The following is a 56,553-nucleotide window of genomic DNA, read 5'->3' as shown; positions in this document are numbered from 1 at the left end:
GCGTCACGGAACCAGGAAAGATGGAAATTAAGAAGGCAGAGGTTGGTAATAGTTTCAGACTGAGACTCTTCCCTAGAGATTCCCTGGAGGTTCCTGGGGTCCCATGGAAAGCTCTTACCCTACCTGGTGCTGAGCTCATGTCTGCAGGTGGTTAGCCTTGAGTTCTCAGAGGAAGCCTGGTTGCTACACTGTAGCCCTTCACCTCCCCTGCCCTCTACCAGCAGCCCTGGGGTCCTGTCTATCTTCATTTCCATCTCCATCCCGAGGGCTGGTTGCCACCCCTTCCCGGACAAGCAAGGCTCCTTAGCAGAACTGCTGTCTAAAACCAGGATTACTTTGTCAGGCAAAGAGACACAGCTTGGAGCCCTGCCTTCACCAAGGCGGGATATTTTCTCAAAACAGTTGCCTCATTTCCTGGGGTTGGGAAATCAGGCTTGTTGACCCTCTTAGATTCCACACTACTTGAAAACAGAGGGATCTGCCTGCACAGAATTGTTCACAGAGAGAAGCAGGTTAACCCTACCGTGCTTGCAACCCTCCCTTCTGAGCTGCTCCAGTCTGCAGTCAGCTCAGGGCTCTGGCTGGCTCTTTTCTGTTGGCTTGCCACACTTTCCCTGTCATCTCCTGCCTATGTTTTAGCCCTCCAATTGGAGCACACACCCCGGGGGTCCTGACTCAGACCTGAGGCCTGAGGCCTTGGTTATTGACTGAAACTTCTGTGAGCTGACCCTCATTTAGGGCTCTCTAGCTCAACACCAGATCTCTATGTGAAAGCCCCAGGGATTGCCCAGCCAGCCAGCCAGCCTCTCTCCTTCCTTTCAATATATTTGGTTTGTTCATTTCTTATTGTTTATGGCTCATTTAGTCAGAAACTACAATCCTTTGTGGGTGCGTGTTCTAGAAACTCCAGGATCAAGCCTTGAGCCTGGGTCACATCTCATTAACCTCCATCTATAGCCTCAGCCGAGGTCTTTTCTATGCAAGGGATGAGTTCTGACTAAAGCTTACATGGGAAATGCAGCACACATACGTATGGCCTGATGATCGCTTCTCTGTGAAAATGCCTTTTGATAGCTAAGAGCAGGGGCCATCCATACCAGGCTACAGAGAAAGCCATTCATTCAACAAGTTTTATTTTATTTTATTTTTTTAAGACAGAGTCTCACTATATAGCACAGGCTGGCTTGGAACTTTCGGTCCACCAGCCTCTGCCTACCAAAGTGCTTTCATCCCAACAAACACACTTTGAGCATCCACCATGTGCCAGAAGTGAAGTGAGACACTGGGATCAATAATTAACAAGGCTGATGGAGTTCTGCGTATGTGGAAACCTTCTTCCAGCCAATGGGGAGTCATCCACAGGGGGGAATTGCTGCAGAGCACAGAGTCCCAGGCGGAAAATAAACCGAAGTGGGGCGTCAGCGCTGGGATGCCTGTTTAGTGAATGACCCAGGATGAACTGCTGGACCAAAGGTCTGTGGAGGAATATTCCAGAAGGGAAAGATCAGGCAAACCTTTGAGGTTGGGAAAGGTGGGGAAAAGAGATGGACGACTGAATGAGTTCCAGAAGAGAGAAGGGAAGAACGGCTGTATTATGGTTTACTGTATGTGTATGTGAGTGTGTGTGTGTGTGTGTGTGTGTGTGTGTGTGTGTGAGAGAGAGAATATGTGTGTATGTGTAAGAGTGTGTGTGTGTGTGAGAGAGAGTGTGAGAGTGTTTGTGTGTGTGTTTAAGAGTATGTGTGAGCATGTGTGAGAGTGTGTGTGTGTGAATGTGAGAGTGTGTGTAAGTGTGTGAGAGTGTTTGTAAGTGTGTGTGTATGTGTGAGAGAGTATATGAGTGTGTGTGAGTATGTGAGTGTGTGTGGGTATGTGAGTGTATGTGAGTGTGTATGAGTTTGTGAGTGTGTGTGTGTGAATGGCTCATGGGAAAGTGGGTCAACAGGAGGTGGTTCAGAGAAGAGCAGAAAGTCTGCCTTAGGTCAGGACTTGTTTTTTTTTTTTTTTTTTTTTTTTTTAGCATTTCTGTGTGTGTGCACGTGTAAGTGTGGGTCCCTGAAGAGGCCAGAAGAGGGCATCAAAGCTCACAGGAGCTGGACTTGCAAGCATCTATAAGCCACTTGATGCAAGTCCTGGGAAATGAACTCTGACCCTCTGGAAGAGCAGCTGATTCATCTCTTTAACACCCGCCCCGTGGTTAATTATGTGTGAATTGTGTGAGCAAATTTTCTGGGTCTTACTTTATTCATTTGTATACTTAATCTCGGAGGTGTGGTGGCCCAGGTCTAGCATTCCAGTATTTAGCAGGAAGAGGCTACCTAGGGAAACTCCCTGTTTCAAAAACCTAAAACCACAAACCAAACCAAACCCAAACCAAACAAACCCCTTATCCTTTAGAGCTCTTGTGAGGACTAAGTGGTTTACCAGTGAACACTTAGTCATAATGGCTTCTGTTTGGTTCCTGGTGACAGTCTGAAAGTCAGACACTGTGGAAGAAGCTGGGGTGCGAGGATCCTCTAGAGCAGCGGTTCTCAGCCTTCCTACTGCTGTGACCTTTAACACAGTCCCTCATGTTGGAGTGACCCCCCTAACCATAAAATTATTTTTATCGCTACTTCATTACTGTAATTTTTGCCACTGTTAGGAATCAGAATGTAAATATCTATGATTTGTAATGGTCTTAGGTGACCTCTGTGATCCCCCCTCCAAAGGTCTCGACCCACAGGCTGAGACCCACTGCCCTAGGGCACAGAGCCCTGAGCATCTGTTCTCCCTTGCTCTCACATAGTCCCCTCTGTGCCCCCTGCCCTTTTCCCCTCACCGCCTCTCTCTCTTTTTTTTCTCTCTCTCTCCCCTCTCTCTTTTTCTGCCACAATCTCACTTTCCCCTTCACATTCTTCCAAGCGGTGTCATTTCAACTGCCCCAAATCTGGAAGATAATTTATACACAGCATTACTCCTGTTTATTTCATACTTTTTTTTTGGTCTTGCTTTAAAAATCAAAAATTTCCATGTTTTACATAACTCTCTTAATTAAAAGACCAGCATCGGAACAACAAAAAAAAAAGTGATTATATACAATGGTATCGCCTGGGATGGTTATCTTTTTCCACTGAAGTCACAGTCCCTTAATAGAAAATGGCTCCCACCACTGGATTAAAGGATTAGGAAGATTTTGTCTCCAGGCATCGGGGCCCTCTGTGTGCTGTGTCAGACATCTCTATCAGCAGGCTGAGGGGAGCACTCAGGATGTTCTCTTAAGTCAGTAACTTCTGACTCATCCCAGAGGTGTTCTGGATACAGCCTGGACGTCATATTCCACTGCTGGCTACCTTTGGCTGAAGTGGCTCAGGGTGGACAGGCAAGATGGCCCAGCTGAGGTCACCGGTGGAAACAGAGGCCCTGAGTAATTGGTAAAGCAGGCCCCAAGGCAAAGGGTGGCATTAGACACCTGTCCGCCCATTGTTGTGAGCCCTGTGCTTGCCCAAGACAGACAAATGTTCCTCTGTGTAATGTGCGGGATGCCAGGGGAGGAGCTGTGGGCCCAGCTTCCCACATCTAACTCAGCTCCTAGCTAAAGGGAACGTCTGCCTGGGAGAGCAGGGCGCAGAGTCTGTGTTTGGCATCAAGTGGAGTATGGAGATTTCCCTGTATTCTTTTTAGAGAGTGGACATCCAGTGATGGCAGTGGCTGGCTGTGGTAACCAGCCCACTGTTTAGTAGGACTCTAATGAGAAAAGGTCTTGCTCTAGGTCACAGAAGAACAGAGCAAGAAAAGGCAACGTGCCCTTCCCTCTACTCCAGGGGTGACATGCGAGGACTGCAGAAGGGTGATATTCTCTTTATGCTGACTTTAAGGGTCCCTGTTCCAAGTCCTTTCTTTTTCGAGATCTTCAGTATGGCAGGTTGGGAGAATGAATTCTGGGCTGTGCACAGAGGGCAGCCCAGGACTTAACGCATAGGTGTAGATAAGTCGGATGTGATATACTGACAGTCAATTCCTAACATGAGCAGGGTGGAGATCCCGCCTCTACGAATACCAAGGTGAGGGCACCTACAAAACTGTTGCCAGGGTGAGGGTCTGATGCTGGACCTCACCTCGGATTGTGAGGATTAAGTGATAAGCTATCAAAGAGGAGGTTCAGGAAAGGCAAGATTACTAACTAACTAGTCTGCACTTGATAGGATGAGCTAGCTCACCCTTCCCCTGGATGCTTTGATTGGGAGGACAGTGAGGACCAAGTGATGGGGGGGGGGGTGCAAGAGTGATGGACAATGGGTCCTTGAGTTCTTTGTCTTTAGATGTCTCTCCTTCCCAGGCAGCCCCCCCCCCAGTGCCCCACAATGGAGTTTGGTTGCCAAGGAATGAAGGGGAGGATAGGGTGTGAGACCCAGGAGGATGCCTCTGGTTAAGCCTGGGCTTTGATTGCCTGACCTCCTCAGGTTATTATTGGTCTGGAAGACAGCTGGGAATGGCAAGAACATGCAGGAGGAGGGTGTGGAGTGGATTTGGGGCTACTCTAAGCTCCCAAGATCCCCCATGCCATCTGGCGGGGGCCAAGAAGGGCGATCATGCCAGGAATGTCTGTCCGTGCCCCTCCCCATACACACCCTGGGCAAGATGAGGAGTGGCTGAGAAGAAATGTGGGAGCAGGTCTTTGGAGTGGGGTCTCTCTCTTTCCGGTATGTCAGGAAAATATGTGTTGCCCAAATAGCTGAACAAATTAAGAGAAGTCTTTTTTTTTTTTTTTTTTTTTTTTTTTTTGTCTGAGGCAGGCTCTGGACGCAGAGTGGGCTTTCCTCCCAGCCAGAAGGTGTAGAAGCAGAAAGAGTGCCTCTCAGTGGTAAACCACAACATGGGAAAAGACTCAGAAAAGGCACAGTGTCAGAGGATGGGGAATCAAGGGGCTCCTCCTATACCTGAGACGCCTAGCTACCAAGTCTTTTAGAGACTGTGCTTCCGTTCTGCCTCTCCGTTGGTGCAGCTCTTCCCCCAGAGTCCTCTCTGGGTCCCCAAACTCAGTGACAACAAGCCATATAGAGTCCAAGGATATTCAGGTTGCTCCCACACCAGAGTCTTACAGTATAGGAAAATGATGTGACATCATGAGGTGGGATTGGAGATCCCAGCAAGGGATGAAGGAGAGAGGAACAGAGATGGTCCACTGCACCTGGTCCTCAATAGATCCCTGGAAGACTCTGCATCCCTTCAGTCTGGGGGTGAGGACAGTGCATCCGAGGAGGAGCTGCCCTAGAAGGGCTCTTCGCTGGTCTATGGATATTGAATGGTCTAGGGCTACTCCAGTGACCTCTGGGAAAACAGCAGATTTACAGAACCTGACAATACTCCTGGGGAGACCCTTGGGAGGGACATATGGATGGAAGAAAGAGATAGTCAGTGCCCTTCCTGACTATATCTTATTTAGGGACACAGAGACCCTGAGTTCTCAGTACAACTAGAGCTCTGGTGCTGCCTTTTGTCACTCCCAGGTCCCTTGGGGCTAGAAAGGGATGATCGTCAGACTGAGTCCTCAGCCTACAAGGGACAAATGCAAAGGCTTTGGAGCCATCAAAAGCAATTCATTAAAAATAAAATTAAAATAAAGCATTGCTCCAAGATGGCCATACTAGTGGCTGCTACCAGTCCTTTTCACACAATCTTCAGAAGGGAAAGAGGCAGCTTCCTAGCTGAAAGAAGCAATGACAGCCTTGAAACTCACATTAGTTCATTATTGTCAGAGACAATGGCTGGGGCAGCAGGGGTATCCCAGAACATGAGATGTGTACAGTTCCACTTCTTATCAGAAGAAGGCATCAGAACTCATTGTAGATGGTTGTGAGCCACCATGTGGTCGCTGGGAATTGAACTCAGGACCTCTGGCAGAAGAGCCAGTGCTCTTAACCTTTTAACCACTGAGCCATCTCTCAAGCCCCTTGCAGTTCTACTTTATGTAGTAATTTACATGTGCAAAAATGGAAAAGAAAATACTCATAATCTTGCAGTGTACCTAAATGCCTGGAATAGATCATGACCAAGTTAGGATAATCCTAGGACTATCAGAAGAATTTAACAGGGAAAATAGTTGATAACAATTTATCTTACTACTAGAGTAAAATAAAACAAAAAAATCTTTAAATAAATATTTGACCAAAATTTTTGTTCAGGCATATGAAAACCCTTAGCAATGTAGGGACAGAAAGAGACTTCCTTGCTCTGATAAACTCCATATTAATCTAAGCACAGTGGTACACAATTATGATCTTAGCCCTGGGGACATGAGGAAACTCACCCGTTCAAGAGCATCCTCAGCTGTACAGTACGTTTGAGGTTAGCCTGGGCTACTTGAGGCTCCATCTCAAAAGTAAAAATAGACTCAGCGAGTCCCACAAGTCACGTGTTTAATGCAGAGACGATGAAAACGTCCTCGTCTAGACCAAGAACGAGACAGCAGGGCCTACTTTGCTGCTAATATTCAGCTCCTCCTGGAGAGCTGGCTATGATCAGAGGGCAAGAAAATGGACAAAAGGCTTTGGAACGCACCAAAGAAAAGTCACTTGTGAAGAGCATGTGGTTGACTACATAGAGCACTCGGCAGGATCTGCTGCGTAATTAGCAAAATTAATGAGAGCAAGCTGGCTGTGATGGTGATTGCTAGGAGGCTGAGGTGGGGAGGGGGCAGAGTTTAGGACCCAGGGCAGTCAGAGACCCTGCCTCAAAATGAAACAAAACAAAATAGGAAATTACTGCTCTTCCAGAGGTCCCGAGTTCAATTCCCAGCAACCACATGGTGGCTCACAACCATCTGTAATAGGGTCTGATGCCCTCTTCTGGTATGTCTGAAGACAGCCACAGTGTATTTATATACATATAAACAAACAAACAAACAAACAAACCAACAAACCTTTTTTTAAAACCCCAAAACAAAACAGGAAATTACTGAGAGAGTTGGAGAGGTTGCTGGACACAATGTTAGTACACAAAAGTCATTGGAAAGTTAGCTGCATGCTCCTGCAGTAGCTAAAGAGAAAGGTGAAACTTATAGTAATAATCAAAACTTAAACCTAGAAATGATGTGTGAGATACTTAAGACAGAAATTATAAAATGTCATTAAAATATGTTGTGAAAAGATAGCATGGCAAAGAAACATAAACAAACACATATAAAGAAAGAAACACATTGTTACTGTAGCCAAGGAGATACAATGTCCCAAAGATACTGATTTTTCCAAACAGGTCCATAGCTCATCACAGTTCTAATCAAAGCCTGACAAGACCTTTTTATGGAGTTTAACAAGATGACTCTAATATCTATGCAGAAAAACAAGGCTTAGGAGAGCTTAGGCATTCCTAAAACTAAGGCTTCATGGAAGAACTTCCTGTCTTCCGCATTAAAATCTACTGTCAAGTTTCACTGATAACTGAGTTCCTGGGGCAGAGAAAGATCTAGACTCAGAGAACAGAAAGATTTCTGTGCTAGGATGCACAGAAAGGGTACAGATTGGCCACTGGCTTGCGCTGGGGAAAAAAAAATACAACAAAAATACAATAAAATAAGTTCTACATCACAGCAAATGCAAATGTTAATTTTAGAAGGATTAAACTTTAAAAGAAAAACAACCAAATACACAAAACTGTTAGAATATAGAAACGTCTCCGACTTTAGAGAAAGTTTCTTTTCTTTTTCTTTTTTTCTGTTTTGGTCTTTTGATCCAGGGTCTTGCTATGTTGCTCTGGCTGATGTAAATTTCCATGTAGATCTGTGAGTCTCCCGTCTCTGCCTCCCAAATGCCAAGGTCATAGGCATGAGCCACCATATCTGGCTTAGAGAAAGAGTTTTTAAGACATGGAAAATCCAAACCGTAAAGAATACGACTGATGAACACAATTTCCTTTACAAAACAAACCCTGGAGAAGTGTGGTGCTCACCTCTAATCTAACATCGGAATCCTAAACGCTGCAAGTCAGCCTGGATCAGAAAGTGAGGAGAGAAGGAGGGAGGGAGGGAGGGGGAGAAAGAGAGAGAGAGAGAGAGAGAGAGAGAGAGAGAGAGAACAAACTATAACTTTTAAAGAGTTTAAGTTCCAAATATAAAGAGTTCCGATGCTTCAATAAGATGTGATAGGCCACCCAACAGAAAATGACAAGAGACCCTGTGGACAAGAGGACAAACCCATACATCTCTAAGCACAAGACACATATTGATGCAAGACACAATGTGGTACCAGCTGCCCCCTTAGTATGTTTTAGTGATGCTGGCTCTGAGGTGTGGGTAATGCTATGTGCTTACCTGAGTGATGGATTCATGACAGCTTATAAACACAAGCGTTTTGAACATTCTGTTTTTGCTTTGTTTGTTTGATTTATTTATTTCATGTATGTGAGTACACTGTCGCTGTCTTCAGACACACCAGAAGAGGGCATCAGATCCCATTACAGATGGTTGTGAGCCACCGTGTGGTTGCTGGGAGTCGAACTCTGGAAGAACAGTCAGTGCTCTTAACTGCTGAGCCATCTCTCCAGCCCAAATAGTCATATTTATGTGTGATATAGTTTACAATGGAAACAAACAAAATGAAAACAGTGAAGACTTTCAGTTCTGGGTAGGTTATGATCCATTTTAGAAGGCGGGGCCTTCTGGAAGTTTCCTCAGCCAGGAGAGTTGGGTTTTTCTTTTGCCTGGAGTCCTAGTGAATCTGTCAGATGGAGCTACAGGGACGTCTTTAGGTCATGAGAGGGCTTCACTGTCAGAAAAATGCTAGATGTTCACGGGTAAGCTACAAAAGTGAAAAAAATCATATTCTTCTCTTTCTTAAAAAAAAAATTTACTTTTATTTTGTGTGTATGGGTGTTCTGCCTTGCATGTATGTCTGTGCACCGCTTGCGTGCACTGCCCATGGAGGAGCAGAAGAGGGCGTCAGACCCTCTGGAACTGAAGTTACAGGCTGTTGTGAGCCACCACGTAGGTGCTTGGAATGGAACCCAGGCCCTGTCATCTGGAAGGGCAGCCAGTGCTCTCTAACCTCTGAGCATCTCTCAGGGCCTTAGCCACGCATTGTCTTCAAACTCTGCACTCCAAGTCCAGCACTAATGATTCAAGCCTGGGCACAGAGGTCACACTGGGCTTGATTATCTACTATATATGTTAAATGCTTGCTGAGTCGACAACAGACTGGTGGGTACCAAGAAGAAGGCTGGCTTAAGGGTGATGCCTGAAAAACTTCAGAAAGAGAGGAGGGCTGAGCAGGAAGTCACCCAGGGCACCTTGTTTGTAGAGAACTAAATAATAGTTACAATAAGACCAGACTTGGCCTGCCCCTTATTACCCCCATGGGCCTGCACTCAACACAGTGCCCTACATTCCCCCTCCCTCTGGGACTGACCTATCTCACTCTTTGACCTTGCTGGCCCTCCCACCAACTGCAAATGTTGTTAGACAGGCCCCATTCCTGCAACCCCACCCCCACCTCACAAGCCCCAGCCATCTGCTGGCACATGATAAATGCTCAAGAGATGCTTATAGCTTTTGGCTTTATAAATCTAATATACCCAGGCAAACTGTATAACCAGATGTTATAGAGAAAAGAGCTGTAGTTTAAAGGCAGAAGAGGGATAGGGGGCAACAGGTAGGCCTGGGACAGGCCCTGACTCCCTCACTGTCTTGTCTTGGATATGGCCCTAGAACCTGTGCCAGCATTGGAGGTCCTATAGGAGTGACAGTGAGACACTAAGGCACGCAGTGATGTATGGATAACCCAGCACAGATGCCTGAATAGATAGATGCCCAGCACACAAAGCCTCAGGTCTACCCAGGACAGAAGATAAAGGAGACAATCACATTGTGCAGGCTTTAACCCAGGAAGGCAATGTCCACTGTGGGTGAGCACAAACCTAGGCTGTGGGTCTTACCTAGAGCAGCATCTAAATCACAGCGTCGCCACACGTTGACCTGGCAACCAGAGGATGATGGGATGATACGTTAGAGGGACATGGTGAGTATTAGAGGACTTCGGTTCACTCTGTAAATATTTGTCATGTGACTAATTCATGCTTTGTGTGGTCCTCAGTCAGTCTGGTAAGAAGTGTTATTAAAAGGACAAAGGATGGGGGCTGGAGGTGGCTCAGCTGTTAAGAGCACTGGCTGCTCTTCCAGAGGACTGGAGTTCAATTCCCAGCAACCACATGATCTCTCATAAGCATCAATAATGAGATCTGGTGCCCTCTTCTGGTCTGCAGATGTAAATGCAGCTAGAGCACTAATTACATTAAATAAATAAATCTTAGGGAAAAACGGACAAATGATGTTTAATAGATAAGCTTGGGAGGGCAGTGTCCTGTCATGCAAGGGTAATTCGGTATGGGGGGGGGTGTCTCTAGGTTGCAGAAGTGGTTTCTGTACCTGAAGATAACACACACACACACACACCCATGGTGTACAATCCCCAGCAATGCATAAAATGGGAGTGGCAGTTCCCACCTGCAATGCTAGCACTTGAGAGGTTGAGGTGGGATCAGAAGTTCAAGGTTATTTCCCATTATAAGTGATCTATTGAGCTTCAAACATGTGTAATGGAAGGAGAGGACCAGTGTCCGTGTTCTGGGAGCAGAGTCCACTGTCCACTGGGAACCCAGTGATTTGATTTGCCCAGGCCCAGGTGCCTTCAGGAGAAAAACCAAGGCTGACCTTGTGAGGGTGACTAGAACTATCAAAGACAGATGTTAAAGCACAGGGTGGAGGGAGGAGCCAGAGAAAGACACAGGCAAGCCAGTGCAGCAGGGAGTGGTGCAGAGCTGGTTCATCTCTGGAGTGTGCAGAGCCTGGGTAGTGACTGAGCTAGCCTGGGCTGAGGCCGGCAAACAAAACAGTGGCCCAGGATCCCTAACCATGGCTGTTCTTACCCACAACGCCACCACTCAGGTGAAAAATGGCCTGATCAGTCTCATCTATTGGACTAAGATTCAGGGACGTAGGTATGGTTCTTGGAGACCCGTGTATGAGGCCACAGTCACGGGCACTGAACTGGGTTCCTTCATGCTAGAGGAAGGACCACAGCCAGGGCAAATCAAATGAAGTGGCATTTTAGAAGAGCGGCCAAGGTTGGGGCTCTGACCTATGAGTTCAGTCAACAAAGCAACCAGGGAAGGGCTGGCCACCCACAATGACCCAAAATCTGAGGATGAGATGGGCAGGTCCTTCTGGATTTTAGGATGCCCCAATGTGACTCCCTCCCCCCAACTGAGGGATCTTTCAAACTGCTCCGCACAATGGTCACACCCACACTGGGTTTCAATATCGAGCCATGCAGGCTTCCTACTGTAGCCCTCACCATCACCTGAAAGGATCTCATTTGTTCCTTTCAGTTTATCTGCTGAATATTGAATACTGGCCCTTGGAAAGCCCAGCCCTGAACACTTCACACTACCCTCTCTGCACCCCCACCCAACACTGCACATTGCTCCACCCTGCTATGTCCACCCGGCATATGGATTGAAATATTACAGATGCCGAGAGACCCAACTGTAATGGAAGGACACAGAGCCAGAGGGGCCCAGGGCCCACGGTGGGGGTGGAAGGATCAGGGTAAGCACAGTTGGCTTTAGGTTTGCTAAGTGCTTCAGGCTCAGCAGAATCCTGAGTGGTGGCTGCCCGGAGGCTGCATGCTGGCATCTGGATGCCTAAGGTTAACTAACGCTGACAACTGGGTACCAGGGGACCGAAACAGTGTGCGTGATAGCAGGAGGCGGGGGCTGACAAGGGGTCTCGACACAGTCGACGAGACGATCCGGACTTTATTCTTCGGGTTGGGAAGGCTGTTTGGAGTTCTTAGCAAGGGAAGTGATTGGCTCAGATCCTTCATTTCTAAAGGCTGAGCTGATTAGGTGTGCAGGGGAGACTAGAGAAGGGAGGGTCAGGGAGCAGAGAGACCAGGGAAAAGCCTTATCTGAGTGAGAGGTGACATGTGGCCCTGGCTGAGGCAGGGACTGTGGGGAGGAACAGGGGCGTGAAGACCAGGGAGAAGCCACAGAGCCTACTCTCCTATCGATAAACCCAGCACAGACAAAAGGTTTGGTATCTGGGAGGACTTTGGCCATCTGCCCACTCAGGAGAACACTTTTACTGATAGTAGACCATTTGTTTCATGATTTAACCAGCAGACGCAAGATAAAGAAAGAGGGAAGAATACGGACTCCCAGGATGACAGTGGATAGCTGCTCAGTCACCCAGACAGCAGGAGTGGCCCCATCCATCCCACAGAGAGGGAACCTCAAGCTGAAGCCATTAGTGGGCCTACAGTTATCTCTGCTGTCACACGTGTGCCATAGGAAGCTGCCCCTGCCTGGATCCTTTTCTAAACAGAGAAGGCCAGAGGACAGGCAGCGGGCACGAGTGGGCAAGTGCTAGTTTTGTCCATAGGAGAGTAGGCTCCATGGCTTCTCCCTGGTCTTCACGCCCCTGTTCCTCCCCAGACTCACAGTCCCTGCCTCAGCCCAGGCCATGTGTCACCTCTCACTTAGACACTCTTGTGATTACAACTCACCTCTCTCCCACCTAACTCATTCCCAACCCCAAACCAAGGCTTCCAGCAAGTGTGTAACAAGATAAACTTTAGGGAATGAAGGTTTTCTTTAAACTCAACAATCAAGGTGCTTCAGGGATACATATTACTTGCTTGTTCTTTTTTTTTTTGTTTGTTTGTTTTTTGTTTGTTTGTTTTGTTTTGTTTTTTTTGTTTTTTTTGGTTTTTTTTTTTTTTTTTTTGGAAACAACGTCTCACTACATAGCCCAGGCTAGCCTAGTGCTCAAGTTCCTCCTGCCTCAGCCTCAGCACTGGGGTTGTAGGCACGTGACCCCACGGCCTGTTAGATCACTCTTTAATAGATGACCCTGGGGGCACACGCTTGTCTTGGCCCATTTTAAGCCTTTGTTCTGGACTCAGAACTGGCTAGAATCTGACTTCATCTGAGATGCCTGTAAAATGCAGATAATGATCGTTCCGTGTCATCTACCTACTGGGAGTGGTGATTGAGGTGAGGCACGTGAAAGGCCCCCAACAGGGTTCATTTCAAAGTGAGCGTTTAGTTCAGGGTCTTCTTTATGGAGCGCCCAAGCCCTGACAGGCTCACGAGTGACTCTGTGGACTAATGGCTTCACTGGTGGACACAGAGCAGTAAACTGGGAAAAGCTCATCTCTGCTGCCACCTTGTGTCCATTTGGGAAATAACAGTCTAGCAGTCTAGCAGAGGTTAAGCATCTCTTTCCCCAAAGGCTCCTACAAGTGGATCTGGCCGGGCCTTGTACGCTGCCACCTGTGTTCTGGAGGACTCAGTGAGGAGACTTTCATGGGGCCAGGCACATCGGAAATGCAACTCTGGCTCTGAACTTTCCTACTGTGTGCCATCCTTTCCTCTGACCTTTGCCTACTGTGTGCAGCCCTTTCCTCTTGGTCCTCCCCATACCTCCCCCCCCCCAACAAACACTGTCCTGAGAGAGCTTCTTTAAGTCACAATGTCAGGGGTGAAAAATATGTTTATTTTTCAGATAAAGAGGAAGCCTAAAAGAGACAAAAAGGAAACCAAGAAGCTGATCAGAGGTGGGGGCATGGAAGGAACAGAGAGGCCTGCAGGCCCCAGGGAAAGCAGAGGCAGGTGGTGGGGGACCCCAAGCCTGGCCTCAGACTGGAGTTGGATGGGGTTCCAGGAACTTAGCTCCAGGTACAACATTTGCAAGAGGCTCTAAACACCAGGCCTGGAGGACAGCTCTGCTGGAACAGCCGCCCTCCTCCACAGTTGTAGTAAGTGGACTCGTCTCCAGGGTTGGGGTAGACCCCATCAGCTTTGCCTTGGCAGAAGTTATCTAGCCCTGGGCTGGGTCCCTGCTCTGGCATAGAAGATGGGCGTGGCTCAGGTATTATCTGTTCTGGGCTCCTTGGAGTCTCGGATGGAAGATCTAGAAAGACAAGGACGATTCAAGCAATGTTGGCCAACAGATTCCAAACCACAGGCGGAGCACACAACAGCAACCACTGGAGGAGGCGGCCCAGCACCCCTGCTCCCACATCCAGACCGCAGCCACAACCTGCAGCCAGGCACTGTCTGGAAGACAACCTGTGCCACACAGTAGTAGGCAGCTGGTGACCACATACCAGCTGTGACACCCAGCCATATACCAAGGAGGGGCACCTAGGGGCTGCATATGATAGGGTGAGGCTTGGCTTTCTTCTTGATAAGAGCAGAGACCTTTGGAGGGAATCCATTACTACGCCCCCGTCAGGTATTGTCAGCAGGAAACTGGAAACGGCACGAAGCACGGGGTTTCAACAGTTTCCTTAGCTACTGGTGTACGTGAACTTTGAGGAATCACAATTTTGGGTGATGGTGTTTCCTCAGAAAGGCTTATGGGGTGGGGAGTGTGCACCCCACTCTCTGAATTCAACCCTTTACTCACTTAGTTCCTGCCGTAGTGTCCGGATGAGAGGGTACGGGCCCTGGTTGCAGAAGGAACCCTTGAAGTCATCCAAGTCCAGGACCCAGACCATGGCTCCTCCCAGCCCCTTCTGTTTCAGGTAGGCAGCCTGAGGGTGTGAGCAGATGTGGGTGATTAAAATCTTGTCTACTGGTTGCTACAGGCTCAGTTACCACAGGGGATCAGGTCTCAGCTTCCCCAAAGTTCTGAAGCAAGCTTGGCCTTCACGGCTTCAGGTCCTTGTTACCCTGAGGGCCCCTGAGGGAATGCGCTGAGCTGGGCGTTCCCTCAGAGAGCACCATGACGTTTGCAGAGAGGGCTGGGAGCTGACCCCCCTCTTCTTCACGGGTCACCTTGTTCTCATGGTCCACTCGTTCCTGCTCCCTCCCGACTGCCCACAGTCTCCTCCCTGGACACCTGCCTATCTTCTGACTTTTAGGGCTTGTACAATCCTTCCTCCCTAAACAGCTTCTACTCTTTTCTAGATTCCCACAGAGCGCTGTCTGCCCCAAGAGGTCTGTTCACAGACAAGTGTTGCTCTGTTCCTTCAGGAGCTAAGCATCAACTCAGGAAGAGAGGCCAGGAAACACATTAAGGAGGCCATATTAGACAAGATGAAAGGGTCCTATAAGTAAATCAATGACACACATATGTTCCAAATGTGGCCAACAGACTGGATAAAAGTCACAGGTTCCACTATGCACATTTCTCCTTTCCATGTGTCTGTAGAGTTAGTATTTTGGTAAAATACAAATCTTGCCAAGAGGACCACTCAGTGTAGATCTCTCTCTCTCTCCTCCCTCTCTCTCTCTCTCTCTCTCTCTCTCTCTCTCTCTCTCTCTCTCTCTCTCTCTCTCTGTGTGTATGTGTTTCTCTGTACTGGGGCTTAAACCATGGGCCTTGTACGTGCCAAGCAGATGCTTTAGCCCTGAGCTACATCCCCAGCCTTCACCGAGTCTTTATCAACAGATGATAAATGTTCAGGATGCTGTCACATGAAGAGGGTGAAATGTTGGGGCATTTACAAGAACACTCATCCTTGAAGACAGATTAAGTGCTGGCGTTATTGATGGGCCGCCTCCTCCCAGCCGGGCTGGGCCTCACCTTGGCTTTGAAGCTTTCCACGTCGTCAAAGCTCACCCACTGGTTGTCCTGGAAGGCGTAAGGCACCTTCTGGTCCTCGATTCTGTGTCTTTCCTTCCAGGAGCAGGCCTGCAGGAGCAGAGATGTGTTAGGAAAGAATAACACTAGTAGGTACTGACAAACAAGCCTGCCTCCATCTTAGGCTTAAAAACCACCTTCTAGTAAACACAAAGTAGGCTCATTCCTGTTTGTGATTACATCTCTGTTTCTATGTCCCACCTGTAACTTTAACTACAAATGGTTCTGGACTGCCTGTTCCAGAAAATGGCAACCATAACTTTGTTTCAAAAATGTTGTTATGACCACCCATTGTTGTGACCACCTTGGTATGACCACCTTGCAGTTACGCCTTTGTTTCAGGAGGTCATCATGACTGGCTTATAGCGCTTATGTTCTGCTTCTGGGACCCCACCTGTTTGCCTGCCAAATCTCCCACTTGGAAACTCCCTATGCCTAAACTATACAAACCCTTATCTTCCCCATGCCCACTTCTGACTTCCTGAACCCTTCCTTAGGAGGAAGCCGCCTGTGTATACAAATAAAACAACCCCCCCCAAAAAAACCTTGTTTTAATTAATTGTTTGCTTTAATTAATTTGGCTTGGATGGTTTGGGTCAGTGGTCTTTCTGGAATCTTTGGGATTAACAGTTCCTGTCCCCTCATGCCAAGAGGAGACTGGAGATTAGAAAATTCCTATCTGAGGAAGCCTAGAGAACATAGTAGATCTGTGGAGTCACCTAGGGCTGCAGATTTAAACTTTAGGCTTCCGAGCTTAAAGATATACACAAGGGGTCCAGGGCGGGATAGAGTTCCCTTGGCCGAAATTCTCCATGCAAGCCACCTTTCCTCAGAAACTACAGGAGAAGCCCTCTTACCGATCAGGAGTCCTCTAGCATATTCAGGGTAGCTAAAAGTCGTCTTACCTCATAGTAAGCCAGGACCCCTTTGTCCTTCGTATAGGGGCCTGGGGCACCAGGCCCTGTGGCTGGGGCCCCAACTCCATTGTCTGACGAGGAGGCCAAGGTGAAAGAGCGTCCATAGGTAGGCATGCCAAGGATCAGTTTGCTGGCTGGGGTCCCCTTCTGCAGCCAGAGCGTCACAGCAGCATCCTGGTAGAGAAGGGGGCCTGCTTATCTGTCTTTACCTTGGTTTTGGTTGCCTAAGAACGGGGTTCTAGAGGGATCAACGGGACCTGGATCTCCCCAAGGCTTTTCATAGGCATCCCGTTTATATCCATCTTCTTTCATTCCCACTTTAGACTCCTACATCCTATGAGGGAAGCTGCGAGGTTCAATAGCCAGATTTGGGGATTTGGAACCAGTCAACCATGTACCCAACAAGTAGTCACCGACAGTCCCCTGTGCACCAGGCTCTTTCCCAGAGGCCTGGAATACATCACTGTAGAAAGAAGACCGAGATCCCTGCCTCACTTGGCAATGTAAGGGCATACATGAGCCTAGCAGAAGTGATACAGCAAGCTGTGAGCATGTTCTCTGTTAACTAGTATGGTGAGAAGTTTCGCCAGGGAACAAGGTCAGGGGCTTGGGTTGGCATCCCTGGTGTCTACCCACAATCGTGTGATAACAGATGTGTAATTCTAGGCCTGTGGCTGGAAGAGACATTGGATCTAGTGATGCTGAGTAACTATTGAAAAATGAAAATTTGTCCTTCGGGCCTATACTGTGGCTCAGTGTCCTCATGGTGAGTCTGGGCCTCTTCGGTAAAGACAGTTTTCATTGCATTGATTTCTTTTTGTTAGTCTGAATAGATTACCCATGATCAAACCCCAAATTTCTGAGAGAAAAACTAGGGTCCCTGAATGACACATCTTATGTATGTTTAGATAGGGGAGACTGGCCAGAAGCAGTTCTCAGACACACAATTGGCAAGTAGAAGACATGTGGTCAAAGGCAAAACCCTTCCTTTTCCAGCCCAGAGAATACCCGGCTGATGGGCTCAGCCCCAAACAGCAATCAGCTTTGTGTCTTTGTGTCCTCCACTGAACTGAGCTGTTTAGCTTCCTTCAAAACCCATTCTGTTTTCCAGATGAGGTACACAGTCAGGCCTGATGTGGCCCTCTAACCCACAGTATTAACTTTGTGAAAGTGCCAGAGAGATAAAAATGTCCTATTCCTGCCCTCTCAGATACAGGACACCAAAAGCAAAAGGCATTCCAAATTTAGGGAGTGCCATGGTGGCTGTCTTAAGAAAGAGAAATGAATCGTTTCTTTCTTAAGAATGATTCTTTCTTAAGAAAGAATCGTTATTCTTGACCTGTGACTATAGTCTGGGCATATATAAGCTATCCAGACTTCTCAGAGAGAAAGAGTTGGGCAGGAAATCCCAGCTCCAGTTTAAGACCAGTCTGCCCTTCCAGGGCCTGGTTGTTCCTCCTCAAGTGATGTCCCTTGCAGTGTTATCAACCTTGGGCAAGGATGGATGTGAAACATGTGGGGGTCATACTGGCTGTAGAGTCAAGTTCCAAGGAAGCTTCCACATCAGTCCCTTGTGTGTCTGATGTCATTAAAGTGACTTGCTCTGTTGTCAGCTAAGATCCTGCAGAGAAGTGACACCTTCCCCTCAGAAATGGCATGGGACAGAATAAAGCCAGCAAACAAGACAACAGGAAAAGCCTGGTCCTTGGTGTCGTCCTTGGTTTTCCTGGTTTTGTTTTCCATTAGGGAACTGGGGTTCAAACGAGGCCACTACCCAGGTCCTGCTGGACAGAAGACCCCCGCCTCATCCCACCAACCACTCACCACGTTTTGCTCAGCGGCTGCCCCACTTTCTCCTTGCCTTTTGTAGAGGGGGCTGTTATGCCCTGTGGTCTTTTCCAAGGAGCTGTGGAAGTCGTAGGCCATAAGGTTGATGAAATCCAAGCTCCTGCAGGAGACATGGGAAGGGGTGGGAACAAGAAGGAGAGATAAGGACATTCTCTATCCCTCACCCTCAGACCATTCCCATTCCCACTGTGGTGTTGGACATTGTCTTCGATGTCCTGCCCCCCACCGCCCACGTCAGCACCCTCAGGTGTTTTCTGTTCTGTGCGAGAGAGCTGGTTCGATTTTGCCATTTTGGAAGCAATCTAGCTCAGTGCTTCCAAAGCGTTAACATTTCATAAGTCCCCTGAGAATCTCACTAAAATGTAGGCGTTCACTCAGCAGGCTGCATTTCTAACAAGCTTTCACACACACACACACACACACACACACACACACACACACACACACTCACTCACACTCACAGCATCTCTCTCTATGTAGCTGGCCTGGAAATCAGTGAAGAGCAGGCTGGTTTCAGACTCACAGGGACTTGCCTGCCCTCACCTCCTGAATGCTGGGAATAAATGCATGCACCGGTGTACCATCTCTCAAGTGTCATAGGGGCTGCAGCTCCACACACCCCACCGAGGAGCTAGCATGTGACCTCCCATATTCTTGGAGATGCTTAAGGGTTGTGATCTCCCTCCTCCTGCCCCAAGTGTGTTCTTTCTTGAACCTTGTGAGTACCAGAGGAAGGGAAGAACAAAGACCACCTAACCATCCCCACACACCCACAGAAAGGATCTGAAATAGTGCAGTGTAGCCAACACAGAAAGCAGTGACTTCTCAGTTGCGTGATAACAACTGGAAGTCATGCCTTGCAAGCAGAGATCTGCTTTGTTTCTGGAATGCTCAACCACCCTGGGCTGCTCCAGCCTTGGAGAACATAGGGATTCATGAGACTCACTGGGCAATCTTGTCCACCTCGTAGCCAGCATCCACCAGGCCTCGATCACTCGGTACAGCTGCAGTCAGAAGGAGGCGTTCCTTCCCTGAGGACTGGGCTTCCTCCTGGAAGGCTTTGGCCAAGTCCTGTGGGAAGAACAGCATGAAGGTAGAGGCAGGAGCTAGCAGGACCCTCTATGCTATTACCCACTCCCTGATAGGTGTTCACATTCTGCAGTCTGAAGCTGCTGGCACTGGGGTAGGACCACCACCCTGAGTCACTCGGCAGACTGAATGACCCTAGTCCCTCCCAGCCATACCTGTATCAGGGCTGTGAATCTCTCTTTGTCTACTGTGGGGCTCCCACGTCCACCTGGGAACTCCCAGTCAAGGTCAAGGCCATCAAAACCTTGAGTGCGCAGGAAACTTAGGGCTGACTTCACAAAGGTCTGCCGGTTGCTGGCGGTGGCCACCATGTCTGTGAACCTGTGGAATGATGGAAGGGGTGTGGCCTGACTGGGGCTAGACAGGTCACTGTCTTGCTCAAGGGTGAATAGGAGAGTTCTCGGGGTCCCAATCACATGTTTAGACAAGAAAGGGTTCTAGGGTTCCTGGGGGCTGCTGGGGTACTTGCTGACAGGTTAAGGGCCTGGTTAAGAAAAGGAACAACAGAAGTGCTTTCTAACCCTAATGTCACTGTCACTGGGGCTGCTCCAATCCCCCTGCAGTCCCTGACTGTCTCGTTGTCAAAATTATCCCCACCCTCTCCTCCTCCCTGCACAGATTGTTTCCCATGTAGTTAGGGGGACAAATAAGGAGACTAGCGGGGAGCTGGGAACCTGGGGACCCCCATTTGAGCTCCCTGGCAGGTTACCTTTGTACTCTACAGAGCTCTTCCCCAATCTCCACATTAGCCTGTGGACCCCTCTCCCCCATCTTCCTTCCCCAGTGGACCCCAAAGAATGCTTAGGCTTCTTAAGAATTGTAAGTTTTTACAGATTGGTTCTAATTTGATTTACTTTTATTAACTTCTAACTTAAATGAATGGTGTCAATTCTTAGGTCCATGTCTCATAATGCCAAGCTAAAAATCCTAGCAATGTTAATAAAAAAATATGTGTTATTTTGGGAAGTTGAGTCATGACATTAATCAGATTCTCAAAAGGTCTTACGGTCCAAAAATATTTTCTTAAGTGTTTAAAGCTTTGGGAACTAGATATTGTAGATTTTTTTTCTAGATTTCTAGTTTTATTATCACTGTAAATAAAAACAATTACAGAAATGGACAATAATTTAGCAGCCAAGCTCAATCTCACTGACAAGATATCCCACTCAGAACTCAGAAAGCACAGTGCAGGCTGTCTGGAATCCCTGGTCTCTCTCCCCCCACTTCCTGGAGGAGAAGACTGGGGCTGGAGAGGTCGGAACTCTGTGCTGTTTTAGATTCTAGGCTTCCGATGAGACTATCTCTATGGCAACCAGGAGTCATGCTTGCGCTGCTGCCATTGTACCCTGTTGAGGGTCTAGAACCAGAGGGAAAAGCCCCATGGTCTGGGACCCCACCCCTTGTCATGCTGTGGCCTGACCTATTTCCCTGAGGACCACTCTGTCTGCCCGTGTGCCACATTCCCATTCACGAGTTCTGCTGCCCACGTGTCTGTGTCTACTCACTTCTGGGTACCAAAGGTCCAGCCTCCAACGGCTAACAGGGTCTTGAGCTTGGGGTTCCTGAAAAGACAAGAGATGTGCAAGGCTGAGTCTCACCAGCTCTGAGGACTGACAAGAATAGATGGGAGGGGCAGTAGGAACCGGCCTGAGCCTGCACCGGCCTCTGGGTACCTAGCCTGCGCTAAGTGCGCAGACAGCTGCAGATCTGGAGAGGAAAGACTTTGTGGGTGACATCGGACCCTGTGTCTAACTGGGGCAGCCTCATACAGGTGCATGTACACAAGGGACTGAGGACTTAGTGACCAGAATCCTCAAAGGGGCTTTGTAAGATAGCTGAAGACAGGTAATGTTTAGCACATACCCAAGAGGAAGAAAATTCCAGAGTGGGAAAGAGTTTTGCAATCCCGATTTTCTTTGGATTTAAACTAGAAGGACCCTTTACAGTTCTCCCACAGAGCCCCATCTCTTCGAGAGAAGCATAGGTTACCAGAGAGGGATGAGGTGACCTGTCCAGTGCCACACAGCAGCTCAACGGCAGGACTGCCATGATGGAGAGCTTTCTGGACAGGGCTGGGGTGGGGAGTGGGGTAACCTGCCCACCCATCGCCTCTCTTCCCCCTCCGGCTCACTTAGTCTTTAGGCTGTTCAGCTCCTGGTAGAGAAGTTCGTCATTGTGCTCCACAGTGCTGAGCTGATGGTTGTCCATTCCAGCAAAAGCAAAGATGACGTGGGTACACAGGTTGGGATCCACATCCCTGGGAAAGAACCGAACTGCCTCCGTCCGGTACTGGGACCAGTTGGTGAGGTAGCAGACCAGTTTTGCAGCAGAGCCTGGCCAGTAAGGGAGGAGGGAAAAAATTTTTGTCAGAAAAGCCCCTGGGAATTGGTAGCCTCTGCCCCAGGCACATAGCATCCCTGAGTGTCTTAGGTACCGAGGCTAAGGGCTGACAGGTAGAAATAAACACAGCTTACTTTAGTTTAGGCAAACACCTCATGGTAAGGAAAGTATTTACATAGGTTAGTCACGGGGGCCACAGGCTGCCCGTCAGTGCTGGAACCCTCATTATCAAGTTCATTTCATTGTGGACAACCTGAGGTTCTTGATTTGGGGACCCTTCTCAGTCAGCATGACCCCTGAGAGAGCAGAGCAGGTGCTAGGATCTTGCTCTCCTGACCCCTTAACATCCTGAGCCCACAGTCCAGGTCTCTAGGGCCAGGGCCTACAGGCAGGCTTCTTATTTGCTTCAGACCCTGAAACCCACCCAGGCAGCCCTAGGCAGCCCCATCACAAGACAAGGTCCAAAGGGAGTTAACATGACATGTTCTTTTGCCAAAGGAAGAGAGGTGGAACACACACAACACAGCTGGGAATACTTCACAATGCCAATTAAAATGCAAATGCGTGCAGTAGCAGAGAGAGGCATTCCGGCAACAGGCCTGGGCTCATGTTTCTTTAATCTTCCATTAAAGTAGCTTGCATTTATTTGTTATTCCTTGTAGAGAGCCTACATTTATCAATGCCACAGCTAAGATTCTAGTGAAGAGCCTATATTATGCAGGGAAAGGTAGCTTGTGTCTAGTGTACTTGTAACTCATGAAAGGCTCTGAGGGACACCCCCTGCCCCGGGGTGGGGGGGCAGTGCTGATTGATGGTCCCTTGGAGGGCATCCCTGAGCCAGGATCAGGGTATCGGAGAGCAAGAATTATTGTCTTCATTCCTGCATCACTCAGAACAAACTCTGGGTGCATCTCTCGTTCAGTCCTTGTCCTGTATAACCGCAATGTACGAGGCAACATTTTATGACAGGGGCTTGATGAGTGGTGAGCATGGCGTCTAGGCTCTGGGACTTCCTTTTGTTCCAACAGGATCTCTTTACTACCTCCCAACTGTCCCTCTCTGTCCAGTGCCAATGAGAAGGTGGAGGAGGAGACGGGGTGTAAGTGGAGACTCTTCATGAAGCCCCAGTCCTGAGCACATAGTCAGCTCTGAGAGAGAAGAGCCTTCGGGTGGTCAGCGGCTCTGACAGAAGTAATCCAGGAACAGAGCTTGATAGAAGGGATGTGTGTACAAGGATCAGTGAACTCCTCGGAGCAAAAGAGAGAGGAGACCAGGCCAGAGGAGACATACCCAGGGCCACACAGAAGGGAATCAGGATGTTCATGTGGCTCTCTCTGTATCTCAGCCATCATTCATCAAATGCTACAAGTCCCTTTTACTCAGTAGAGGTGATCCAGTGGGCAGGTGAGAGCAGGTTCTACAGTATGTGAACCTACTGCTCAGGCAACCCAGCTTTCTCCTCTTGAATTGGGGGTATTTGCCCACACGATGTGTCCCAGAGGATAACTCTATGGCTGCTCTCCTGATGAGTGCTGACATAGGGTGAGCTCTGTTCCAGGTGCTTACAGACATTAAGCCCAGGTGCACACAAAGTCCTCTTATTATGCTACACTGATGGAGCCTGGAAGCAGCTGGGACTTTAGTCAGCATGTGGAGAAACTCCCAGCCTCGCTACCTCACTATCCATGTTACCCCACACTCCTGCCTGACTCCTCATCTGACACCAAGAGGGAAGACGGGTACCCAGTGCTAAGCCTAGCATGTCTAGCATCTTCAGAATAAGAGCCCGAGAAGCCAGCATCTCTGGACCACTGATGCCCAGCAAGCAGGTGGGATGGGAAAGGGACCTGGGAGTCTGAGTTGCCAATGCCTGGGAGATCTCTTAGATTTTTTTGTTTGCCATGCAAGCCCCCTTCTGACTTTCTCCAGCTCTGCACCCATGAGTAAATAGCAAGCACAAATATCTCTGCCGGGCTACAGGACTGGACCACAGGTCTGGTCTTGGATTCCCTTACCTCTGGGCTCAGAACCTGTGGGAGAAAAAGTTCAAGGGGAGAGCAATAGCAACTGCTAAACATACTAGCAAGTGTGCCAAGGCTGTGAGACACAGATGTGGGGACAAGGGACCTCAAGGAAGACTTGAGAGAAGAGGACACAGCTGGTGCTGTGGGCTGGAGGGAGCTGGGCTATTGGGGAAGAGGCAAAAACCTTCTAGAAAAAGGAACGGTGGTGTTTTAGGGAAACAAGGTCAGGGGGCTGAGCTTTGAAGTATAGTCCTTCTAGTTTGTCAAGAGTTCTTTGTGTGTGTGTAGTGGCTGGAATGGAGGGGTAAAACAAACAGTGTGTGTGTGTGTGTGCACATGTGTGCATGTGTATATGTGTAGTGGGTGAAATGGAGGAATATAAACCGTGTATGTGTGTATGTACATACATGTGTATGTGCACATGTATGTGTAGTGGTGGGAATGAAGGCATATAACAAACAGTGTGTATGTGTGTGCATGTGCACATGTGTGTGTAGTGGCTGGAATAGAGGAATATAACAGAAACTGAATGTGTGTGTGTGCATGTATGTGTGCACATGTATGTGTGTATATGCATGTGTATGTGCACATGTATGTGTGTGTATGCATGTGTCTGTGCACATGTGTGTATGTATAGTGGCTGGAATGGAGGAGTATAACAGAAACAGTGTGTGTGTGTGTGCATGTATGCATGTGTCTGTGCACATGTATGTGTCTGTATGTGCACATGTGTGTGTGTGTGTGTAGTGGTTGGAATGGAGGAGTAAAAAAGAAACTGTGTGTGTGTGTGTGTGCATGTATGTGCACATGTATGTGTGTATATGCACACAAGTATGTGTAGTGGCTGGAATGGAGGAGTATAAGAGAAACACGGATGGGCTGAGAGAGCAAGCACTGTCCTCCCACACATTCCACTTACCCCACTGGACCATCAGCAGAGTCATCACACCTGAAGTAATCCAAGAAAAGAAGACAGATGTCACGAGGTCATTCTCAGGGCCACCGGCCCAGGCCTCATGTGTTGGCAGAGGCAAGGCAGGCACAGGTAGCCAAGGAAAGATGATTTCACACAGGCCATGCTTTCTCCTTCCAGAGAAGACTCAGAGGAGACCATTCCTCTCTTCACCACTTGGCAGCCAGGGGCCCAGTTCTGTCCAGACTCTATCCTGGAAACTGGTGGGAGTTTTCATGGCTCTGGGGCTGAGCCTCAGTGGAGGGTGGTGTGGGTTTGAGGGAGATTATGGGAAACCAGCAGACATGGTATGCAGAGAAAAAGCATCTCTGTGGAAGAGGAGGAAAATCCACCCCAGGGCTACGAAGAGCCCACCTGGAAGGACTGGGCAGACACCAGAAATGGGAGACCCCATTTCTGATCCCCCTGGTCGCAAAGATTCACATTCCTACCACTTGCCACAAGAGGCTAAGACTGGTCCCAGCAGCCTTGGAGACCCAGGGCTGTCAGAGTCCTTCAAAGAATTTGTTTCCACCTTTCTGGTGACCTTGTTTGCTTCTCTCTCTCTCTCTCTCTCTCTCTCTCTCTCTCTCTCTCTGCTTCTTCCTTTCTTTTTTTAAAAAAGATTTATTTACTTATTTTATGTATATGAGTACACTGTAGCTGTCTTCAGACAAACCAGAAGAGGGCATCAGATCTCATTACTGATAGTTGTGAGCCACCATGTGGTTGCTGGGACTTGAACTCAGAACCTCTGGAAGAAGAGTAAGTGCTCTTAACCTCTGAGCCATCTCTCCAGCTCGGTTTTTCTTTATAATAATAATAATAATAATAATAATAATAATAATAATAATAATAAATCTGCATTAAGTTTTCAAGGACAGGTTGGGAGATGGCTTGGTGGTTAAGAGCACTTACTGCAGAGGACCTGGGTTCGACCCCAGCACCCACATCAGGTAGCTTCCAAACACCTATAACTCCATTCAAAGGGATCTGATGTCCTCTTCTGGCCACTGTGGGCACCGGGATGCACGTGGTATGCTTAAACTCACCCAGGCACACACATACATAATCAAGTAAATGATAAATATATGTATATATAATATAGATATAGAAAATAGTATTTTTGTAAGACCATCTAGAGTTCTTTGCCCCCAGGCTGCCTTCCTGGAGGACAAGCTATATAAAGTTAGGGAAGGTGACCCTTGTCTGGTGGTTCTTGAACTAAATACTCAGGAGGGAAACAGACAAATGAACAACAAAAAACCTCCCAGTGAAGAGGCTCACTGACTGTATTTTTCAGAACAGGGCCTATAGTTTCAGCCCTTGAGCTGAAAACAGCCAAGCCAGGAGTCAGGGCCAGGTGGGGTGAAGCAAAGATCTCCGGAGCACCTTTGCTTCCTTGCATAGCAGGAGGGAACCACAGGCTCGTGCACCAATGGCTCCTGAGGCCCAGCCCACTCTCCCTGTCCAAGCCTACGCACCTGCCCAGGCCAGGGACTGCACCATGATGAAGGCTCTGGGGATATCAGCTCTGTGAGTACCCGCTCCACAGGTCCTGCCGTGCTCTCCTGTGACTGGCTCCACAGGTCCTGATCTGCTCTCCTCTGACGGGCCTGCAGCAGTACAACCAGAAATGTTGAAATCGATGCCTGAGGGAGGAAGAGAGAGAGAGAGAGAGAGAGAGGAGGGCTGCAGGTAGTGATGCCCAGTGCTGTGGCTTGAGCAAACCCGACACAGTGGTCTTTGGCAACTCTTGCTTTTCTGGAACGATTTAAGGGTGAAACGTGGGCTTTTGCTATTACCAAACCAGGAGGCAGAGTGAAGAAAGCGGGAAGGGCCCAGTCGTCCTGCCACAGGCCAGCCCGATTCTGCTCTTTTGTGGGTTCACCGGACCATGTGCGGACCCCAAGCTGCATGGGGCCCACATGCACGGGGCCCACGAGAAGACAAGCAACTCCCGAGCCAGGGGCAGTTGTGGGCCAGATCAACTCTCCCGTTCTTTTACAGTCTTCTTTTGAACTTAGTTCCTCCCTCTTAAAGACAATCAGCTCACAAAGATAAGCTATTTTCACAGTGTTATTTTTTTACTCTCTTTGAGATACTGTTAAACCACGAGAAAGAAAAAAAAATCACAACGATTTTCCCATGTTCTATGACCCAGGTATGTGGTGGCTTCAACAACAGGGCCTTACCATCAACTTCTAGAGGGGAACCCAACATCTCTAAAAGAGGTAACCTGTTCCTGACACGGGCCTTTTTATTTGCTTGTTTGTGGTGTCTAGTAGGGGAATTGTTTCCCTCTTATAGGGTGACTCCATTTAAATCACACACACGCACACACACATGCGGCAGCTTCTACAGCAATATTTCCATATGACTTTTTAAGAAAATGTCTTTAGTGTTAGTGTTCTTTCCCTGTGTTCCCTACTTTACCATTTTCCCCTCCCCTCCCCCAGCTAACCCTTCCTGTTCTTCTCGCCCCTTCAGTGCTCTATGCCACCACATTTCATCTCTCCTTCCTTGAATACCCACAGCAGACTCTTGCTAATTCCCTGGCCTCTATGGGTGCTCCAAATGAAACACACACACAGCTCAAGATTTACCCACAAATGAGAGAAAACACGTTCTGTTTGCCTTTCTGGGTCTGGGTTACCTTCCCCAGAATGCCTGTTTTTAGCTTTGCCCATTTACCGGAGAATTTTATAATTCCATTTTTTTTTTAACATCTGAGTAATATCCCATTGTGTAAATGTACCACATTTTCGTGATCCATCCAGCAGTGATGGACAGCGAAGCCATTTCTGTTTCTTGGCTACTATGGATACAGCAGCAGTGAGCCTGGAGGAGCAGGTATGTCTGCCGGAGGATAGAGAGGCCTTTGGGGGTGTGCCCCACAGTGGTCTAGCTGGATCCTGTGGTAAACCTATTTCTAGCTTTCGGAGGAAGCTCACACTGCCTTCCAGAGTAGCTGCACCAGTGTTCACTCCCACCAGCAGTGAAATAAGTTCCCTTTTCTCCACAGCCATGCCAGCATTTGTCACTAGGTTTTCTTTTTGCTTTACAATCTCAGCCTTTTGACTGACGTAAAAAGAAATCTCAAATTAGTTTTAATATGCATATCCCCGATGGCTAAGGGGGTTGAGGATTTTAAAAAATATTTCGAGCCACGTGTGTTTCAGCTTCCGAGAACTCTTTATTTAGTTTTATGCCCCGTCTGAAATTGGGTTGTTTTCTTAATGCTTAACTTTTTGAGTTCTTTGCGTAGTCTAGACACTAATCCTCAGGTGTATAGTTGGTAAAGAGTTTCCCCACGTTTTGTAGACTGCCTTCACGCAAATGCTGGTGTCCTCTGCTGTGAAGAAGGTGTTTAGTCTTTTCGTGGAGGAGTTGAGACCATTATTAATATTCAGAATTATTGCTGAAAGATGTGTATCAGTCCCTGTCACTTTGATGTCTTTGTGTTTTCTCAGATCTATAGAGAGAACTATAAACACACTCAGGAGGTCATAGGGAACACACAAACAAGGCCAAAGACAGCCATCAAAAGACACCTTCCCTCTGCTCCCCATCTCTCTTCAGCCCTGGACAGGCTGAGGAGCTCCTGGGGAACTCTGGGTAGACAGCAGCAGACAGGAGGCAGGAGAGTGGTGCTCAGCTGACTTAGAGATTGTGACCAGGCTTTGACTTGGAGGCTCTAGAGTGATCTGCTGGCCAGGCCTGCTCAAAACGGACATCAGGGAATAACCAGTCCCTGGTGGAGGCTGGGTGCGGGGGTGGGGTGGGGGGTTGGGGGGTGGAGGCGGGACCACAGCCAGCAAAGCAGCAGAGGCAGAGTCCCCAGGGATAACCCAAAATTCTACCCAAGAAAAAGATCTCAGTCCCCAAACCAGGTCACCTTCTGGAGAAGACAGATCTCTGCACAGCTCCAATTTCCATGCCTTTGTTTCCTGGTTCCTTTCTAAGGAAGCCCTCCTTAGCCCTTAAATCTCACTGAGAACCCTCTGGGTCATCTCTTGTGACTCCCCAGTCAGTACCTCACACAGCCTTCCCCAACTTCTTAATAACTGTTTGTCTAGAACAGCAAAGAAAGCTCTACTGTTTAGACAGGCATCATGGGGTGTCCCAGAGGGATCCCCAAGAAATTACTTTGGGGGCTTTGAAATCCTCCCTTCCAATCTACTGGGTTTCCCATTACTCTCCTAAGCTTTCCCCAAACAAATGCAAACACATCTAATGTGGAATAAAAGGAAGATTCCAGACCAGTCCCCAGTCCTGACTGCAGAAGAGCCTCCTCTGTGGTTAGCATCCATCTTAGCTGGCAGAGCTGGCAGATCACAGTCTCCCCTGGCCTGTTTCCACCTCTGTAAAATGGAGGCAAGACTGTCTTTTTGCTTGTGCTGTAGACCAAATGGACGAGGTGTGAAAAGGCTTTGTTCCCGGCCAGGACCCAGTCAGGTCTCTTTCAGATGCTGCAGCTGTGATGTGATGCTCCCCAGCAACCCCCCCCCCCCAACGTGCTACGCTGAAGCTTCTCATCTCTGTAGTTGAGTTGGCCACCCCCATGGCTGGGCTTGTCCTTAGACTCTGTTTACTGTCCTCAGGGGTCAGGGTCAGCAGTGGGGTGAGCTCTCAGTGGGTGTCAACAGTGTCATCTCTTCCCTACACCAGAGAGAAGCACCACTGAACACCCAGTTCCCCAGTCACCTAGTGTCTTAGTTAGGGTTCTACTGCTGTGAACAGACACCATGACCAAGGCAACTCTTATAAGGACAGCATTTAATTGGGGCTGGCTTACATGTTCAGAGGTTCAGTCCATTATCATCAAGGTGGAACATGGCAGCATCCAGGCAGGTATGGTACAGAAGGAGCTGAGAGTTCTACATCCTTATCTGAAGGCTGCTAACAGAATATTCAATTCCTGGTAGCTAGGATGAGGGTCTTAAATAAAGCCCACACCCACAGTGACACACCTACTCCAAGGCCATGCCCACTCCAACAGGTCTGTACCTTCTAATAGTGCAGCTCCCTGGGCCAAATATATGCAAACCATCACACCTAGAAACACCCCCTTTTCTCCACCCTCAATGGCCACGTGTCACTGGCTGACCTTCCTCCTGTCTATCTCCCCCACCTCCACGGTGGTGTCAGCTGGTACCCTACACACCAACAGCCTCTTATCCGGTTCCCTCTTTCCTCTCTGCCCTCTGCCAGGCACGTTCCGAGCAGCCAGGGTGCCCTCTGAACACTTTAATCAAACCCTGCCTGATTTAGCTTCTTTCCATGACCCCCTTAATGGCGTCCATGGAATTTAGAATAACACTGGCTCTCTGACCTCATGTCTGGAAAGTTCCAAATACGTTTCTTGAGAAGGCCTTCCTACCTGCCCTTGCTATCGCCTGGAATATCCTTCCCTGCAATTGTCACACACTTCCCCCTATTTGAACTCTTCCCAATCAATCGTGCATCATCCATCCACCCATCCATCCACCCATCTATCTATCCATCCATCCATACATTTATCCATCCATCCACCCATCCATCCATTTATTCTTTCCTACCACCAGAATGTAAGCTTTCTCTTGTTTACACAGTCTCTAGTGCCTAGAGTATTTCCCAGTGTGTGTTTAACTCATATTTATAGAATAAATTAATGTGGCCCACTGTGATATAGTGATATAACAAGACGTTTACACAGAAAAGTCACAGAGAGCAGGATCGGGGATGCCAAGGCACCTGGAAAATACAGGAGTCAGCAGAGTTGGCTAAAGGTCATGAGAGTGAACTGTCAGATCCTGGGCTCTGCCCCCAGTTGCCAGCACAGAGCGCCTTAACCCTTTGATGTTGCCTAAGGAACACAGTCTGAGGTAGAGTCTTAATTCTGATATTTGTCTTTTGTCGTTGGATTCTGACACAGTCCCTAGTCACTTGGGATTTCCTGAGTGACAGGAATAGCATTTGCTTTAATGAAATGTCCCTTGGTAGCTTCTTGTATGGGGACTGGTCACGAGAAAAACCAATAGTAACAGGAAGCTTGCAATGTTCAAGCTTGTTTCTGTACAGGATATTCTAGTTTCCGTTAAGAAGAAGCAATGACAGATGGCAAGATGGCTCAGTGTGCAAGGTACTTGCCGCCAACCCTGATGATCTGAGTTCAGCCTCTAAAACTCACCCAGTGGAAGGAGAGGAGGAGTTGACAGCACGGCATGCATGTCCTCCCCCAGTAAATAAGCAGAGACGTTGTCTCAATATATTGATATGGGAGAACGACGTTTGCATTGTGCACGCAGGCTGAACAGATCCCCCTTATGTAACCCTAGTGCCTGGGGTATACAATGCTATACACATCTACAGGAAAGCGCAAATAAAAGATAGAACTGCGTGGGAAATGGGCTGGAGAGATGGCTCAGCGGTTAAGAGCACTGACTGCTCTTCCAGAGATCGGGAGTTCAGTTCCCACCAACCACATGGTGGCTCACAACCATCTGGGGTGGGATCCGATGCCATCTTCTGGTGTGTCTGAAGACAGCTACAGTGTACTCATAAATAACAAATAAATAAGTCTTTAAAGAAGAAAAAGAAAAAAAAAAAGAAATGCGTGGGAGATCTCAGCAGGTGTTTGGAAGATGGTCGGGGAATGAGCAGGTGCGTGTGGCTTAGCAGATCTAAAGAGCCTGAATCCTCGGGTTACACGGAGAGCTCACAGGCAGCAGGAACGGGATGCCAAGGAAAATACAGGAGTCAGCAGAGCTTAAAAGTCGGCTAAAGGTCATGAGAGTGAACTGTCAGATCCCCAGACCTTCTGTACCCACATTAAATACAGGCGTAGAGCAGTCTCTGAAGACTTGAATCCTAGCACGAGGTTGAGCGCTGTGGCAGATGCTAGAGAGTAGGAAAATTAAATGCGCACTAACACCCTACTCCACTGCAGCCCTAGAAACCCAGGAAGAAGGCTGAGAACACTTGAGTCCAACGGAAGACTTATCAAAGCTGCATGCTACTGAAATTGAAAGGGCATTGGCAAGACTCTAATAGAGTAGCTCTCTCCTGCCACCCCTGGCAGGGGGGTGGGGGTGGGCTCAAATAAGAAGTCTCTCAAGCCTCCAGACTCCACTGGCTTTGGATGACTCTGTTGCTTATGGAAGAAAAGCCAGATAACCAGATGTGTGATCGAAGAACCCAAGACAAAGCACAAACACACAGTAACTCCAGAGCTGCACCTGTGATTGCTTCTGACTTTCTAATGTCAAACAATTATGCTCTGCTCAGTCGGGGGCTCCTGCAAGCACCTGGGCCCAGCAGTGAACAATCCACAGAGAGGCAATAAGGAGAACTCAGTCCAGCCAGGCTGGATCAAACTGGAGTCTGATGCCAGGATGTTTATTGTAAGCATATTAAAACACAGTACAATCTGGAAAAGGTTTCCTGGTATAGTACAATCCCTGGTGCACAAGGAGGAATAACTACATCAAAACTCAACCCAGTGAACATGTCACTTCTTCCACGATGGCTTCCAGAGCTAGGCCACATGCATTATCTTAAGGCCTTGGGAAAGATCTGGTGTGGTCGCCGTCATAGAGTGTATAGAGGTCATTTGAGTTATTAGTCACCCCCAGTTCTTGTTGTGGGAGCTTGGGGGAGCCCCTGACTATACATATGATGTAAGGGTAATCTAGATTATTAAGAATATCCAGTCCTGGTTGTAGGAGCTTGATATGGCCTGTCCCTTCAGATAATGCAAAGGTCACCTAGACTATTAGGTCCTGGTTGCTGGAGCTTGCCATGGCTCTTCAGATAACAGAAATTACCAGGCTATTAAGCTCAATGTGACTGGCTTCTGCTTTTGTTCTTGTCCAAACCCCAGCCTTTGGGGTAGAAAAGCAGGTTATACATCCTTTCCTTTACAAAGACAACCGTGCCAGGTTTCCCTGGGGATCTGGGGGCACGAGGACCTTGTGCCCCCAACATTGCTCACTAACAATGAGCATATGTTCCTTAATTTTTAACAATCGCTTTATACTGTCAGGTACACACCCTCAATCCCTGCACTTAGGAGACAGAAACAGGCAGATCTCTGTGAGCCCAAAGCCCATCTGTCTGGTCTACATAGCAAGCTCTAGGCCAACCAGGCTACCTAGTAAGGGGCATGCCTTAACATAAAACACCTTTATACTAATCAGTGGGCTTAAAATCTGGGTCAAAAAGATAAACACGTTTTAGAAATCTGCTATATAACGATGCTCTAGTTAGCTATTGTATACTTTCTAAGAAGCTTGATTGCATATTAAGTGTTTTTATTGCAAAAAATAAAATAAAAAAACAGTGTTGTGCCTATTTGTTGAACATCTTCTAGTTAAGAGATTGTAGCAGTTTGAATTAGAATGGCCTCTATAGGCTTATATGTTTGAAGAGTTGATCCCTAGTTGGTGGCATTCTCTGTCTCCTGCTTGCTGTTTAAGATAGGAGTTCTCAGATGTCCCTGCAAACATATCTTTGTTCCACTGACAGGACTCTAATCCCTGGAATGATAGGACTTATTAAATGATTTATTTTATAAGTTGCCAGGTCATGGTGTCTTATCATAGCAATAGAGAAGTAGCTAAGAAAGAATTCGGTACCAGGGAGTGGAGTATTGCTATGGCAGACCTGACCATGCTTATTTTTGAGGTATGAGGAAGACTTTGAACTGGAAAGGTAGTTAAACACTGTAAGCATAGCTTAGTGGGCCGTCCTGGTAGGAGCTTAGAGGTCAGCAGTGCTGGGAGCAATGTGGACGGTGGGCCAGGTTCAAGAGGTTTCATAGGAGAACAATATTAGCAACTGGGCCAGAGAACATTTTTGTGATATTTTGGCCATGTGGCTACCTTCTGCCCTTATCCTAAGAATCTTCCTGAGGCTAAATTTAAAAATAATGGACTGATTCCTCTGGCAGAAGAGATTTCGAGACAGCCTGTTGACTCTGTTGCATGGTTTTTAGTAATCACTCTTAGGAATGTATGATGAAGGAAGTGTGGCCTTGTTGAAGAAGATATGTCACTAAGGGTGAGCTTTGAGGTTTCAAAAATCTCATGTTCTCTCTCTCTCTCTCTCTCACTTATAGATGAGGGTATAAGCTCTTAGATTCTGCATCAGCACCATACCTGCCTGATGCCGTCATGGTAGGCAAGCTCCCAACTAAATGCTTTCCTTTGTAAAGTTGCCTTGGCCATGGTGTCTTATCATAGCAATAGAGAGGTAGCCAGTGCACAAGTGCTTGCCAGGCCTTGGAGGCTGTGTTAGTCCCCCTTCTATTACTTCAATATAATATGTGGGATCAACCAACTTGAGAGCAAAGGATTCTTTTGGCTCCTGGTTTTTGAAGGTTTGGATCAGTTGGCCCTGCTGTTTCGGATCTGTGGTGAGGTCATGCATGGTGGTTAAAATGCACAGTAGGGTTACTTCATAACTAGGAAACAAAACAGAGATAGAAGAAGAGACCAGTGTTCTGCAATTCCCCCACCACACACACTCCCAGGGCATGCTGGGACCTTCAGGTAGAGTCTGCCTCACCTCTGCTGGAGGTGAAAACTGGGGAAAAGATTCATCTCACTAGCCAAGAGAGTGGAGATGGGTGGGGCTTCGGGGAGTGGTAATTGTTTTAAAATCTACTTAGAGTGTCTCCTGTGTAGGCTTAGATTTTTCAAAACCTACTTTAATAAGGGCTCTTAAACGCTCAACCTCTCTTCTAGCCCACCAGAGGTAGTAGAAAAGAAAGGGCAGTAGGAAACAGGGGCTGTGGACCTGTTTAGATATAGTTCTTTGGGTTGACTCCAATCTTTGTTGTCGGCAGTCCAGTCCACGCAGCAAACACCAAACACAAATCAGCAGTGGCAGTTCAATACAGAAGAAACTGAGAGCCTCTGCCAATTGGCAAGAGACCAAGGAAGCAGCAAGAAGTCACCAAAATATCAAGATAAGTTACTTGGTGAGTTCCTCTCTACAAAGTCATGGCAAGCGAAGATCAGTGATGCATTGCAAGGCGAACCAAAGCAAGAGCGTCTTCCCACCGTCTGTGGGGTCATATTTATATTCTTTCTAAACACCACGTCTCCTTTCGCATGCCAGCTTCAGCAAAAAATTGTCTTGCCTGTCATCTTACCTGTGTCTGCTTCAGCCAAACATCACATGATTTAACTGAGTCCCCAAAGAAACCAGACATTTCCACTTGACTTCTGTATAAAAGTTTGTTCTGACCAACTCTACCCCCACTCACACACCCATACCTTTTTGTCTCATGAAAGGAAACACAGAACCTAACAAATACTTTGGATAGTGTATTAGTCAGGGTTCTCTAGAGTCACAGAACTTATGGATAGTCTCTAAATAGTAAAGGAATTTATTGATGACTTACAGTCGGCAGCCGAATTCCCAACAATTGTTCAGTCGCAGCTGTGAATGGAAGTCCAAGGATCTAGCAGTTACTCAGTCTCACGCAGCAAGCAGGCAAAGGAGCAAGAGCAAGAGCTAGACTCCCTTCTTCCAATGTCCTTATATTGTCTCCAGCAAAAGGTGTAGCCCAGATTAAAGGTGTGTTCCACCACACCTTTAATCCCAGATGAAAGGCATAGCCCAGATTAAAGGTGTGTTCCTTAACTCGGAGATTCAATCTTCTGGAATCCATAGCCACTATGGCTCAAGATCTTCAAACCAAGATCCAGATAAGGATCTCCAAGCCTCCAGATAAGGGTCACTGGTGAGCCTTCCAATTCCGGATTGTAGTTCATTCCAAATATTGTCAAGTTGACAACCAGGAATAGCCACTACAATCCACCCCTTGTCAACTTGACACAAATAATATCTCATGTTCACATGAAACAATAACAAGGTTGTAAATACGCCTAACATGATATAACTATCCCTCGTACAATCGCAAACGCATTAGTAAATTTACAATGGGCATTCATATTACTTTATAATCCTCGTTTCTGCAACTGGTTACGTGGCCTTAATTGGTATTTATAACTACCTTCCTCTACTACCCATTCTGTATTTCCTTCACCTTCAGCCAGCACCTCAGCAGGTCTTGGCTCTTTTCCTGGAGGATTAACCCATACCTTCATTCCTGATGGGTCTGCGTCCTTTGTCATCCTGCTTGGATTAGGCTGTTGTAGTTTCCCATTGACTTTAATCACAGGACATGGTAGTACTAAGAGACGCCCTAAGGGATCTCCTGCACTCCAGACATAATCTTGCTTACCACCATTGTGAAGAGGTAATCCAATTTCCCCATGGTAATCTGGATCTATCACCCCTCCTAACACTGTTATTCCTTTTTTAGCCTGTTGGTTTAAGGGCATTAGAAGCCCAAAATGACCAGGGGGAAGTCTGAGCTTCCAGTTCAATGAAATGTTTGTTGTAGCTCCTGGTAGGAGCACTCCCCTCTCTGGAGCCAAAACTTCTAAGCCAGCAGAACCTAGAGTTATGGGGACAGGAAGCAAAAATTTTCCTAGAGGGTCACTAGGAGTGATAGTAAGTGGAACTATTCCGTTTTCCACCCCTTGATTCCTGGACCCATGAATCCTGGCTATGGGTGAAACTGTACCATATATCGAGCGCTGATTCAAAGCATATACTGCCTTCTGAAGAACTCTGCCCCAGCCTTCCAAGCTGTTACCACCTAATTGGCGCTGTAACTGCGTCTTCAAAAGGCCATTCCATCTTTCTATCAGCCCAGCTGCTTCAGGATGATGGGGAATGTGGTAAGACCAGTGAATTCCATGATCGTGAGCCCACTGTCGTACTTCTCTGGCTGTGAAATGAGTTCCTTGGTCAGAAGCAATACTGTGTGGAATACCATGACGATAGATGAGGCATTCTGTCAGTCCGTGAATGGTGGTTTTAGCAGAGGCATTACGTGCAGGAAAGGCAAATCCATAACCAGAATAAGTATCTACTCCAGTAAGAACAAAACGCTGTCCTTTCCACGAAGGAAGTGGTCCAATGTAGTCAACCTGCCACCAGGTTGCTGGCTGGTCACCTCGAGGAATGGTGCCATATCTGGGGCTCAGTGTTGGTTTCTGCTGTTGGCAGATCTGGCAATCAGCAGCAGCTGTAGCCAGGTCAGCTTTGGTGAGTGGAAGCCCGTGTTGCTGAGCCCAAGCATAACCTCCATCTCGACCACCATGGCCACTTTGTTCATGTGCCCATTGAGCAATGACAGGGATGGCTGGGGAGAGAGGCTGACTGTCCACAGAACGGGTCATCTTATCCACTTGATTATTGAACTCCTCCTCGGCTGAAGTCACCTTTTGGTGAGCATTTACATGGGACACAAATATCTTCACATCCTTTGCCCATTTGGAGAGATCTATCCACATACTTCTTCCCCAGATGTCTTTCTCACCAATTTTCCAATTGTGATCTTTCCAAGTGCCTGACCATCCAGCCAATCCATTGGCTACAGCCCATGAGTCAGTGAATAATCGTACATCTGGCCATTTCTTCTTGCAAACAAACTGTAATACCATGTGTACTGCCCTAAGTTCTGCCCACTGTGAAGATTTCCCTTCACCTGTGTCTTTCAAGGTTGTCCCAGAAAGGGGTTGTAATGCTGCAGCTGTCCACTTCTGGGTGGTGCCTGCATAACGTGCAGAGCCATCAGTAAACCAGGCTCTAGTCTTCTCCTCTTCGGTCAGTTGATCATAGGGAACACCCCATGAGGCTATAGGCGCATGCTTGGCAGCAGATGGCATTGTAACAGGAGTAGAAACCATAGGCATTTGAGCAACTTCTTCATGTAACTTGCTTGTGCCTTCAGGACCTGCTCTGGCCCGATCACGTATATACCACTTCCATTTGATAATAGACTGCTGCTGTGCGCGTCCCACTTTATGACTTGCAGGGTCTGATAGTACCCAGCTCATGATGGGTAGTTCAGGTCGCATAGTAACTTGGTGTCCTATTGTCAAACGTTCAGTTTCCACTAAGGCCCAATAGCAGGCCAAGAGCTGTTTTTCAAAGGGAGAATAGTTGTCTGCAGATGATGGTAGAGCTTTGCTCCAAAATCCCAAAGGCCTTTTCTGTGATTCACCTACAGGGGCCTGCCAGAGGCTCCAAACAGCATCTCTATCAGCCACAGACACCTCAAGTACCATCGGATCTGCTGGGTCATATGGTCCAAGTGGTAGAGCAGCCTGCACAGCAGCCTGGACCTGTTGAAGGGCCTTCTCCTGTTCCAGGCCCCACACAAAGCTAGCAGCTTTCCGAGTCACTTGGTAAATAGGCCTAAGTAACACACCCAAGTGAGGGATGTGTTGTCTCCAGAATCCAAATAGACCCACTAAACGTTGTGCTTCTTTCTTGGTTGTAGGAGGGGCCAGGTGCAATAACTTATCTTTCACCTTAGAAGGAATATCTCTGCATGCCCCACACCACTGGACTCCTAAGAATTTCACTGAGGTAGATGGTCCTTGAATTTTGGTTGGATTTATTTCCCATCCTCTGATACGCATATGTGTTACCAATGAGTCCAAAGTGGTTGCTACTTCCTGCTCACTTGGTCCAATCAGCATAATGTCATCAATATAGTGCACCAATGTGATATTTTGTGGAAGATCCAAACGATCAAGATCCCTTCTAACTAAATTATGACACAGGGCAGGAGAGTTAATATATCCTTGAGGCAAAACTGTGAAGGTATACTGTTGGCCTTGCCAACTGAAAGCAAATTGCTTCTGGTGGTCCTTATGGACAGGTACTGAGAAGAAGGCATTTGCCAGATCAATAGCCGCATACCAGGTGCCAGGAGATGTGTTAATTTGCTCAAGTAAGGAAACTACATCTGGTACAGCAGCTGCAATTGGAGTTACTACCTGATTTAGTTTTCGGTAATCAACTGTCATTCTCCATGATCCATCTGTTTTCTGCACTGGCCAGATAGGAGAGTTAAATGGAGATGTGGTGGGAACCACCACCCCTGCATCTTTCAAGTCCTTGATAGTGGCAGTAATTTCTGCAATTCCTCCAGGAATACGATACTGTTTTTGATTCACTATTTTCTTTGGCAGAGGCAACTCTAAAGGCTTCCATTTGGCCTTTCCAACCATAATAGCCCTCACTCTACAGTTCAGGGAACCAATATGAGAATTCTGCCAATTTCTGAGTATATCTATCCCAATTATACATTCTGGAACTGGGGAAATCACCACAGGATGTGTCCGGGGACCTACTGGACCTACTGTGAGTCGGACATCAGTCAAAACTCCATTAATCACCTGCCCTCCATAAGCCCCTACTTTAACTGGAGGGCCACAATGTTTCTTGGGATCCCCTGGGATCAGTGTCAACTCAGAACCAGTATCCAGCAGACCCCGAAAAGTCTGATTATTTCCTTTTCCCCAGTGTACAGTTACCCTTGTAAAAGGCCGTAGGTCCCTCTGGGGAAGAACTGGAGAAAGGGTAACAGCAAAACCTTTGGGTGTCTTATCAAGATCCTTCCTCAGCGGAACCTGGCCACCCCTTCATTCAAGGGGTTCTGGATCTGCAAACTGTCTCAAGTCTGGAAATTGATTCACTGGCCGAGATTGCTGTTTACCACGATCTAATGTAGCCTTTCTTTCATTTGGCTGTTTACCACGATCTAATGTAGCCTTTTTTTCATTTGTTTGAAAATTTTTCTGCTTATACAGATCAAACAAATATGCAGTAGGCTTCCTATGTATTTCATTCCTGGAAACACCATGATTGGTTAGCCAGTACCAAAGGTCCAACCGAGTCATGCCATTATAAATTTCACCTCTCCTGTGCTGACCATTACTGGGTACGTTATTATAAACATTCTTTTGTCTATGCTGTCCCAGGAGGGAGAGAATCTGGAGAGGTTTCAATAGTTGAAAGTGCTGGTGGATCAACAAGCCAATTCCAGTATTTTAAAAGATTCATCCTTGTACTTCTGTTACTCTAGAACCACTCCTGGTACCAACTTCTGTATTAGTCAGGGTTCTCTAGAGTCACAGAACTTATGGATAGTCTCTAAATAGTAAAGGAATTTATTGATGACTTACAGTCGGCAGCCGAATTCCCAACAATTGTTCAGTCGCAGCTGTGAATGGAAGTCCAAGGATCTAGCAGTTACTCAGTCTCACGCAGCAAGCAGGCAAAGGAGCAAGAGCAAGAGCTAGACTCCCTTCTTCCAATGTCCTTATATTGTCTCCAGCAAAAGGTGTAGCCCAGATTAAAGGTGTGTTCCACCACACCTTTAATCCCAGATGAAAGGCATAGCCCAGATTAAAGGTGTGTTCCTTAACTCGGAGATTCAATCTTCTGGAATCCATAGCCACTATGGCTCAAGATCTTCAAACCAAGATCCAGATAAGGATCTCCAAGCCTCCAGATAAGGGTCACTGGTGAGCCTTCCAATTCCGGATTGTAGTTCATTCCAAATATTGTCAAGTTGACAACCAGGAATAGCCACTACAGATAGTCATGGCTCAGAAATGCAGGTCCTTGTTTAAGACAGAGTTCCATGCTTGCTCGGTGCCTGTAATCCTAGCACATAGGAGGCAGAGGCAGAAAAATCAGGAGTTCAAGACCAGCCTTGGCTATTTAAAACCCTGTTTCAAAACAAAAACAAAACCTAAGAAGGGATTGTTAGAAAAACTCAGAGACAGTTATAAATATAGCAAGCAGTAAATGGTGCTTGGTTCCCTGTCAAGTTAATATAAAATATCACAGTAAATTTTTTTTCAGTTTCTTTTATTTGAAAACATGATGTCTGGCTTTCAGCAACAATGAATTACAAGGCATGCTAAAAAAAAAAAAAGAAAAGAAAAATACAGTTTAAAAAGGATCAGTCATGGATCATAGTTTAGAAGTTATATGCTCTTTCATATTTTTAGAAATTATAATATTAATAGTACAAATAATTGGTGCCTTATATTTTCCCTAGTAATCTCTAGGTAACAATTAACTCCATTTAGCCCTTCTCTAAGCCTATGAATTTACTTTTCTATGTTTTATGTCTTAAAATGGTTTTTGTAGCGTGTATAAAATATTTATTATTTTATGTACACAGGTGCTTGGCCTGCACATATGTGTGTGCACCACTTATGTGTATATATGTGTGCACCACTTATGTGTAGTGCCTTCAGAGGCAAGAAGAGGGCATGGGATCTCCTGGGACTGGAGCCACTGTGTGGATGCTGGGGCTTTAACCCAGATCCTCTGAAAGAGTAGTCAGTACTCTTAACTGCTGAGCCATCTCTCCAGACTCTGGCCTATGAGTTTTGATCTTTGTCACTTTAAAAATCTTTATCTCCAGCCTTTCCATCTAGAATTGTTTTCCTTCTGTCTGGAGAACACCCTTTAATACTTTTTTTAGTATAAGTATGCTGGTAAAATAATTCCATTTTCTCGTCCTATGAAATTGCCCTACTTCGTGTTCTTCCTAGAGCATGTTTCTTCTGAGAATAGAATTACTCTCTTGGAACACTAAATATATCATCTTACTGTTATAACAGCTGTGTTCCTGTGGAAACATTGGCTGTTAGTCTATCTCTCGCTCCTTTTAATAATTTCAAGATTTTATATTTCTTTGTTCTGATTTACTCTCCTATACAGTAACAGGGCATTTTGTTTGTTTTGTTTTATTGTTGAGGATTTACCCCAGCCTCACACAACTGCTAGGCAAGCGCTGTCACTTAGCGACACTCGAGGCTTCCTTTACCCCTTTAGCAATGCTTCAAGCCATGACTCTATGAATTCACATCTTTGACTTTTAGAGATTTCTCAATCATCCTTTCCTCAGATACTCTTTTTTTGAGACAGTATCTTACTCTGTATCCCATGATGAGTTTGAACTCCTAGCAATCTCTTTGCCTATGAGCCACCACACCTCGCTATTCCTACATTTTGGCCTTCATACTCCTTTTTCTCTTCCCTTAGTCTCTAATTAATTATATGTTAAAACGTCTCAATTCTCACGTATGCTTCTTGTTCCCTATTTATTCTTCTTCAGGTTTTTATTGTCTGTGATTAACTCTGAGCATTTTTTCTTGCTCTATCTTCCAACTGACTAATTTTCTCAGCGACCTCATCTAATCTGCTAAATTTTTTCTCTGAGTTCTTAAACTTGATTCTTCTCTCCCTTTTCAGTCTCACAATTCATTTGAGTCTTTTTCAAGTTGGCTTTTTTTTTTTCCTTACATAGTTTCCGGTTTTCTGGAAAATTTCTCCCCTGACTTCTGTTTTGAATACTGTAAGTGCAGATGTGTTTTCTATAATTCCTGTGTCTTAAGTCTGTTTGATTCTGTTTTTGTGGTCTCTGTTGATTTACATTCCTCTTGTGCTTCTGTTTATGTTGCCAAGTTCAACTTTGTATCATTTTTGTCTTTTTCTTTCTTTGCTGAAGTAAACTTACCTGTAGTAAAATGTAGCCATCTCTTCCCCCTCCACCTGCCTACTGGGAATGGAACCCAGAAGTCTTGTGCATTCCAGGCAAGCATTCTGTATCTAGTCACACCCCGGCTCTTAAAGTGCTCATCTCTCTGTTTTTGTTGGTGTTTGAGACAGGGTCTCACTATGTAGCTCTGCCTGTCCTGGAAGCCACAGTGTAGAGAAGGCTGGCCTGAAGCTCACAGAGATCCACCTGCTTGTGCCTTTCAAGTGCTGGGATTAAAGCTATGTTCCTAGCTTTGACGTGTTCATCTTAAGTGTACAATTAATTGAATTTAAATAAATGTATACTTTGAGATAGCCCACATTCCTAACAAATCATAGCACCCCCCCCCCCGCTTTTTTAAAGAAATGTATCGTATTTTTATGTTTTTGTGTCTGTCTGCATGCAAGCCTGAAGTACCCACAGAGGCCAGAAGAGGGCATCAGATCCTTAGAGCTGAACCCTGGAGCTTACCAACCGACCACGGCTGACCAACAAGCCCCAGAGGTCCTCCTGTCTCTGCCCCGCCATCACTGGGGTTCGAGATCGTGCTACTGTGCCCGGGGATTTGAACTCAGGTCCTCAGGCATGCACAACAGGCACTTTGTCAATGGAACTTCTCAGCCACTCCTGGCATCTTCCTAGGAAGTTAGCCTTTTAGCTCCTACAAGCAAGTGAGAACATATGCATTTGTCTTTATGTGTCTGGGTTATTTCCCGTAATGCAGTAACCTTCAGCTCTACCCATACAGCTGAAAATGATGTTTTAACTCTTTTCTGGCTGAGAAACATTTTGTTGTGTGGAACTCTCTCTTGAAACACCAGGACTCTATTCCCACCAAACACAATCCCCTGCCAGACTTCCCCCAGCTTTTTCATTGGATGCTTTTATGTGATTTATTTATTTATTTATTTATTTATTTTGGTTTTTCGAGACAGGGTTTCTCTGTGTAGTCCTGGCTGTCCTGGAACTCACTCTGTAGACCAGGCTGGCCTCGAACTTTATTTATTTATTATGTCTTTTATTTTTGAGGTTAAAATATAATTACATCATTTCCCCCCATTCCCTGTCCTCCTTCCAACTCCCACAATGTACCCAGCCCTTGTTCTTTCTCAAATCCATGGTCTCTCGCGACTAACTTAGATACTTAAGACAGTTAATATTGTCCAGGTACACCGGAGAGGGGTTATCTAGATCAGGTTAGTAAAGCAGGAAGAGCCTGGGTCCTGACTACATACAAAGGAGAGGGAGGGCCGGGGCCACACGTTCATTTCTCTGCGTTCCGACTACAGACAGGATGTGGTCATCTGCCTGAAACCCCCGCCACTATGATGTACAATGAGCTGCACCTCCAAACCTCAAGCCAGAATAAACCCTTTCTCCTGTAAGTTGCTGTTGTTGGGGTATTTTAACCTAGCAATGGGGAAAGCAGCTAAGACATAATTGGATTTTTTTTCCAAGACAGGGTTTCTCTGTGTAGCCTCGGCTGTCCTGGAATTCACTCTGTAGACCAGGCTGGCCTCTCGAATTCAGAAATCTGCCTGCCTCTGCCTCCTGAGTGCTGGGATTAAAGGCGTGCGCCACCATGCCCGGCTAAGACATAATTGGAATTGGAGTGTTTGTCACTGTCTGGTTGATGTCACAGTGTTCTCCAGATTCCTGTCGTAGCATGTGACAAGATTGCTTTCCTCTTTGAGGATCATAAAACCTCCCTTCCATGTAGATGTCACATCTTTCTTACTCATTTTCCTGCTGCTTCTCTGGCGTGGCCATCATGAAGGTGATGTGACAAGGTGAACGGGCGAGTGTCCTTTGACATCTGCCTTCAAGCCTTTGTGCTGTCACCAGAAGTGTGATCACCGGATCACAGGATGATCTTGTTGAGAAATTTCTGTATCTTTCGTGTAATTAAACTATTTTGCCTCTATATAGACACTGCGTAAGGTTTCGACTTTCCCATGTCCTCGTTATTTTCTGTTCTCTTAAAAATAATTTTCTGAGCACTTCACCACATCCAGCCACGTCTTTAACAGCAGCTGGCATTGCACGCGGCTTTGATTTGCATTTCTCTGTTAATCGGTGATAATGCTCATCTCTTTCACATCCACAAACAGCTACTCAGATCCTTTGGTGAAGGGACAGGGGGTGGGGGAGAGGACAGGGAAATCAATCAGAACGACAATTCGTGACCACCTCATTTGAGCAACAACAGTAGCTATTAACAAGAAGACATAAAATAGCACTTGGTGCAGGAAACCCTGCATCTTATTGGTGCAATGTAAGATGCTCCACCCAACCCATCTGCCAAAATGTTGAGATTTCTCAAGCCCTTTGCGGGAGTATGACCTCTTCAGGCTCGGGAGTCTAATTTAACTAAACATTGGCAGATTTCTGCTTAGGAATTACCTAGCTCAGTAATACTGCAGCAGCGCTGGTGCTGGAGTAAACTGATGCTGGAGCGCCACCTAGTGTGCGTCTCTGGTATTCCACACTGAGGCTTGGGGTCTCTCAGCCATCAGGTCCAGATGCTACTGAAGTCCTTTGGCAGTACTCCTCTGTTTCAGAATGTTGGTTATTTGTTCTCTCATCCCTCAGCCTGGAGGAAGTGGGAGTTTGGAATTTCCTCCCAACTGCTCTGCACATGGTGGAAGATGAGTATGATTCAAATGGAGAAAATTACAGAAATTTCTACCAGATTTCAATATGGCCGGCTTCACAATGACCCAGGGAACAAAAAGCTCCCAATTGATTTCTAGATTTTTCTAGGGCCAGTTGGTCTCTGAATTATTAAATTTATGTCTCCATAAGGGAGGGGGAAGATCCAAGACTTGCTCTCCCACTATTTATGGACACCATTTCCCACTCTCGGGTGAGTCTTCTGATAAGCAACAGCCTTTGCGATCAGTGAAGACGTGTTTAGTTTTAATAAACATTTATAGAAGAGCCTTTCACTAAGTTCCATTAGTTAATTAAAGGTAAACTTTATCCTTTATGGTTTGTGTAATGCTGAGAATTAAAATGGCCCCCACAGGCTCATATATCTGAATAATTGATCTTCAGTTGGTGGAACTGTTTGGGAAGGATTTGGGAGGTGTGTTTCTGGGGGACAGGCTTTGAAGTTTCAAAAGAGCCAATGTGTTTCTCTGCCTGGAGCTTATGTCTCAATATGTGAACACTTGGTCACTGGTCCAGCACCATGCCTGCCTGCCTGCTACCTGCTGCCTGCTGCCTGCTGCCTGCTGCCTGCTGCCTACCTGCTGCCTGCCTGCCTGCCTGCCTACTGTCTCCCTGCCTGCTGCCTACCTGCTGCCTGCCTGCCTACTGTCTCCCTGTCTGCTGCCTACCTGCTGCCTGCCTGCCTGCCTACTGTCTGCCTGCTGCCTACCTGCTGCCTGCCTGCCTGCCTGCCTGCCTGCCTGCCTGCTGCCTGCTGCCTGCTGCCTGCTGCCTACCTGCTGCCTGCCTGCCTGCCTACCTGCTGCCTGCCTGCCTGCCTACTGTCTCCCTGCCTGCTGCCTGCCTGCCTGCCTGCCTGCTTCCATGCTCCCCACCAGGATGGTAATGCAATCCAGCCCTCAAAAAATGGAAAGCCCTAAATAAACTCTTTCTTCTATAAGTTGTCTTAGTCATGGTGTCTTTTCACAGTGTTAGAACAGTAACTAAGACAGTTTGTGTTTCCTGTCCTGTCTAGAAAAATGCTTAATCACACGAACATGGATCTGTCTCAGAATTCTCTGATTGTCCTCTATCTATCTATCTGTCTGTCTGTCTATCTATCTATCTATCTATCTATCTATCTATCTATCTATCTATCTATCTATCTATTTATTTTTGGCAGAGTCTCACTAAGCTCTTCCCTGCCCCACCGCCCTTTGTTGGCAGAGTCTCACTAAGCTGCCCAGACAGGCCTTGGATTAGATCTTCCTTCTTCAGCTCCTGAGTACCTGGGTCACAGGCTCGCCCCCCCCCCCCAGGCTTGGCCACGTGCTGTCATGATTTATGTAAATTTACAGAGAAATTTGAAGCGAGGTCGTGTGAATCTTCTAACTCTGCTCTATTGCCTTCAACATTTCAAGGTATTTCTGGCTGTTCTGATACCCTTCGCATTTCCATACGAAGTTTTGAGGGTGGTCAGCTCTGTGAAGTACTGAGATTTTGTTTGGGCTTTGCAGTAATTATCCACATCATTCCGTGGAAAGTTGGTGTCTAGAGTTCTCCAGTCAATAGATACGGCATATAACCTCCATTTCCTTAAGTCCTTTCAAGAAAGGTTTATAATCTCTGAGAGTTAAGAGGTCACACACATTTTGTTTTCTTTACCACTAATCCATGGTTTTCTTTTATAAGTGGCAATTAAGGTTTCATTTTTCTGGTGTTTCTGTCAGCATAAAGAGTGACCACACAGCAGGAATTGGCAGGGCATGCTCATCTATCCTCTGCAAGGCCCTGAGCAAAGCATGGCTACGTGAATAAAACAGAAGTACCGCCATTTCTATGGGCTGTGCCTGCATCTTGAGACCTTTTTTAATTCACTTATTGACTGAAGCAGTTCTTCCAGAAGACTCTCGGATTTTCTACCTATGCAATCATGACATCTTCAGATAAATAGCTGACCTTTTATTTCTCAATCTAAATAACTTTCATTTCTTTTCCTTCCTATTATATCATCGACCACAAACTACATGCAATATTGAATGACGGTCATAGTGACCATTCTCACCCAAGTGGGGTGTATGTGTGTGTGTGCATACGTGTGTATCTATGTGTGTGTCTTTATATTAGCATGTCTGTGAGTATATATCTGTATGTGTGTGTATCTGAGTTTGTGTGTCTGTGTTAGTGTGTCTACATGTGTGTATCTGTGTGTTAGTGTGACAGTATGTTTCTGTGTGTCCATGTGTATCTACATGTGTGTTTGTATTAGTATGTGTGTGAGTGTGCTGTGTGTGCCTGTGTTAGTGTGTCTATGTATGTCTGCATGCCCATGTGTGTTCATTAAAAACATTTTGGGCTGAAACAGTTCTTTTGTTGTTGGTGAGCTAAAAGCTATATGTGAATGTTAAATTTCACATTTCTAGTTATAAATGGATGTTAAATTCTGTCACTATATAATTTTTCATTTCTATATTTCTGTTAATGTGGTGACGTACGTTTCTAGAAATTTTGAGCTAACCTTGCATTCCTTAGAGTAAACCTCCCCGGGGAATGAGTTACTTTCCTTTCATTGAATTTAGTTTGACACTATTGGTTTGAAAATGTTGGGTCTGTAGTTACAAGGGGGGTTGATTTCCTCTTTTCTTTTGATAGTATTTGTCCTTTCCTTATTTATTTATTTAGGCTGGACTTGAAATCACTATGTAGCTCAGGCTGGCTTCAAACTCAGAGCAACCTTTCTGAGTGCTACCATCTTAGAAACGGGCCAGCACCCAAGACTGTGCCTGCATATAGAAACACAGCAGCAACTCTGACTGTGGTGCTAGGATTGGACCGGCTCACGAGTTAAGGTGGGGTGTGCTGGCCCTGGCGTGGTGCCACCTTCCTTTCATTTCAGAACTCTGGAGTCAGAGCCTGACAGATCTCTGTGAGTTCCAGGCTAGCCAGGGCTTTGTAGTGGCATGCTGTCTCCAAAAAGAGAAGGAGGTGGTGTAGGGTTGGAAGTGTGTCCTAAAGAGTTTATGAAATGTTGACTTTTTAAACTTCTTTTTCAAATGTTTGATCTAGTTCACGGCTGAAGACTCGTGTTTTTTGTGGTGAGTTGTTGGTGTTTTTCATTTGTTTTATTTTGTTTTGTTTTCCCTCTGTGGTAAGGTTTTTTAATTAAATGTTTAATTTATTTTTAAAATGTTCAGGTATTCAGGGTGGAGACATGGCTCAGTTGGTGCTTGTCTAGCATGCATGAAACCCTGCATTTGATCCCTTACACCATATAAAACAGCTGTGGTGGGTCACATCTGTAATCCCTCCCAGGAAGATCAAGAGTTCAAGGTCAGATTCAGCCTTGGCTTTTAGCACAAAGTGATTTGCACTTAGCCTGGGATACCTGAGACCCCACCACAAAATAAAAACGAATCGATTCTCACTTTTCCTGTTCCAGTATATTGCTCTCAAGGCCATTTTAAGTTTTATCTGAGACAGTTGAAACTTAAGACATGAAATACATTCCTCTGGAAGGGCATATCCCTTTGGTCTCCATCAGGGTGCTGGGGTGCTGGACTGAGTCAGTCTTCATCAGGGTAGTGGTTGCTGGACTGAGTCTGTCTCCTTCAGGAGTCTGGGTGCTGGACTGAGTCTGTCTCTGTCAGGGTGTTGGAGTGCTGGACTGAGTCTGTCTCTGTCAGGGTGCTGGGTACTGGTCTGAGTCTGCCTCCTTCAGGGTGCTGGGTGCTGGACTGAGTCTGTCTCCTTCTGGATGCTGGTCTGAGTCTGTCTCCTTCTAGGTACTGGCTGCTGAACTGAGTCCTTTCCAGGCCAAACTGAATTGAGTCTGGACTCCTTAGTTCCATCCTGCTCATCACTCAGTTCAAATCCGTTTGAGGGTCGGACAGGAACCTTTCCTTCAGCAGGTACCAGTAGAGTCTAGTCAGTCTCCTCTATGCTTTGAGTTTCAGATGGGTTAGGGTGAGAGTGTCCATCACTTTACTTCAAAGACCAGCTGCTAGATTTTGGATCTTTGAGGAGGGTTCCTTACTCTGCAGTGTTCAGACCCCAACCTTCAGGGGCTCTCTCCACCCAGGCTCCTTCTCCTGCTGTGAGCAGTTGACTGAGTTCTCATTCTTGCTCCCCAGCCATAGCCCTGCAGTCTGTTCCCGAGGTTCTTGACTCCCCTGACCTCTAACCTTTGCCCCTTAGCCTTCACGCTGCAGGGCATCCCAGGGAGAGCTTCAGTGAGCTTGTGAAGACTCCCTGTGTCTCTGGCTCCCTGAGATTCTGCTCCAGCCCCCACAGGCTTCCCGTTCTCCCCGTAATAATGGTGCCCCACTTTCTCTCAGGGCAAGCTGCTGCAGGGCCCGCAAGGCTGCGTGTCACTTCCCGGAAGATTATTTTGCATTTGTTTGTTTTGGTCTCCCTGAATCCTTTCCTTCTCCTCCCTGAAGGGATTTTTCAAAACTACATTTTAAAAAGGCGTTCCTGGCAGTGTGGCTTTATAGTGCAAGTACAGGATTCTCTGCCTCATGAGTGGGAGCAGACATCCCCAGTTGTTATTTCCTTATGTTCAAGGTTTGCATTGCGGATCTGCCTGTGGGGATAATTGATGCCTGGGGTGACGTCACTGGCTTCCGGAGAAAACAGTTGTTTGCTTATTTGAAGCCTGGCAAACCTAAGTGCCTCAGTCTGGAATAACTGCGAATCCACTTTCAGAAACTGAGGTTTTGATGGCTTGAGCGAGGCCCACGGAGTTCAAGGGGAAGAAATCTTGACCTTGAGCACTGTGCGGTCTGTACCTGTGACGGGTGTCACCGTCTTGGCCACTTCAGAGTCTGTCTTTTGTACACTGGTCCCGTGGGGCCATCCAAACAAAGGTGGCCAGGGCCAAAGTGGCCCTTGTGCGTGGCTTACCCATCACCACATCTGTTTTTTTAAGATCTTGGCCCATTGTCTTATGTGACACTGTTATGACACTTATGTGACACTTCCAAGCAAGTAGCAATCTTTTGTCTGGTTCATCTACCTGTCCCTAGTGGAGAGTATGTCCAGATCCCCAAACACTACGCCAGGACCTGCCACCTCTCGTATATTCTTTGTTTATATAATCTTTTAAAAGTGGCATTTTAAAGTTTATCTTCCCTATTACGCCTTCAATGGATTATGATTTCAGCTCCTAAGATGGTGACGTATTCCACAATACCCGGTACAGCCTGGTGCCTCTCTCTACTCCGGCTGCTGCTGTTATCTGTGCCTACCTTAGAGTGTTCGCCTCTACCTGCTCAGTCACGCTCCCGTCTGATTAACTCGGCGGCTTTGCTAGAACCTGATTTAGAGCCGCAGGGAAAACACATGTGCATGTGCACAGGAGGGGTCGCTTGCCCCTGAAATGGCCATTGAAGAACTAAAGCAGCCTTTCGGTTCACCTCAGCCCTCTGACAAACCTGCTGGATTCCTGCTTCCTACAGTCACAGGCTAAAGGCTCCTGAGACCTCAGTCTTGTGAGTAACCATTCTCTCTGACGGGTCTGAGTCCTCTGCACAAGACAGGCACTGGGTGGATCTCATCATACCTAGTATATCTCAGGCTGGAGGTGTAGCCCAAAGGTAGACTTAGTAGATGCAAATCCTGGGTTATGGTCTCATCATGCTTGAATTCACTCACACACACACACACACACACACACACACACACACACACAGAGAGAGAGAGACAGACAGACAGACAGACAGACAGACACAGAGACACAGAGAGAGAGAGAGACAGCGAGAACCATTTATTCCTCACAGCCCCAAACCATGACAGATCTGAGCATCTGAGACCCACTGAGGAATAACCCCTATTAGAAAGACAGGAACACAGAACACGGCTGGGAGGCACGTGAAGTGCTTGCTTCCAGATCCCGAGACCCACGTAAAGGCAAAGTGCGTGTGACGACTCGCCTGTGATCTCAGTGCTCAGAGGACAGGAAATCCCCAGAACAAGCTGTTGGTCCAAGTGTTTGAAAAGAGACCTTGCATCAGAGTGGCCCACACCTTTAATCCCAGCACTTGGGAGGAGTCAGAGGTAGGTGGATCTGACTTTGGAGGCTAGCCTGGTCTACAGAGAGAGTTCCAGGACAGCCAGAGCTGCACAGTGAAACCCTGGAGAGAGAAAGAGAGAGAGAGAGAGAGAGAGAGAGAGAGAGAGAGAGAGAGAGAGAGAGAGAGAGAGAGAGAGACAACATTCTTGACCCTCTACCCTCCAAATGTATGTGGCCACACATGCTTACACACATGCACATATACATGAAAGGAAGGAAGGGCAGAAGACAGAAAGGTACAAAGGAGCAGAATGGGGCTCAGGAAGGAGCCAAACAAGAAGAGCAGCTCAGCTCTGCCAGAGTTAGCCCAACCCAAGGAACTTTTGAAGCAGCCCCAGGCAGAGATTGCTCACCCGGTGTGAGGTAACTCAGTTTCAGGCTCCCAAGCCAGAGAGCACACGTGTGTGGGGAGGAGGGGCCTTGGGGAGCAGGGGTGACTGAACTGTGAGCAGCGGACCCTTGCAGCAAGAAGGAAAAGGAACAGTGTGGCCAAGAAGGGGGTCTGGTGTGCAAGTGCTACCACACTCAATCTCGGTCTGAACACCGACAGTGCTTCCTTCCACACGCATAGGCACGCCGCAGACTGCCAGTGTCGTATGTCCTTCCATGGCACACAACCTTGTCAGGTAGCAGTCGCAACTGTGTCTTATAAACAAGGACAGCAAGCGTGTAAAGGACGTACTCCAGGCTGGTCTTGAACTCTTAGCTCTTTCAGCTCTCCACTCTGGTTGCTAAAATTCCTGGGGAATAAAGCCTAGATATATTCTAAGCTTCAGATTCTTTGTGGATATTCAGGCCTTCGGGTTTCTCAGGATGCTGCCCCTGGAGGCAAACCCTCTCCCGTTTCAATCTCTCTGACACCATGAGTTACAATCCTGTCTCCAGCAGCTGCTCTTGTAGCTACTTGTGAGACTAGTTAGTCATTTGTTGCCCATGGATATTGAGTTTTCTCTGTCCTCTCTCCATGTTCCCTTACAGACAATACCAGATGCAGTGTTCTTTGTCCCACCGCACAGGCAGGCACAGTGGCCAATTATTGTGGCATCCTACTCAAGTCTCCCTATCCTTTTTCATGTCTTTGTGCTTTTTTTTTTAAAGATTTATTTTATTGTTTTTGTTTGTGAGTCTGTGCGTGGGTGTGTGCCCATATATGTGGGTACCTGTGGAGATCAGAAAAGGGCACTGGATCCCCTAGAGCTAGAGCTACATGCAGCTATGGGCTGCACTGTTGTGGCTGCTGTGAGCTGAACTCTGTTACTCTACATGACATGAGAGCAAGCGTGACTCTCTTAACTGTTGAGCCATCTCCAGCCCCAGGATTTTTAAAACAAACAAGTATATTGATGGTTAAAATGGAGCCTCTTTCTCTGCACCCCCCGGGTATTGGTTATGGAGTGAGTGGGAGTCAGTGCTGTTTCCTGGTTCCTTACAGCCCCACAGTGGCACAGATGGAGGGCTTGGCTGTGCTGCTTGTGGGCAGGAGGGAAGCCCCAGAGAATGACCTCTTTCTAGAGCTACTGTGTACCCATGGCTTCTTTTCCATGGTGTGGTTCCCTGCCTCAACCAGCACAGTAAAGTCCTTGATTCCTGCATGTGACACTCAATTCTAAACCCACCAGCCCCCTGAGACTCTGTGATGATAGCTGTCTGGGCATTGTCTATTAGGTGGACAAGTGAAAGCTCTGGCCACATCGGTTATGATTTATTTTAATTGTCATTTTAGGGCACAGGTCTACTAGTTTGTTTGTTTGTGTCTTAGTTGGGGTTTCCGTTGCTGTGAGGAGACACCATGACCAAGGCAACTCTTATAAAGGCAAACATTTAACTGGGGCTGGCTTACAGTTTTAGAGGTTTAATCCATTATCATCATGGTAGGAAGCATGGCAGCATGTGGGCAGACATAGTGATGGAGAAGGGCCTGAGAGTTCTACATCTTGTTCCAACTGCAGTCAAGAAAGGCATCCTCAGGTCACTTGGGGGAGAGTCTCAAAGTTCACCCCCCACAGTGACACACTTCCTCTACCTCTCCTAAGAGTGCCATTCCTTGCACCAAGCATATCCAAACCACCACATTCTACCCCCTAGCCCCATAAACTTGTTCAAACATATGAGTCTATGGAGGCCATACCCAGATTAACAGAATGCAAAATATATTTAGTCCAACTTCAAAAGTCCCCATAGTCAATAGCAGTCTCAACAAGGTTAACTATCTGTTGTTCAACTGCAAACACACAAGCAATAAGCGTAGCTTGCTGAAAATCACCACTCCCTTAATCTGTTTATCTCCTCAAACACAGGATTTACCTACATCGCACTTCCCGATGCCCATTTTGTATTTTTCCTTTCTAAGCTTGCTACACTTGATCAAAACACTCTTCATGGGAGCGAACCAGAGGACAAAGTCTATGCTGGGCTTTTCTGAGACTTCTTCTGTCAATGCAATTAATCTGATTCTCTTTCTTTGCCTTCGCCTTAGCTTCAAGCAGACTCTTCAGACAAGGGCAAAAAGCAGCCACGTTCTTCAGCATAACTTCATAAGAATGTTCTCCAAGCAACATACTAAAATTCCTCTCCTCTGAAACCCCTTGAGCAAGGTCTGCACCATTCATATCACCCTCCAAACAAAAGCATGGTCAGGCCTATCATAGCAATACCCCAGTCTCTGGTACCAACTTCTGTCTTAGTTAGGGTTTCCACTGCTATGAAGAGACAAGGCAACTCTTATAAAAGCAAGCATTTAGTTGGGGTTGGCTTACAGTTTCAGCGGTTTAATCCATCATCATCATGGTGAGAAGCATGGCACTGTCTAGGCCGACTTGGTGCTGGAGAAGGAGCCGAGAGCTCTACAACTTGTTCCAACTGCAGTCAGGAGAAACTGACATCCTCCGGCCTCTAGGGGGATCTTAAAGGCCACCACTACAGTGACTCACTTCTTCCTACAAGGTCACACCTTCTAGTAATGCCACTCCCTGGGCCAATCCACACTACCACAGTTTGGCTTTGTTTTTATGAGACAAGGGTTCTCTGTGTAACCTTGGTTATTCTCAAACTCTAGCTGAAGACCTGAACTCACAGAGATCTGCCTACCTCTGCTTCCTGAGTGCTGGGATTAAAGAAAAGCCTGTGTCACCACCACCACCCAGCTTTTTTTTTTTTTCCAATTTATTTATTTTTATTTTGTGAGCATTGGTTTTTTGGTCTGCCTGCCTGTCTGAAGATGTCAGATCCTCTGGAACTGGAGTTACAGACAATTGTGAGCTGACATGTGGGCGCTGGGAATTGAACCCAGATCCTCTGGAAGAACAAACATTGCCCGTAACCACTGAGCTAACTCTCCAGCCCCTAACTGCTGCTATTTTTTTTTTAAAGCTTGCTACAAGCCATATGTTGCTACGTCCTGAGTATGCCACCCCATCCAGCTCACGGTTACCATATCTCTTGACTACAGCAAGAGGCCAGGCAGGGTAGCTGACAGGCAGGGCAGCTGACTGACATCATCTAGGCGTGAGTAGGCACACACTATTGTTTGCTCAATAGGAGAAGCACCCAATGGCACAATGATTTCCATCCTTAAGCAGAGATGGCTGTAATGTTTCTCATGCAATAGCTGATGAAGGTACAGAGGAACACAGAGGGACTCAAACCCACATACTATGGTAGGGGAGTGTGGGCATAAGAACCCTCAGACTCAAATCCCCAACACACACACACACACACACACACACACACACACACACACACACACACAGAGCAGCTAGGTAGTTTTAGACTTGTCCTTGACTTCATAGTCATATGGCCAACCGTGTGTGTGGGGGGTGGTGAATCTCAAAGAAACAAACTAAAAAGAAGAAACTGCCCTGATACATTCATTTGCTGCTAATTGGACAAACCCAGTCACATGACCATACCTAAGTGGATGGAAGTCTGGGAAATGTAGTCCTCCAGGGTTTTGTGTGTGTGTGTGTGTGTGTGTGTGTGTGTGTGTGTGTGTGTGGTGGGGAATACTGGAAGATGTATGTATCTTACCATGAGAAGACTGTTAACTGGAGCCTCAGAAGCACAGTACGTACAGTACGTAGTGGAGTCTGGAACATACATACACAACACCCACCTCCACCCACCCACCCACCCTCACTCACCCCCAGCCCCTCTTCTTCCAAACCCAGATAGTCTGGGATGTGCGATGACTTCTCTTGAGCCACCATGACCATTCCCATCGTCATACTCTTACTTTTAACCCCACCAGACTCCCAGAATCAGCTAGAAACTTTTTTTTTTCAGAATATGAAAATTTATTCCTATGTTTCCATTGTCAAATTTTATGATCTTGGCCGTTCTTTCTTGCCTTTGTATAGAGCCAACAGAGAAACATTGGCTACTTTAACCACCTTAAAGCGGACTCCAGGAACATCACCTACAGCATGACCTTTTCGACCAAATCCAGCAACCGGAACTTCATCATTTTCCTCAATGAAGTTCAGGCAGCCATCATTGGGCACGAACGCTGTGATCTTCTTGCCGTTTTTAATGAGCTGCACCCTGACGCGCTTCCTGATGGCAGAATTTGGCTGTTTGACCTCAACCCCTACTTTTTCCAGCACAATTCCCTTTGCATGAGAGGCGCCCCCAAACGGATTGGCCTTCAGGGCTGTGCCCAAGTGGGCTTTCTTGTACTGTCTATCATGCCACTTCTGGTCCTGTCGGTGACTGCGGAGCTTCCGGGCAGTTCGGAGACCACGACACTTGCCCATCTTGCGGGCGCCACGGGCCTAAGAGAAAGCTTTTTTGTTTTTTGTTTTTGTTTGTTTGTTTGTTTTTTTCTAGACAGGGTTTCTCTGTGTAGCCCTGGCTGTCCTGGAACTCACATTGTAGACCAGGCTGGCCTCCAACTCAGAAATCTGCCTGCCTCTGCCTCCCAAGTGCTGGGATTAAAGGTGTGTGCCACCACGCCCGGCTCTAGAAACTTCTTATGAGGGCTGATTGGGAATCTAGAGAACAGATACCCTCCACCCCTTATAAGGACCTGTAACTAAGTCTACTTAACAGATCCTGAGGCAGGCTACCCTGGTGAATCCACTGTGCTGAGATGCTCTCAGAAGGGTCTCAGGCATCTGAAAGCCAGCCAGGGGCAGAAGCCGAGAGTGGAGTATATTGTGCACTCTCGGCTCAGAGCCGGCTCTTGGTGGGCATCAGAGTCTCACATGCGTCTATTAAAGATTTCCAGAGGCAGACATCAACCTTTGGCCAGACAATCCTTGTTCACAAGTTTAGAGTAGAGCCCAGAAATCTTTCTTAGGTCATATCTTCTTCAACATTTATTTGAAGTTGTACATTTTTCTGGTTTACTTCCAAAGGGAGCCCCTCCCCCTCTCTGATAAAATTAAGACTCTGGCAAAATATCCTGTTTATCCTTTATGGACCCTGGTTTTTGACATAGTACTCACATTCCTCCATGTCACTGTGCTGATGCATTCGGTTTCTATACAACGCTAGGCCGTAAGGACTATTTTCCTGACTGACAATATGTCGGGAAACAGAGGTTCAGAGATGGAGCTCTGGCTGCCCAAAATAACACTGATCTGCTGAAGTGGGACCCGGGTCCCAGGCAATGGCTTCAGATCCT

The 56,553-nt window shown here is 46.9% G+C and overlaps 1 protein-coding gene and 1 pseudogene across 6 annotated transcripts; both read right to left on the bottom strand.

Annotated features, from left to right (window-relative positions):
• Positions 1-13,507: 13,507 nt before the first annotated feature.
• Positions 13,508-53,807, bottom strand: Chit1 (chitinase 1 (chitotriosidase)). 6 transcript variants are annotated; one of them, XM_006529879.3, is made up of 12 exons: positions 29,591-30,098; positions 26,277-26,408; positions 24,760-24,789; positions 21,608-21,809; positions 20,982-21,038; positions 19,632-19,797; positions 19,334-19,458; positions 18,364-18,487; positions 16,528-16,713; positions 15,566-15,673; positions 14,444-14,570; positions 13,508-13,945 (listed from the first exon to the last, which is right to left on the bottom strand). In XM_006529879.3, exons 2-12 carry the CDS (start codon positions 26,299-26,301, stop codon positions 13,701-13,703), a joined length of 1,395 nt encoding a protein of 464 aa, XP_006529942.1. In that variant the 5' UTR covers positions 26,302-26,408; positions 29,591-30,098; the 3' UTR covers positions 13,508-13,700. The 6 variants fall into 6 exon arrangements, with proteins under 6 accessions (XP_006529942.1, XP_006529943.1, NP_001271454.1 ...); XM_006529880.2 differs by lacking the exon at positions 29,591-30,098 and adding an exon at positions 26,598-26,804; NM_001284525.1 differs by lacking the exon at positions 29,591-30,098 and adding an exon at positions 53,687-53,807 and having other exon boundaries at positions 13,509-13,945; positions 26,277-26,444.
• A 1,391-nt stretch (positions 53,808-55,198) lies between these two features.
• Gm8618 lies at positions 55,199-55,705 on the bottom strand (annotated as a pseudogene).
• Between the last annotated feature and the right edge of the window lie 848 nt (positions 55,706-56,553).

This window comes from Mus musculus, chromosome 1 (assembly GCF_000001635.26).
Source record: "Mus musculus strain C57BL/6J chromosome 1, GRCm38.p6 C57BL/6J".
Classification (NCBI taxonomy): Eukaryota; Metazoa; Chordata; class Mammalia; order Rodentia; family Muridae; genus Mus; species Mus musculus.
The sequence above is the reverse complement of the archived record's forward strand: the minus strand, read 5'-3'. Positions and strand labels throughout refer to the sequence as shown.

What these genes read in the sequence shown, in the direction of transcription:
- Chit1 (NM_001284525.1), bottom strand. Translation starts at nt 26,301, where the DNA reads ATGGTGCAGTCCCTGGCCTGGGCAG. An exon ending in GCAGTCCCTGGCCTGGGCAG is followed by an intron (nt 24,790 to 26,276) that starts GTGCGTAGGCTT and finishes GGATTACTTCAG; the next exon opens with GTGTGATGACTCTGCTGATG. An exon ending in TCTGCTGATGGTCCAGTGGG is followed by an intron (nt 21,810 to 24,759) that starts GTAAGTGGAATG and finishes CTTACTGGCCAG; the next exon opens with GCTCTGCTGCAAAACTGGTC.